The sequence below is a fragment of the Haliotis cracherodii genome, unplaced genomic scaffold (genome assembly GCF_022045235.1).
Source record: "Haliotis cracherodii isolate W230 unplaced genomic scaffold, xgHalCrac1.p SCAF_5, whole genome shotgun sequence".
Taxonomy (NCBI): Eukaryota; Metazoa; Mollusca; class Gastropoda; order Lepetellida; family Haliotidae; genus Haliotis; species Haliotis cracherodii.
This window is the reverse complement of record NW_027266308.1, coordinates 26569990-26630937: the sequence shown is the minus strand read 5'-3', so window position 1 is coordinate 26630937 and position 60948 is coordinate 26569990. Positions and strand designations below refer to the sequence as shown.

Here is a 60948-nt window from a genome sequence, read left to right as displayed (position 1 = left end):
GGTATCAGTAAAGCTTTCAAAACGTCTTATGGTAGACATGTGGAGGATATTTCCAAATTTGAATATCAGTGACAAAAATGATGTCCGATGCAATTCCCTATTTTGGCTTGTACCATATGTTCCGATGGGGTTTTTTCAGGTGAACAATTGACTTGCGTTTGATTACAGATTAAATACAAAATGCAGCAAAGAGGGTTTGCGTGATCCTTGCACAGTCAGGCTGGTTAGGCTAATCATGAGCTCAGGTCCCTTGCGCCCTCTACACGCTGCCCAGACAGCGAATAGGACTTCCCCCAGGAAGCGCTGCCTAGTCAAACCAATCCAGAACAATTGGGAGTCGGACAAACTGGTACTTGGGATGCAAGCGTGACATTTCGAAAGCGAGTTCCGCTTTTTTGCCATGTTTTTCCTGAATCTTGTCATTCACATTGGTGTCAAAAGGGACAGCAAATTCAATAATATAAATGATTTCATTGGATTTATGAAAAAGATTAGGTTTGTTTTCCTGGATACGTCTGAGACTGTATACGGGCCTATTCCAAAGAATTTTGTATTTATCATATTCCATGACGCCCTCTACATATTTGGGGTCGTACCATGGATGGACCCCTGTCAAAACCACAAACATGGCGAAGACGGTAATAAAATGATCGGGCCACTCCCTCATGTCACGTAAGATACTGTGTTTGTGCCAAAGCTGGGCATCCACTGACAATGTGTTGGACAGTCTCATTAAATTCATTACATAATCTACATTTCATATTTACATTTTCGGTTTCGAGTTGGAAGTGACTGGTCCTGAGCAGCAAACAGAAGGCTACAGAAAGCCTTCTGATTCCCTTTTCAGGCCAGCCGACCTCATCCAAGCGACGGACTCGGCATGGTTGCTAACCCTCCCAACACACAGCACATAAGACCCGTGAAGATTCCGGGGTAGAATAGGTCTTCAGCAACCCATACTTGCCGTAAAAGGTGACTATGCTTGTCGTCAAGTGCACGTGCCGACTAACGGGATCGGGTGGTCAGGCTCGCTGACTTGGTTGATACAGACTCGATTATTTACAGACCGCCGTCATATAGCTGGGTGCGACCTAAAACAAAACAAAAACAAAATCAAAACAAGTTTGTCTTGGATTTAGAAAACGTCAAACAATATTCAAAACACCATTTCCGAATCTTGTTGAGACACAGTTACAGCTGTCTCTCACTTGAATATAAAATGAGGCAAGCGGCCACTCAAAATGCCATGCTTCCATGTGGTATTATGTTATCATGTGGTATCATGCGGTATGGGTTTTTTACCATATAGAAAAGTTAGATAATGTATGGAGTTTATTTACAAAAGCATTTTTATAAAATATTCCAAACCTACTAGACGGTTAATAGTGCCACGATTTGAACAGAAATGTTACGGAATGTTGGTAATCAGATTATTAGTTTCCATATACCAAACTAGTCGAGTAATGACTGTTCGTTCCATATTTATGCAAACGCAGCTACACTACTGCCTTGAAGTTCATTCCCCTTACACGCATGGACAACGCGTTACGCAACCCCGTTGGTCACTCGTGTGGAACCCGTCCGCCACGCGTGTGATACCCGTGTGCAACGCGTTGAACACGGGTGTGCACCCCGTTCGTCACTCGTGTGTAACGCGTGACACACTCATTTCAGGGGGAACAAACTTTTGACCAAAGGAGGACCCGTGTTAGACTGAACTTGGAGGTTGTAACAAGATCATTTTGTTATTTCCTGACGAAAAAGGTTAATAGTACACATTTTATTATATGTACTTGCTGATGTCTCATTTTTAGATGTGATTTTGTTGGAAAATATGAGTACTGTTATGACTACTACATGCTGTTTAACGATGGTATTAAGAGAATACATGATCATGTTAAATGGGGTTTTTTGTGATTTAACATTAAACGTCTGTAGTACGACTTTCAGTGATCATGTTCATGAGGTTTGGCAGAGCATTGTTTTTATGGCATCTAATTACTTTATAATGATTGGGTCTCTTTGTCTCAGCTCTATAGCCATGACGATGGGAAAGGGCAGCATTTAATTAATGAGAGTAGGTTTTTCATGGAGGATACACTTGAGGGAGAGGGTTCTACTAATTACCGTATCACAAAAAGAGACCTGTAGGCGTGAGCGCGGGGTTATGTGTAAGATGGCCGTTGCATAATGGCCGCCTGGAGAGGTAAACATTGAGCTAAAGCAGTATTGTTTTCACGGGCTTGTTGAATAAATTCCCAGCGCTACTGTCAATATTTTCTACCTGATCTAGATACATCATTTTGGCATTTACAATATATATATTTTCAACGTACATCATATTATTTTAGAGTATTTGTCAATTGTGGTGTTGAGCTAACAAGCAATAATTGTAATTTGTGGTGACATGTCTCATTAAAACATGAAGTCTCATGTGAGTACGATAGTTAATAATAATATTCAAATTGCATTAAAATACAACGATAACAAGATACATATCTAACCCTAAAGTTCCACATTCATAGCCAGGAGGAACACTGATTAAACAACGGGAAGAAGCTTGCCCTACTTATATGTCGAGACATCATCTGAATATGAATGACTATATATGTAAATGTTACGATACTGTTCCTATCTTTACGCATTATTAAAAAATGGGCATAAAGTTCACGAAGGTTATAGATACAATACCATATTCGATTTTTTACATGATAAAATACATAATTGGATAATAAATTCAGATTTTGGTATCTAAAAACCGATTTGCTATATTAATAAACATTTCCGTATAAAATCAGAACAAATTTGTGATATAAATTCATTCTTTTGTATCCATAAATGAATTATTGATATCAAATAAGGAATAAATAGTTAAAAGACGCCCTAGATATTGTTCTTCGTGGATTGCATCACGGTTATAGTATTAATTGCTAGTCTTTTTTCTGCATCATCATTTTTTTCAGTTTTGTAAAAATGTTTTAAAAATGCCAACTTATAGTTAACAAAGGTAATGATACTTACCCGACCTGCGTGTATTCGTCTCTCTGTCATTGTTATCGTTAACATGTGTCTACTTTTAAGTGTTTATACTTATGCCATAAATCGTACTGAATAAGGAATTACACATCATCGTAATATATGTACTCCGTGTATATGCAGCACAACGGTACTTTGATTCTACAGCACAGAAAACCGTTACCCCGAATTACTCAGTTTCAGTTTCAGTTTATTATTCTCCAAACCACCGGCGGTCGTACGAAAGAACAAGCATGTAAACAAAGTATTAATATGTGGCAAGATGACAGTATGTCATGCATGAATATGTTATATCTTTTCTGTTTTTGTGTTTTCTTACTGCTTTAAATATTTCATCAATAAATCTCGATAGGTTCTTAAGATATCTAATGTTTTGACTGGACAATAACCTCCTGAATGTATACAAATTAGACCAATTATTTTGTTAGCAGTTGGTAAGTATACACATCTATGTTTTGACAGAGCCTGGCATCTAAACAGATAATGGAATTCGTCTGCAACTGAAGGAGAGTTGCACAGTTCACATACACGATCCTCTTTCTTTACATTATTCAAACGGCCGGTTTCAATAGGTAAATTATGGTTACATTTTCTGAATTTTAAGATTGGAAGATACATATATTTGTCATCAGTAGGTATCTTTCAAATTTTGGTTTTTCTGTCAGATACTGATAACAGTAGCCTTTACTGCTCAATGCCATATTGCATCTCCATTCTTGTAGGAATTGATCATGTAGTATCTGGCCTACCCTTGCAACCAGCCATGTAGTATTACAAATATTAGGGTTATAGAATATGTGAGTTAGTCCACAGTTATTTAATATAGTTTTAATCCATTCTAGCCAGGGATTGCTTACATCATGATTCCTTTCAACAATGTGATAAATCATTTGTGAAAGTTTCTTATCACACATAGGTGTTGCGATGTTATGCCAGAATTTAATTACACATTATGCGTAGAAGTTCCCTGCCTAATTCGCCATAAACCATAAAGTTTGGAGTTGATGCTCGTAATCCAGTAGCAAATTTTAAAAATGTTAAATGAACACACTCAATAATTTTCGTAAATTTTCGTACCCCCATATTTCTGTACCATATAACAAGATAGGGGATACCATAGAATCAAATGCCGATATAAGGCAATCGAGAGGTAGATTGATATTTCGTGCTCTCTTCGGGAAACAGAACATAGCTTTCTTGGCATTATAGGCAATAGATTTGATTGCGCTGATCATCCTTCGATTTCTGTGGAATGTTATGCCAAGGTAAACATAGCAATCTACTATCTCGAGGTGTTTTCCACCAAACATGAACTGGAGTGTACTTCGTTTAGCAGGACCACTGCCAAATATAATAATTTTTGTTTTTGAAATGTTAACATCTAGTTTCCATTTAGTGCAGTATAATTTAAACGAGTCAAGGCTTTTCTGTAAATCGGCGCATCGACTAAATAAGACTGTGTCATCAGCAAACAGTAAAGTTATAAATTGTAATAATACGTTTGCGTCATCACCAAGATTATAATCAACATTTATACCGTGACAGTTATGTTGCAATAGAAATTGCTCGAGGTCATTTATGTACAATGAAAATAGTAATGGGGATAAATTTTCCCCTTGTCTAACTCCCGAAAGGCTTGGGGGAAAAGCTGATATTTCGTTGTCTACAACAACACACGATTTAATACTGTTGTACAATGTTTTAATTAGGATGAGAAATTTACCCCTGACGCCTCTTTTCAACAGTTTGTGCCAAAGACCTATTCTCCACACTTTGTCAAAATCCTTGGTGAAATCTATAAAAGCACAATACAACTTTTGTTTGCTATACTTAAGGCTCCGCATTAACATATTGATGATAAACATGTTATCTACTGTTGAGTAATTTTTCCTAAATCCAGCTTGTGCGGGAGACAGGATGCTATTGTTATCAGTGAAAGATGACTATCGTGTATTTAGTATTCTCGTAACGGTATCACGTATTCTGTGTTACGGTTCACCCCTTCAGACGAGTCATTCAGACAAATAAGTCAGGCGTGACAGCTATCACAATCTCACCGGTTATAAAGATTTGATGCATGCCGACTAACACTCTTGATGGGTCAGTGATTAAGACGTAAGATCAATACACACGCTTCCTATTCAGTTTGTACATATGATTACATGGCTGTGTGTACAGTATGCATGGTTTGTATGGCTGTATGTATGTAAATTACGTGTGTGTATTTATATATGTGTGTGCGTGCGTGTGTGTATGTAAGCCTAGATTACAAAATAAATGCTTCGGTCGTTTGAAGCCAGAAGGCAGAGGTATTCCCAGGAAAGAAGCATACTCTCGCAGTTGGTCATTAGAGCTGAAACTTATCTCGCGAAATAATTTTTAAATATGGCGAATGGAGCCGAGTAAACTTAGGGATTAACGGCTGTTGTGTGAAATCAATGCTTCAGAAAGACCGACGTCCTGTCCCTGTGAACAAACCTACATATTACGGATTGAACGCCAAAAGTGTCTGTCAGGTTTCTTAATATATCCGTATTTACTTATATACATCATGTAAAATTTATAGTCAACATATATACCTATAAATCTTTACTATACTCAATAATGTAATGTAATGTAATGCAATGCAATGCATTAAACACACACACACACACACACACACACACACACACACACACACACACACACACACACACACACACACACACACACACACACACACACTACAATTAAGTATGGTGGTTTATATCTATTAAGCATATTATTTATTATTCAACCCAACCTACCCCGTCGAAGAAATACAGGACTGTGAAGTTGACGTGAAACCTAAAAATTGATGATGATAATATATGAATGTTAATACATCAAGCGCTGCGTGTCGCCTTCTGCCTAGGCAATTTCGGCTGACCTGTCCCTCTTTGGGACTCCTGTGTGTGAGTAGGGTACACATATCTATTGTGAGTTTGGTGTTCACATAATTTCTGTTTTTGTATTGATATGATTTCTATTTTCTTATATTGATAAGATTTCATTTCTATCCTTGGCTGCTGTGTTTATATACGTTCGAGTAGCTGTCCATCTCTCAAAAATAGAGTTAGTTTGGCCTTCGCTATTGCATCTCTTGGCCTTAGGAGATCTATGACAGATAGCGGATCTAACTGCAATTCTTGTTTTAACCTAGCCCGGGCTGGGGCATGGTCTTGACATTCTAGTAACACGTGATCAATGGTTTCAGCCTGATTGCAAGATGAACAAACCTTGTCATAGTGCTTTTTGTGACCGAGTCTGAGGCGTGAGATAGCAATTTCAATTTTCCTTTCATTTGAGTATGAGTTTGGCTTTTGTTGGACCTTGGGTTGAATTTTGTAGAGCCATCTGCCAATCTTACTTGCATCCCATTGGGCTTGCCATGTTTCTGCTATGGAGGCTTTGATTTTGCTTTTTATTTCTAGTTTACTAAAGAGAATAGGTTGTATATCCGCTTTGTCTAGAGCTAGCTTCGCCAGTGAGTCTGCTTTTTCATTTCCATGAATATCTATGTGAGAGGGGATCCAACACAGCTCCACCTGTTGCCCTTGGTCCGATAGTTTTGTATATTCGTATAGAATATTGTTGACTGTTGGAGGGGGCTTTAGGGGTTGCTTATATAGAATTTGGGAATTTTGAGATTGGGAATAGATGCCGATGGGGTTGGGGAGGAGAACTAAGGAAGCTGGGTATGGTGGGTGTTTGTTTGTTTATGTGATTTTGATTCGGTAGATTATTGTGTTTTTAGATGCGTTTTATTAGTTCCGTTTTTTTATTAAGAATACGCCTAAGGCCTTGAAGTTTTCTAGTTTATTTGTGGGTTTAGTATTGCTTCTAGAGTGAGAGCCTTGTTTAGATTGAGGGTGGTTTGTAATGCGGTTCGATGTGTTAGGTAGTGAGTGCAGTGGATGAGTGCGTGTTCTGGGGTTTCTAGTTGTTTGCAGTGTGGGCAGTTACCTGTAGTGTGTTGTTGTTGTTTTTTAGGTGTTTATTTAGGTTGGTGTGTCCTGTTTGGACTTTAGTGATTACTAGGTCGATTTTTTTATGGATGGAGAATTTTTGGTTTGGTCAGTGGTTTGCTGAGTACTTTTTTGATTTGGCTATTTAAGTTTAGATATAGGTTATGCCATTTTTTGGTGATTTTCTGCTTGTTAACACTTTGAATTTCTGATTTTGAGATGGGTAAGTTTAAGCTTATTTCTGGGATTTTGAGGGATAGTTTAGCTGCTTTATCGGCGTTTTCATTACCGTATATTCCTACGTGGGCGGGTATCCACAAGAAGGTCAATTGTTTGCCTGCCTTAGTTAGGTCGTTGGAGCTTCAAGTATTTGATTTATTAATTTAGGTCGGTTTTTGGTATTTTTGTTTTGGAGGGCTTGCAGTCCACTTAGGGAGTCGGTAAGTATTAGGATTTTTGGTTTTTGGATTCTTGATTATGGAGGGCTAAGGCCATGCCCATTAGTTCTGCCGTGAATATGGATTGGTTGTTTGGGAGTCGGAAGGATTGTGTGGTTTTAGTTGGTTGTGTGGTATGGACTCCGAAACCTGTGTGTTTGGAGGTCGGATCTGAAGATCCGTCCGTGTAAATGTGACACCAATTTGGCCAATTTTCGTGTATGTATGCTAGTGTGGTGGTTTTAGCTATGTTTGGGTCGGTTTGTTTATTTATTTGGCTAGCAAGTGTTGTGTCTATTTTGGGTATTTTAAGTTTAGGGGTGAAGACATTTGATTGTTTGCAGTTTTGTTTAAGATTTTTAATTTGGTGTTCATTTAGGCAGTTTGTTATTCTTTGGGATATTGGGGTAAGTAAGGGGTGTTTACGAGCTAGAGCTTGGTTTTTGGGGCTGATGTTTTGGTTTATTAAGTTTTGGATGAGAGGGTTTGATTGGGACGCGGCCCAGAAATTTAAGCTTAGCTGTTCCCTGCGTAGACGTAGTGGCATTTCTCCTGTTTAAGGCCTGAAGTGAAGTGTAGGAGGTGCCTTGTTGGGTGCGTGTAATTAGTTTGAGAGCCTGATATTGTATTGAGTCAATTTTTTTAGATAGAGAGTTGTTTTAGGGTGTTGTATATGGCGCAGCCGTAGTCTAGTTTTGATCTAATTAGTGATATGTAGAGAGAGAGGAGGGTATCTTTGGAGGCTCCCCGGTTAGAGCCAGTTAGGCATCTTAGGGTGTTTAGGTCTTTACTGCATTTAGTTGTTAGGTTTTGGATATGAGCATCCCAGGTGAGATGTTCATCGAAAATAAGTCCTAAGAATTTGGTTTGTTTTTGAAATTTGATTGTTTGATTGTTTAGCTGGAGGATTGGGGAGGCGGGTTTCATGTTTTTATGTTTGAATACTATTCCTGTTGTTTTTTCTGAGTTAAGAGAGAAGCCCCTATTTGTCAGCCCATTGTTGTATTTTATTAAGAGATTTTTGGAGTAAATTTTGGGCCATTTTAATGTTTTTAGTGCGGAACCAGAGGGCTCCATCATCCGCGAATTTTGATGTGTTTACTTTAGGGGATAGGCCCTCGAATAGATCGTCTATCATTATATTGAAGAGGGTGGGGCTGAGGATACTGCCCTGGGGAGTGCCATTTTCTAGGAGACATTGGTCCGATAGTGTTTGGTCTATACCCACGGTTATTTTACGATTGTTTAGGAAGTCCTGGATGTAGTTTATTATCTGACCTTTGAGTCCTATATTTTTAAGTTTTTGTATTAGCCCGTCGTGCCATACCATGTCGAAAGCTTTAGAGAAGTCTAAGAAGATGCCTGTGGTATATTGTTTATTTAGTTGTCCTGTCTTAATATCTTGCTCTAGTCGGGCGAGGTTATCTAGGGTTGAGCGGCCAGGAGTGAAACCGCTTTGATCTGGGTTTATGATGTTAGTTTGGGTTAATTAAGTAATGTTGTAATCTATTCTTAGCCATCGATTCCATTACTTTACATAAGTTTGAAGTTAGGGATATTGGTCTATATGAGTTAGCTTGATTAGCTGGTTTATTAGGTTTAGGGATTGGTATGACTAGGGCCTGTTTCCAGGGAGTGGGAACCTGTCCGTTTAGGTAGATGAGATTGTATAGCTTGAGTAGTGCCTGGAGTAGTTTTAGGGGGAGTTTTTTAATTATTTGGTAAGAAGTTAGGTCTAATCCTGGGGCTGTGCCCTTTTTCCTGTTTTGGATTACGAAGAGGAGCTCCTCCATTGTGTAGGGTTGGTTTATTTCTAGATTGTTATTGTTTGGTTCTTTTGTGGGTTTGTTTTCTGTTTATCTAGGAATCTTTGGCTGAAGTTGGTCCCCACACCCAACTTTTCGTTTGCTTTTGGTAAAAGTTAATAAGATGAGATTTGTAGGTGGACTAGAGGTATCTTTTCAGAGGGTGTTATTCTGACATTACCCACTATCACTTGGATGATACTGGAAATGAATATAGACTGCCATGTTGTCTGACTGCAGATGGGATTTGTTATCTTAACCAACACTGGGGGTTTCACATTGGGGGTTGTGATTTTTACAATACAAATGGAACATGTTCTTATTAGAGGATCCCTAGCCCCGTTTTTATACTGTATTGTTATTTATGTTGATATCTTTTTATGGTTCAATACTAGTTATAAAATATACATCTGTGATAATCTAGTTATTTTACTGTCCTTTGACGACAGGTTTTATAATAACATTGTATGTATTATTACTGTCTTACTTGATTTAGTCACGATATGGCTGAAATATTGCCGATGTGACTATAAATATTCACTCACTCACTCACTCTTATTAGAGGAAATTGGCAGTAAATACGTAATACCATGTATACAGGATATCTTCAGGATTTTTAGTCCTTTCATTCGCTGTGTGTAAGTCATATGGACAGAAGTCACTCAACCAGTTCAGTGTGTGTGTGTGTGTTAAATCATAAAATTCAATGGACTGTTCCCTACACCTATCAAAATCTTAATGAATGAACATTAGTTTATTGTATGGATTATATAAAGATCTCACTAAGGATATGTTTTGCATGCATGACAGGTGGGATTAAGGGAGAAAGGAAATATTTTCCTGAACGTTTCTAATGGAGGAAATTGGAAATGACTGAACCTGTAGATAGTGTCAAATCCGTGATAGATTTGACAGATTTCACAGGGTAACATTCAACAGGCTCATTACTTTGTGATCATGTTAACGTTTTTCTTAACAGTTTAGAAAAAGAGAAGAAATTTGAAGTGAACTACATTGGAAAATGAGAGAAGTAATTAAAAGTCAATGTTTTTATCATAAACAACTCTCTATTCAGTAAACAACAGTTGTTATTTAAGTACTTTCAATAGGAATCCCAAAGCTTCTGTTACTCTGTTATGATATATTATGTCAAAGTGAAAACATTAACATGCAACAAAGCATTTTCCATGGACTTTTAAACTTGCTTATTGTTGATATACATGTGTTCAGATTAATTAAAACAAATACTATATCAACTATAAATTTCTTCCGTGTGTGAATGCGTGTAATACATGCATATTGACTCCCCAGTTCGTATAATGCTCTATATGGAAGCAAAATTGTGTGTTTAATTTACCTCATCTCCCATGTCAGTGACCGATTTCAAACCGCATGTCTTGGTGTTACACAGCCAGTGTCCCAACTCTCGTGTATCTACTTTAATGTTTCGCCCTTGCGAAACGTTATAACATGACCGTTTAGCCTACATAAGGAATTTAGGCATTGGATTGGTTATATCCGTTTTCTTTTAGCAAATAGAGATAGTTTGTAACAAATATACGATATACAACAAATATTTGCACAACTATCACAAAACCATTCGACACTGACACCGCATCAAACCCCGCGGTAGGCTGGACCCTATGTGCGCACCAATTACTTAACCCATACCGACAGGGTAGGGATGGAGGTTCAAAGCGAAACGGACAACCCGGTTTGTTGTCTAATAATTGCTGGTAGTGCATGTAGTAGGAGTAGACGATGATCAGGATAACCTGGACATAAACAAGATTCTTTCTTGCTGCATATCAAGGCACCAATTCATCAGTCACGGGGTTTTGTTATGTATGTGTGCCCAGTGTATCCACAATTAACTAGAATGTTTCATATCTACAATAACGTATATGCGTCAGTGTGGTTTATCAAGACATGCTGGTTGGTTGTTTGGTTTCTTGTTGTTTAACGCCGCACATAGCAGTATTCCAGCTATATGACAACACACGTATAACGCTTATTCATGCTTGGTGTGGCTGACTGAAATTGAACATTATGATAGCGTCAGCAGGGATAATAGAGGACATAAGACATAACTTTATTTTATTTTCTGGCCACAGACCGTGGCATATGAAGATCAAACATAAATATGTTTAAATTACATAGGCAGCAGGCTAGATTATTTACAGCAATACAATTCAAATATTGTGTGCAATAAAAGAAAACGTTGATAGATTTTTAACACACTTATTTTTGTACTATTAAACAAACTATGGACTTTGAAGACATTTTCGCTTATTGTAATAACATGAAGGTAAAAAGTCATATCTATCTCTGAAATCCACGAGCATAGTTGCTGTCAAACATAAGAACATAATCAGGGCGGCAGGTGTTGACTTGTCGTGTGCCTTAAAGTGAGTTTAAACATGTCAAAAGCGACTGACCCTTTAATAACTGTCAAGCGTCTTAACTTTTGTAATATATCGACTCCCTGTCTCTATGTCTTAAGTTGTTAATCGGTAACTGCGGTCCAAATGTATCAACGTGTTCATCTATGGTTGCAAACTTGACTGATTTGTTTACACAATAAAAATTCTAATTGATCATGAACTATTTAGGCAGCCAAGCACCTTTATAAGAAATGTAAAGGCAGCCATGGTACATGTAGTCAAAAAACCTGACAATTATTTCGCCACAATATAACTGAAAAATGCTGATGTGACATTTTTCGAGAGAGTGTAGCACAATTTTATTAAAGTTTTATTTACAATTTGATAAACTATAATAAAATAAATATTAAAATTCATCATCACTTGTGAAGTTTAGTAAAATGTCATCAGTTGGAAGATGTCACAGATAAACAAGGATTCTAACTAAGTTTGATCCTCACAGGTTTATCCCCAATGTGCCACTGCAGAGATTAACAGTTACTCTGAGTGAGTGAGCATGGTTTTACTGTGTTTATATAAGCACAGAAGTCTTGTCAAAAACGCTCACAGTAGTTAGTGAGTAAACCCAACTGGGGATTTTTCAAGTATCCATCACAACCTATGAAAGCTAACACGTGAATAAACTCTGTTCACTGAAATTTAAATAATTAAAGCACTTGCAGTGACCAGTTAACAAATAATCAGTGAGATAGTATACAAATACGGGGAACGTTAAACAACTTCATTGAAAAAGACAAATGTACCTGTGAATCGCGTGGAGGCCGTAGACTTGTATACCAAGGTTTTTAATACCGAGTGAAACAAAGACGAGGTGCCAGCCTAGACTGGAAATGCTGTAAGCTGCATGTCCAGCCTCCATCAACACCTCTAGTGATCTCTTAGCGATCAAGCCTTGCACATAATCATTGTCATGACCTGGTTCCTTCCTTCCATCAACATGAAAGGATTACCCTAAGAGAAAGAAAGGATTAAAATCCTAAAGATATCCTATCCACATGGCATAAGTACTCACAATCAATGTCCTCTAATAGTAAACCATCACTCTTGGTATCCCCAGCAACACTCACCATGGTCATTTGGCAAATATAAAAATCACAAACCCTAACGAGATTCTGTCTAAATGGTCACACCCTGTGATTGTGAAGATCTCAAATTCTATCAACAGTGAGGCAACATGGCTGTTCATATTCATTTCCAATATCCTCTTAGAATAAGTGATAAATGTAAGAGTCCAACACAAATCTTTCGCTTAATTATTTTTTTACAAAATACCAAACAGAAAGTTGGGTGTGGGAAAATCGGACATATTCCTACGTGAAATAATAAGACATAAGTAGTGGTGACGGTTCTATCATAATTGTACTACATGTATCTAAAGCATAAATTTGGCGAACGAAAAACGTTATATTTGCAGTCACCTGGAATGACTCATGTGGGCAAAACTTAAAACGAATATGTCCGCAATCCACACACAATCACTTCATTAATGGCGAACATTTACCAACCCGCGAAAATCTTGTCAATTCGGGGGTTCCTCGAGCAATAAACTCGCATCTAAATTCCCTACTGTCGGGAAGTCAAAATGGCTAGACTGGACCCTCGCGGAATGGTTCTTGCTATAAAAGTCCAGCAACCGAACGCTAATTAAGACGGGCCGACCTTGTGTTTATGGTCTGGTGAACACAGGTCAATGGCCGCTCATTAACTCAAGAATTCACTATTCATTTGATATATTTGCCAACTTCAAGTGAAACTCGGTCCCGTGTTACACTCATGGCACACCCGTCTGCAACGAGTGACCCACGCGTGTTCAACGGGTGCTCAACTCGTGTGCAACCCGTTGAGCGTTCTCAACGCGTGTTAGGGGAATGAACTTTTAGGCAGTAGAGCAGATGAGATAGATCGATAATTAGATCGATCTGAATGATCCTTGCCAGGCTTAGGTATAGGGATAACAATGACATTATGCCAAGAGGGAGCGAAATTGCCCGAAGTCCACATTTCGTTAAATACTTCTAAAAGTATTGCAAGACAGGATTCAGGCCACACCTCTGATACAGGTGTACGTAAATTAATCTCGGAGACGTAGCTTCTTTCACGAAGGAAGTTTATTTTCTTTGAAAGTTTGTCGTGCCTTGGCAATAGTAATCTTAACATTTTTTTCATTATGTATAGTTCGCAGCTTTCTACATTCTACATCTCAGCCTACATTTTCTAGCCTGTTTCCAATCACTATTAAACCATGGCTTGCGAATGTTTGGATTTGAAGAGGACTTAGGAATGGCATCGTTAGCAATAGCGTTCAACATGTAAATCATCGCAAGCTGAATAGTTAATGCAGTGAAATCTTGAGCTTTCAACCAAGGAGAGCATGGCCGATGTGATCTGTGTAATCTGAAAAGACAGCATGGAGTTAACATGATATTAGGTTTTTATTATTGTACCACATATTCAAGGAATTTGGTTAAAGCCGTTTTCGAGATGATATTTAATCTCGATGGCCAAAACTGAGAATACATCTAGATGATGGTGCCTGTAAGTACCTATGGTGCCAAACCAGATATTCGTTTGATTAATACTATGAGCCTAATTTTCTTTTAAATCTTGTAACAAGGTACTTTTCTTTTTTCCCAGGCTGAAGTGGCAATTATTATTTTTTCAAGCAAATTCTGCGACAATTTACAGTCAGCTATCCCAATTGGTCAATCCTCATGATGTCACTCACTGTGATGTCTAGACTCGATCATATACAGACCGCCGTCATAAAAATGGACTATTGATGAACGCGATTTTAAACAACAAACAAATACAACAATTACAGCTGTTGATATTGAACACGCGATAATTAAGCTGTACAGATTACTGGACCCCAGGCTTGTTGGCAACCTTACTGGAGACAATGGGGAATATAGCTACTGGTTGTTGTAAACAAGACAAGTCAACACTGAAATAACACCAAAACAGATTCCAAAAGCCAACCAATTCCTGGTTCTCTCTCGGGGAGCCATTAATAATACAAAGCTGCGCGAGACAGGCTAGGCATTGCCACCTGTGGATAAAACACGATAGTAAAGGTGACTAACACGTAACCGAAAACATTCAATAAAGCGTTTTCATCATCCTGTACAAAATCTCCAGTGGAGATGGACGTCAAAAGGCATTGTCCGTGTATTCTCACTTTTGTCATTTTAATTCAACATGCCCTAACCACTGAATACATACGAAATGGTTATTACATGAGAGTGGAAGGTTTCAACGGTGACGTTGTGAAGGCCTCAGCTTTGTGGTCATGGAAAGGTTCTGGGAGTTTAACGACTTGCATTTTAGCCTGTTTGGGGGATCTGAACTGCAAGTCTGTGTTTTTCAACAAAGCCTCTTCTGACTGCAGCGGACATTCCACGATTTACGCAACATTGTCATTGGCGTCGACAGAAGCGGACAGCATCTACTTTAAAAAGAAAGCACCAGCAGGTTAGTGTAACCATAACGTCTCGTTGTTTAGATTGAAGTGCCATGTTGGTATCTCACTCAAATTTTGCACAAAAATGCTGGGTCAATCAAAAATGTTTAAAAGGTATTTCAGTTATAAAAAAGTGATCCATATTTTTTTATAAAAAAAGTTATATGCTGTTATGTTGTAAAGTGGACAGTCGTTAAAGTGTAATACTGTTTTGAATAAAAAATATCATAAATGCCTTAAAACATTATACATATTATCAAAGCACAGTAAAGCTTCAATCTATAAGATGTTTTCAAAGATGTTAATACGTCGTAAAGAGCTTTCGTTAAGATAATGATATCCTGTTTGAAATATGTTCTTTTTAAAATAAGGCCAGATCTTTATATACTCACACGCAAAAGAAACGCAAGTCGAGTATGCGGTATACTTGTTATTTATTTTCAACAGTAAAGACAAGAAATACTAATAGGGCTAGATTGACAAAGATTTGACTGAAGACAGTTTAATGGCAGCTAACATAAATGGGTTTTTTCAAATGTTAAGGGCTTACACAGTTTCGGGTGAATACCCAAAATGTCAGTCAATACCTGGTGTGACCACCATTAGCATTGATCACTGCCACACATCTCCTGTACATTGAGTGTATCAGACGATTTGTGAAGGCCCTAGGGATCCTCCTGCACACATCCGGAGCAGCTGTGCGTAGTTCATCGGCAGTTGTAGGGACTGGGCGCACATTGTGCAGACGCCTTTCAACCTCATCCCACAAGTGTTCGATGGGGTTCAGATCAGGGCTGAGGGCTGGCCACAGTAGAACACGGATGCTGTGTTGTTGCATAAAGGCCATGGTAGCTCTGAGAACATGGGGAGGAGAGTTGTCCTGCTTGAAAATGTGTTGTTGATGTTGTGCAAAAAAAGGAACAACTTTGGGTCTGATCACTTGGTCGATATACCGCTGAGCAGTGACGCCGTGTCCCCGACCTTGACCAACATTCAGAAAGCACATGGGTCCAAGTCCAATTAAGTCCATGACGCTAGGTCCACCTCATGGATCCCTTTCCACAATGTTCCTGTTAGCGAAACGATTCTGACTCTTCCGTCTGCATGGGAGACACAAAAGCGACTTTCATCAGAGAAGATGACACGCCTCCACTAACGATGACGCCAATTGTGATGACCCTGTGCCCACTGAAGTCGTGCTTGTCGATACCGTGGTTGGAGAACAGGACGACGTGCTGGTCGGCGACATCTGAGGTTGTTTGAACGGAGACGTCGGATCACAGTGTCCCGGCTAATGTGTCGATTATGTTTTCCTATGGTCTGTCGAGCACTTTCAATTGCAGTTAGGAACGGATGTCGCTGGTGTTGACGGGTAATCTGCCGATCTTGTCGAGGTGTGGTGACCCTAGGACGATCGCTCCGAGGAAGGTTATCTGTGGTCTGTGTAGCATTGTATCGATGCAGGAGACGGTAAATTGTGGTTATGTTAACGTTGAAATGACTGGCAACATCTTGGACAGACTCTACAGCTTCCAAACGTCCGATAGCCTGGTTTCTCTGAATTTGAGTTAGGCGTGGCATTGTTGACCAAGGAGTGGTAGGTCCAAGAATCGGCCACAGTTTTATACCCACTACAGTTCGATTTCGCGAGAAATGGGTGCATGATACCCACATATTCATTGAAATGGTGCGTTTTGGCGATTCGTTTTTTATGTTGCGTTTTTACTCGGGGCTTTCAAAATGCAACCAAAAATATTGATAACACCATCAGGCTTCACTACATGCTAAAACTCGTATCAATTTATGGTTCCGTGTTTGTTACCTATTTGCTTAAAACCACTTGCGTTTCTTTTGCGTGTGAGTATATTTTGCCCAATATTTTTCTATGGACAAAATTACCTGGGCGGAGTCGGAAAAAAATATTTTCATTTGTTTTTAAAACAGATCAATAAGCTAATGTTTGTATTACGGTTTTATGGGTGCAAAATCATATTTCCGTGTGTACACTGCACACTTGAGCATAATGCGTAAAACTCGCCCTCGCCCCCAACCCCATTCTTGGGTACAAGTTTCGGGGACATTTAATATATAGTGCACAATCAGAAACTACCTACTATAGCTTCGGGTATACTTGATAAATGATATGTGAAACATAAACAACACTTCAGATGATGATTTTCAATTGTATTTATTGTATGCTAGGCATTGTTTTATGTGCAGAGATTGCAGATCACCACCTACAATCAACAATGTCCGTAACTACACACAATACACCATGCCGTCCACCTCCTACAATCAACAATGTACGTAACTACCCACAATACACCATACTGTTCACCAACTACAATCAACAATGTTCGTAACTACGCACAATACACCATACTGTTCACCTCCTAAAATCAACAATGTACATAACTACCCACAACACGCCTGACCGTTCACCTCCTTCAATCAACAATGTTCGTAACTACGCACAATACACCATACCGTTCACCACCTACAATCAACAATGTTCATAACTACCCACAACACGCCATACCGTTTACCGCCTACAATCAACGGTGTATAGGTTAACTTCACACGTGTGAACGAATCTACCTTTCGTCAAGAACATAGGGAATATACACAATACCCTGGTGAGTTGATGAAGGTTGTCTGCGGCTATGGCCGTCGGGGTGTGGATGTGCGCTCATCTATGGAAACAATTCGGTTCAAAAGAAAACCTGTTCAGTTGAATATCCCAATACAATACTGAATCAGAACTGCATGGTTTGTTTGTTAGTTTTTGAATGGATAATCATGAAATATGAAAATATTCTTGAGGCCATACTGATTTATTACTTTACAAACATCAAGATTAACTAGATACTTATTAATACATGTTTGTCTACACATGCTTGCAAGTCTGGTTAAAGAGGAAAAATAGTCTATCGCATCTCAGACATGGAGATTACAGTGGAAGTAATATATCTCAAACGTTTGTTTTATATAAAACGCTACCATAGAAAAACACGTGTGGCACACGTCATGGCAGTGCAGTTCTTCAGAGACGAGCATTAAATTGCGTTTGTCAGATAGTACTACAATAAATAAAAATAGTAAAATCCTTTCCAATATCAAAAGAAATCCGTGCTTAAATCAGAGTCCGTTGGACGATTCCGTCTGTATACTTTTTTTTTCTCCAAAGACAAAACCTGTGGGGAAAATTATTTTCTTCAACTTTTTCGGGGACAGATTTTGTTTTCAAAAACATCCTATGCAAGGTGAAGCTGTGTATTTTGAGTCATTCTTTAAAGAAACAGCCAAACAATTAATATAATTATGTTGGGTCAAATCATTTATATTAAATGGAACAAAAAATTATTCTTTCGGAAAAACAACTTTCCTTTGTTCATATCTGGTGACCGCAGATATAGTTACTGTGACAAACGTGATATCTGATCCAATTACTGCTTTGACTTGTACCACATGTTTCCTTGTTTATCGAGTGAACAATTGACTTGCCCTTGCATGTGTTTGTGAGGGACGGCACCGGTGGGGTGGGATACAATCACCTTTTCGCCAACAGCTAGCAGCATTACTATTTGATTGTGATTCAGACACAAACACACGCTCGTGTATTGTGGAAATTGTACAATCGACTCTGCGTTTAGAAAGGATGTCTGATTTTATATCATAGATACTATAAGAAGGCAATACCTACTGGCTCTTTTCAACACCGCGATTATTGTACGGAATTGACAACAGGAGCAGATTCGAATATGTTGTGAAGACATAAATGTAAAGAGACGATTTTTTCTAGAAATTGTTTTTTAGGCCTACCACATTCAGGTTTCTTTTCAATTCCACCTGTTGTACCTGTCCCACAGTCGAGAAATAACACGTTTTGATTTGCCAAAAAATCGGGCAACTTGTGATATTGACGTCCCTACTTCTATTGTACCCACATTTCGCCATTTTGTCTGTTAATGGAGATTTTTTAGCACTTGCTTAGCTCTATAGACGAACATATTTTGGCTTTTGTGTGCATGTGTTGTACGTGCATTATATAAAATTGTGATTAGATGTTGCGTTCAGATACATCGCCATGGTATTGTACATGTACACCTCAACGAGGACACTCAACTCATCAGTTCCTGTATTGTCCTTTATGTGTTATGAATTATGCTGTCAGAAAGTCCTTGAAAGAGCATCTTATTGACTCACTCGCAGCTTCAAAGCGTTGATCACAATAATGTTTCATACAGTCATTTTCATTTGTTGTGTTGGTTGTAACCACTTCACGTATTTAGCAATTGTTTGCATACTTTCAGTTTTCTTCTCAGCCATGAATGGCAAAACTCATCGTTATTTCTTCAGACCTTACAATGCTACATAAAGACGTGACGACTGTCACCCTTTGCCTGTTGTCAGACCTTACAATGCTACATAAAGACGTGACGACTGTCACCCTTTGCCTGTTGTCAGACCTTACAATGCTGCATAAAGACGCGACGACTGTCACCATTTGCCTGTTGTCAGACCTTACAATGCTACATAAAGACGCGACGACTGTCACCATTTGCCTGTTGTCAGACCTTACAATGCTACTTAAAGACGTGACGACTGTCACCATTTGCCTGTTGTCAGACCTTACAATGCTACATAAAGACGCGACGACTGTCACCCTTTGCCTGTTGTCAGACCTTACAATGCTGCATAAAGACGCGACGACTGTCACCATTTGCCTGTTGTCAGACCTTACAATGCTACATAAAGACGTGACGACTGTCACCATTTGCCTGTTGTCAGACCTTACAATGCTACATAAAGACGCGACGACTGTCACCCTTTGCCTGTTGTCAGACCTTACAATGCTGCATAAAGACGCGACGACTGTCACCATTTGCCTGTTGTCAGACCTTACAATGCTGCATAAAGACGCGACGACTGTCACCCTTTGCCTGTTGTCAGACCTTACAATGCTACATAAAGACGCGACGACTGTCACCCTTTGCCTGTTGTCAGACCTTACAATGCTACATAAAGACGCGACGACTGTCACCATTTGCCTGTTGTCAGACCTTACAATGCTGCATAAAGACGTGACGACTGTCACCATTTGCCTGTTGTTACATAAAGATCCGATAAAAAGCAATAAAAATAAACTTTGCAACAAAGATATCAAGGAGAACTGAAGACGATGGATTTACCTTGTTTCTATACTACCTCGTCAACAAACTGGGTAATTTAGCACTCTGCGGTTTAATATAAATTGTTATGTTGCACCATGGAGTGGTAGGGTTGAATATACCTTTCTTCACTTGCTAACAAAACCAGCATCGATCATCTTTCAGAAGTCTCTACACTCAGAGATTGAAAACACTTCTCACGATCGACCCTGTCCAGTACCTTATTATCGGACAAATGCACAAAGAATATAGAAACTCAGCGGCAACGATAACACAAAATAAGGAAGATTGAATCAACATTGAATCATTTTTGGAAAAAATCAATGAAGTAACAAGAGACGCGTACCAGTAGTGTGCGCGTAAACAATACACTTTCTTTCCTCACAGGGAATAATCGGTATACTAGTATGTTCAACATTAATTGCCAGTGGAAACTTTATTTCTGCATTCCACACATTATCACTTGCGGGGTTATCTCTCGACGTTTGTTGGTATCCTTGTATTTGATATATTCTATGTTGTGTATGTATACAGATTCTAGGAGATTGTGATGTAATCATGTGACGTCGTGGGGCTGTTGGTTTTGGATGACGGTTGTGAGAGAAGGTGTGTTATGGGGTGATGTAATCATGTGACGTCGTGGGGCTGTTGGTTTTGGATGACGGTTGGGAGAGAAGGTGTGTTATGGGGTGATGTAATCATGTGACGTCGTGGGACTGTTGGTTTTGGATGACGGTTGTGAGAGAAGGTGTGTTATGGGGAACTGAGCCGACTGTATCTCTGTATGTATGTTATTGACTGTTGCGTCTGTTCACTGCACTGCAGGTTCATATGAGTCGAATAAACGTACATATTATTGTATCCTATGTTATCCCATAGACTAGTGAAATGAACCTCACATGTACTTTTCTAATTATATATGTTTTTGCGGGTCTTAGATGTTTACAATTTTGGTGATACCAATGAACACAGATTGAAGCTGACAAACTAGAAACATAAGCAGGGGAATATGGAATTCGAAGCCAAGATGACCGGTTTCTGGCAAGGAGCTCTGCACAGTGAATTGCGGCTCCTTAAATGACTGAGCCTTCCATGCCCTCTCCTACATGTAGTTGTGTCGAGATAGTCACTCAGCCCTCGTAGATTCGCACTTTTATTACTTTGTAGCCCTATTGTCAGATCATAAGTATCACGAACATGTATCAGGATACAAGGCCAAAGTTGTTATATTATTGAGTGAGTGAGTATGGTTTTACGCCGCTTTTAGCAATATCCCAGCAATTTCACGGCGGGGAACACCAGAAATGGGCTTCACACATTGTACCCATGTCGGGAATCGAACCCGGGTCTTCGCCATGTTACATTATTGACAGACCTGTGGTATTGATAGGAATGTTGATTAGATGAGAGGTTCCCGGTGTGACGAAAACGGCCGTTGAAATAAACATACACTGAATGCCAACAGAAGGTAAATATGTTGGGAGAGAGGACAAGTTGTTGATGGACGAAGCGGGCGCCATGCAAAGAGGTGGATAACTGCTGTGGTGTTTGTAGAGTGCAGCTTGCAAATTTTACACCTCTCTGCTGTACTCTAAGCAGACAAGCTAACACTCTTTCTGCTGGACTCTGAGCAGACAAGACTTGAGGCTGAGAATTCGAAGCTTGCCCGGTAATATGGATTGTGCTCACTCAAACCACGACACCGGCGCTACTGTAGCGCCCGCATCCATTACATATGTTGGTCTCATCTATTTGGAATAACCTTGGGCCCACCCTGTGCTCACAAGTGTACACTACCTGCATTACAATGTATAAACGTGGGTGACATCCCTTATGATGTGTGCTTGCACATTATCTCTGCTGTACATTTGGGTCAATGTGGTCGTGTCTGACCACTTAGTTTTTTCGCGCGATTTACAATTTTCCTTCGACCTTACAGATGTTGTTGGCACCTCGTCATACCCTACGATGAAGCATCCAAGACAATATCAGTGTGGAGTGAGAGAGGCGAAGACAAGTGTATAATAGCGTGAATATCTTCGTACAGATGGTGTCCAGCTTTGACCCCAGGTGTATGATTTAGCTTTCGTGGAAGTTGCTTGATGACAAGAACCGATCGGTATTTTCTCCAACGCCAACCCCCTTTCACCTTCAAACTAGTAGGACCATGATCTGCAAGCACTGTGGGCAGCTCCTTCTGGGCTCTAGGTATCTGTCACTTATCACCAACGTTCCTGATGCAAATATTAGTAGCGTTAACATCGAAATTTATCAACAGCTGCTGACATCCTAATTATAAAGGCCTAACCAACACGTAGCGAGACTGGACATATTGGTGGCTGTGGTATGGATGATAGATGTATCTATACTCAACAACAAAAGTTCCTGTGACACTCATTTCCAATCGGTTGAACACAAGAAAAACCTTTCTAGTATTCACATCGGATAGACAAATATGAAAATATGTAGCACAAACGCAACCTCAGCAGAAAATCATGATCTGGAGGTAAAAAGTGTCTTTCGTGCAGCAATCATGCAATTGATGATGTAAAGCAGGGTATAAAAGCACGCGTGTTGTAGGGATTCGGTATGCTTTTTTCTGCTTGTCTTGACAACCGCAACACGGAAAAACATCAAATTGTAATCATAATTTGAAGTTTGGAGATGCCACACTTATCTGAAAATGACCGTTTGAGAGCTGTTGGTATGTTCCAGTCAGTGACGTCGCAGCGTAAAGTTGCTGGGCGATTGAACGTGCACATAAACACCATTTAGGCTTTATGGAAGCGGGGGCGGCAAACAAACAATGTCAGAGACAGACCAAGGAGCCGCAGGTCCCCTGTAACGAGCGTCCGTCAAGAGTGTTGGATTCTAACCACCTATCTGCGAAATCAGTTCCAACCTGCAACAATCACTGCGAATGTACGACTGTACGTCGCCGTCTTCGACGTGACGGGATTGTTGCGAGGAGACCAGCCAGACGCCCAATTCTGACCAACAATCACAGCCGATTGCGTCTGCAGTGGTGTAGACATCGAGTGCGTTGGACGGCAATTTATTGGAGACAGGTTCTGTTCACAGACGAGTCTCGTTTTCACCTCTCCCACGGAGATCGCCAAATACGTTATATACCGACGTTGCGGTGAACGTTACGTTCAGAACCCTATTGTGGAGGAAGACCGTTTCGGAGCAGGCAGTGTTATGGTGTGGGGAAGAATCACCGAGATACAGACAACTCGTTGGCAAGTGATCAATGGCAATGTGAATGGTCAGAGTTACCGTGACGAGGTCATCCAGCCTATCGTTGTGCCGTTTTTCAATCAACATAGACCTGGCATGATTTTTCAGCATGACAACGCCCGACCCCGGATGGTTCAACAAGCACTTGGATAGAACAACGTGAATGTGATCCCATGGCCTGCTCGCTCTCCAGATTGTCCTCCAATTGAACACATGCAGGATGAAAAGGACCGCCGTCCCCGATGTTTTTAACATGCGCCGACTAAAGTACAGGAACTGAGAGACAGGATGGTGGAGATATGGGATGCCATCACACAATACTGTGCTTGCATTCAAGCGAGAGGAGGACACACACGCTACTAATGGCGTGTGAATTGACAATTATGTTCTAGCATCTTTCTCTAATTATAATGTCATTTCTGTGATCGACATGTGTCATTACATGTGTAAACTTGCTTTACTGGTCTATTGTCTTTTTCAAAATATGAATACTTTTAAATGTGTGCGTTTACTTTGATCAGGTTCTCGTTTTATATCGTGTCACAGGAATTTTTGTTGCTGAGTATATCTACCTTTTCCTGTGATCGGTGAATAACAGCTTGTCGCCCAGTATCAGATATTGTGAAATCAGTCCGTTTCAATATTTGATCACTCTCATGATGCGTGGAATATGAAATTAGTTCATAGTTACCTAAACATAACGTTCTTGTTGACAAACGTGAGTCGCAAAATCACGGGCCCTTTTGTCGCAAAACAACGGGCATTTATGTAGCCAAGATTGAGGCCATATATATTACCATATATCCATCTGCTCTGAAAGTAAACCCCAAATCCACATTGCTACCTGAAGCTTTGTTGTATAGTTCAGTTTCATGGTACAATGAAACAACATTACAGTTAATAGGGAATGTAAGCAACACCTTCATGTCTTCCCTTGTGGATGACAACGTATGAATTTTACCTTGTTTTGTGGGACTGCAGTATGTTTCTGATATCCGAGGCAAGGAAGTTAAATGACTATTCAAGTCCAGTTTCCACCCTTGCCGAAATAGGCTGGAATTATGGAGTTATGTTTTGGCTGGACTAATGAGTCTGTAAACAGTCCCGATAAAAATCGCGTAACGAAATCGACATCCAGTTTGTAAATTGCAGTTGAGATTTCGGTCGATTGCAGGATTTGCAATGCATGTGTACCGTCAACATGCCTTCAACAGACATTTTCCAAAACTTTTCATGTTTTCCGCAAAGTAAGACTCGTTTTATTACAATATAGATCTCGATTATTGATAATATCGTGTTCACTGCCGTCATTTTCGATGTATGATCCATCATGTGATAAATGGCGGCTAAGGTCGCCCCTGTCGCTATGCACCGCGTAGTTCAGGCCAACAAGAAATCTGTTATTGAAGGTTTGAAACCCGGTTTGTTGGGATTATGGTACCATACCCCTGCTCACGGGATTTATAAAAGAGGCAATTGTCCAAGACCGGCACGACGTCTAGTTTCCCCCACAAATGAACTACTGTTCAAAACCTACCCCACTCACTCTGGTGATGACAATATCATATATGGCAAATTGTATTTAATTGTCCTTGGGGGGCACGGGTGGCCCAGACGTCCAAGGCGCCGCGATTCGCTGTGCAGAGTTGCGGCCCTTGGGCACGCCAGAAACCTATGATTGTGGGTTCGAATCCCGGTTCGCCCCGATTATGTACCTAGGTTTGTCAGCATCATACCCGTGCTCGTGGGTTTCACCGAAGTGGTAAACGTCTGAGACCTGCATCACTTCGGGCTTTCCTCCCACATTATGCTGACACGCCGCGAAATAACTGGAAAACCGTTAAAAGCGGCGTAAAACTCAACTCACTCACTCAGTTGTCCATGTATGACAGATTCTAGTAATCGAAAAGAGACAACTATGACAACTTCTTTTAAAAACTTTTACAACACATGTAATTGATATCCACGACGAAACGATACACTCAAATGTGATTCTTAAATAAATGTAAACGTTTCTGTTTAGATTTAACAACTGATTCTCCAACAACTGCAGCTCCAACCACGACTGCAGCTCCAACAGCTCCTACCACTTCAGCTACAACCACCACCACTACGTCCACTACTACAACTACGACGACTGTGGCAGGTTCGCTAAATAAAATGTTTATTCCTCTATTTCATAACTTCTATTTCTTTTACAAACCTTTGCAATATATGTAACCGATACCCATGACGAAACGATACACTTTAAATGCAAATATTGTTCTAACACAAAATATAAACATTTCTGTTTAGATTTAACAACTGCTGCTCCAACAACAACTGCTGGTTCAACAACTGCTGCTCCAACAACAACTGCTGCTCCAACAACCACTGCTGCTCCAACAACAACTGCTGCTCCAACAACAACTGCTGCTCCAACAACAACTGCTGCTCCAACAACAACTGCTGCTCCAACAACAACTGCTGCTCCAACAACAACGGCAGCTCCAACAACAACTGCTGCTCCAACAACAACTGCTGCTCCAACAACAACTGCTGCTCCAACAACAACTGCTGCTCCAACAACAACTGCTGCTCCAACAACAACTGCTGCTCCAACAACAACGGCAGCTCCAACAACAACTGCTGCTCCAACAACAACTGCTGCTCCAACAACAACTGCTGCTCCAACAACAACGGCAGCTCCAACAACAACTGCTGCTCCAACAACAACTGCTGCTCCAACAACAACTGCTGCTCCAACAACTACGACAACCCCAACCACGACTGCAGCTCCAACAACTGCAGTTCCAACCACAACTGCAGCGCCAACAACTACTGTCACAACTACAACACTTCCCACTACTACAACCACAACAACAACCACAACCACTACCACTACAACCACAACTACAACTACGACGACTGTGGCAGCTCCTGTAACGGGACCAGTCACGTACACATACCATGACACCATAAAATACTGGAATGAGGCTCGCACAATATGCATACAGAATGGAGGTGATATGGCGTCACTGGACACACAGGAACGGTTCGACGCAGTGAAGATGTTCCTAGATGGTGATTATATAGGCATGCTATTGTTTAGTCAGAAATTGTATTATTAGAGTAGGCTAGCGTGTAATTGTATCTTGCTCGACTGCATGTGTTCGGTATGCCATGTATTGATATCTGAAAGCTTTAGCGTACCTTTTTGTACTTGATTATCGTATTCAATTTGCGTGTATCAATTTGTTTCATTCAAACAAGTTTAAATAGTTACCAAAAATATTTAAAGTTCAAAAATATTGTATATGGATGGTCGAATGAGATCGATGATTAGTCGCAAAGGCGCCCATGCTTCATTAAGCCTAGTAGAAACCTAAGATCGCGGATTTGAATCTCAGATTCGTCCTGCTAAAATGTCTGGGTTGGTAAACACTACATCGGTGCTCGTGGATATCACGAAAGCTGTAAACGTCTGGGCCCTTCCTCCCTTCTGGCATTCCCCACATGACACGCCGTTTTACACCTAAACTCACCCACTACTATACTTTCTTTGTGAATCGACCGCCTCCGTGGTCTAGTGGTAGAGCGTCCGCCCGGAGAGCGGAAGGTCCGGGGTTCGATCCCCGGCCGCGTCATACCAAAAAACGTTAAAAGATGGTACTTGTTGTGACCCTGTCAGGCGCTCGGTATTAAGGGGCTAAAACAAGAACTGGTCGGCTCGGAGTCTGTATACTGTGTATGAGTGGGGTATTCATGTTAAAACTGCGGCATGGTATCTCAGTGAGCTAGCACTATACATCGGCATCAGTGAATCATTTGAACCACTCTGAACGTGGTTGGTTGCCACATCCTGCCATCATTTACACGATGCCTTGATCATTATAAACTATAGAAGTAACTAGAACGTGAAATTGCTCTCTTTCTTTCTTTACAGACAGGAAAAGTTTGCTGCAGAACGTGGCCAACTCTCTATTTGTGGGTATCACCCGAAGTGCCGCTGATGGGAAACTCTACTGGACTAACGGCCCCCTCATGGACAGCAACGACATATGGGCTAGTGGATATCCCCGAGCGGGAGAAAGTTGCGGATATACGGCCCCTTTCGAAAATATGATATATAGAACCTACGACTGTTCTATTTTCAGTTCTAGCTTCCTCTGTCAGACTCCTGCTTAAGTGAAACTCATCTTTAATAGTTTATTGGAGGATTGGGGAAGAACAGAATGTATATTTTATCATAAATACCACTCAGAAAGAACGTTTAAATTCATTATGTAGACATAAAGTTATCATTGTTCATTCCAATTTCCTGAATTACAAAACCTTAAATAATAATCTCTTTTCTCATATACGTTACCCACGCATTGGATATAAGAACACAAGCTCCGTCATAATAAGCTCCGTCAGCTTTTAATAATATTCGCGTTCCATCTCAGTAATGTCTTGGCACACCATGTAAATCAGACGGGCACTCCTTAAAGTTTGAGGATGTTTCTTGTAGGGACATGACCTTGTGGTGCGTGTTCTCTGTATATTCGTTGGTTCCCAAATACATTACAGATGCATTAAGTACCAGCAATTTGAAAACTATCTTTGTGTTGTGCTGTAGAACCTATTCGATTGTGAGTAGATGTAGGGTTACACAGAATTCAATCTACCATCCACCTCTTTATCTATGATTGGCATCTGCATCGCCATTAAGTTGTTTTACGAATTTTTAATATTTTTATGAACTTAACCTCAAATTTTGTTTGAACAAGTTCATACATGTTTCTGTTCTGAAAATGTTTTCATTCACTTAATTCTTACCTTCCGTTCGGGTTTGTTTCTGTACCTGGTGTAGGTGTTCTTCACGGAGACTGTGACAAAGCAGATTGGTACCACCGAAAGAGCCGTCCATCAAATTCCGTGATGGAATTCCACAACAATTTGAAAATGGATACCATTCCTAAGTGTCATTTGTATAAGTAAAAAAGATTAAAACATTCCATTCAGTGCGTGGAATGAACAACACTGACCGAAGATGAATATACGTAGAAATATACACCATGTACTTTCATTTCTTACCGGCGGGTACGCCACATCATGGGTCGCAGTTCGCTGTGCAAAGTTGGTCAAATCTGGTCAAACTCAGCTGAATTTTTCTATACATTCACCTGTCCTTGTAATGGGCTTGTGGTATCGATATTTAAATAAATTTGATTGCTGACATAGGACAAGTCTGTAATTGAACATGGCTCAAATTGCGAGAATATATATTAATTTAATTCGTGTTTCCAAAGCGGACACTTCAAACAGCTGTCAGAGTTACAACCGTCCATCTCAAACTAAGAGACCAAACTTACGTTTTTATTAAGGTAGGAAAGATACCAGAATCATTCTGATCAGACATTCACGTGTTAATTCGCCAAACCGAAATCAGCCTCCAAGTTCTAATAACTGCCAAGTTAAAGTTTTATGGCTATTTTGCAGCCACCAAGTACCATCTATTAGCATAAATAGTACTTGCAAGTATGAGGAACCTATTTCCTATGAGATGGCCAACATTAAATCCGGCTTTTCGTTCGAGTAAGACAAAATTGACCCATGACTCAATTATAGCACCAGACGAATTGTCCTTGCAATACATAATGTCACGTTTATTGTTTTTCCAGCGGCGTTCGTGCTTTCTGAAGCAAGTGGCCCCTCGTCAACATTGTTTTGAACTTTCATGGTGCCCTCTACTATGTACATTATGTTCAATTCGAGTGAGTTCTTGTTCGGTAACATCGCAATATTGTATATACTCTATTCGGGGCAAGAAAAGCAGTGTTGATAGCAAAAGCAATAACCCTGTGTGTTTCCATATGATGACACACAATAAGCCAAAAGACACATATTAAACACCCATTCATCATAGCTGTTTGCAAGCAGAAGGTGCTGGTCCCCGTGAAGTTTGCGGAGTAGAATAGGTTTTCAGCAACCCATGCTTTCCGTAAAAGGCGACTATGCTTGTCGTAAAAGGCGACTAACGGGATCGGGTGGTCAGGCTCGCTGACTTGGTTGATGCATGTCATCGATTCCAATTGCGTTGATCGATGTTCATGATGTAAATCACTGGATTGTGTGGTCCAGACTCGATTATTTACAGAAAGCCGTCATATAGCTGGAATATTGCTGAGTGCGGCGTTAAACAACAAACCAAACCAAACCGGAAGGTGCTGGGAACCTTGAATCTGACCCAGACTCATACAGGGTAGTATGTAATAAACCACCTTTGGTTATACCATTGACATCTATGTCATGAAACAGACGTCTTTATCCATTTGGGGCGGTCGGGTAGCCTAGTGGTTAAAGCGTTCGCTCGTCACGCCGAAGACCCGGGTTCGATTCCCGACATGGGTACAATGTGTGAAGCCCATTTCTGGTGTCCCCCGCCGTGATATTGCTGGAATATTGCTAAATGCGGCGTAAAACCACACTCATTCACTCTTTATCCATTTCGGCAGCATTGGAAACGGAGTAAAAAATAATACACACTGTTTTTTAATCTCACATTAAACCTCAATATATTCATATTCTACAATATTGGTATATCTTATATGCAAAGTATATATGCGTTTCGCAGCATCATCGCATGGTATCATATGTTATGTTAGAAAATGTTAAAGGATTGTCGATGTTATAACCTATTTAACATCTTTTAATCCTGAATGGCCCATGAGACTAAGGTAACACAAATGTTTCAAACTTTATTATGAAATAAAATAAATCGATAACGTTAAAAGATACCAAAAACGTTGTCCCCAATATCATATCCCCAATGTAACACTTACTATCCGTCCTGCAGATGCAGGTAACATTATCGCATTCGATGCAGCTCCCGTGACTCATCCACATGGAACGAGAAACAATAAAGCTAGTAAACGCTACAGTACAGCGAGGGAACGCAGTACTATAGCGAGGGAATGCTGTACCACAGCGAGGGAACGCAGTACTATAGCGAGGGAATGCTGTACCACAGCGAGGGAACGCGGCACTATAGCGAGGGAACGCGGTACTATAGCGAGGGCAGACGGTACTATTGCGAGGGAATGTTTACCACAGCGAGGGAACATGGGGCTCTAGCGAGGGAACATGGACACACGAGATATTCTCGTGACCTTGACCTCTTTCATTTTCCGTTGAGTGTGTGCGTGCGTGCGTGCGTTCGTGCGTGTGTGTGTGTGTGTGTGTGTGTGTGTGTGTGTGTGTGTGTGTGTGTGTGTGTGTGTGTGTTACGAATTTAGCGAAAAGAGTAGTTTGGACAGGGTTACGACTTTCAATCGATCTCTTTTCATTATGGCAAGTGTTTTGTCGTTTTTATTTCAACATGAAACATCTGGTTAAGTGTTTTCTTTTCTGAGTATATGTTCCTTATTTTCGTTCGGGACAGGTAAAACCTTAACCTTGATGTTGAATAAGAACGAGTTCTGTATCATATTTATTTCCAACGAGGATATTTCGCAGGTGCAGGTACAAATTATTCCACTCAGGTCATAAACGTGATATGAACTTGGAAAGGTCGTTCAATATCCTATAAATATATTTTGAAGATGCAAAACGGACTTTGGATACATGTTGAAAGAAATACAACCCTATGAAAATAAACATGACGTTTCAGTGGTGTATTCATTTATGTACTGAAATCATATACATATTTGTCATTTATTTGAGACTTTACACCAAAACTTCATAAGGCGCACTTATTAACTCTCATTGCGATATGTACATGGTTGGATTTTGTTTGTTTGCTTGTTTGTTTTTAACCCCGTACTCAGCAATATTCCAGCAAAATTGCGGCAGCCTGTAATAATCGAGTCTGGAGCAGATAATCCAGTGACTGACAACACGAGGCTATACCTACACAAATGGGATGCGATGAGTGAGTGAGTGAGTATAGTTTTACGCCGCTTATAGCAATATTCCAGCAATATCACGGCGGGAGACACCAGAAATGGGCTTCACACATTGTGCCCATGTCGGGAATCGAACCCGGGTCTTCGTCGTGACGAGCGAACGCTTTAACCACTAGGCTACCCGACCGCCCCGGGATACGATGACAACAAAACAGGTCAACGAGCCTGACAACCCGAACCAATCAGACGCCTCATACGACGATCACAGTGTGCTTTGGGTCTATATTTCTGTTATTGTTACACGATTCATGTCGCGTCATTAATCAATATAACAGTGAAGGGTGTATACCCTTGCTAGTCGCTGACATAGCTGATAGATATACAAGACATGAAGTTGACAACTTCAAAAGCGCCTTGGCTTACAGTTGTACATATCTTTCAGTTGTTTCTATTGTCGGTTACTCATGGAAGCGACGATCGAGAGGGTCATTTTCGAGCAATGCCATCCCTGGCTAATACTATTGTAAAGGATTCTGCTTTGTGGGTAAGAGGAAACGTCAGAGTTAAAACTCTATGCGCCATGATGTGTTTGGCGGATGTGTCTTGTAGGTCCTTCTTCTACAGCAGACACACTGAGAGCTGCCTCGGTCACTGCAACGTTTTCACATCCACAGCAACAGCTACAGAAGCTGCGGGTACTGCTTACTACAAAAAGAACGTACAAGCAGGTAAATGTGCTGTTTACGTATACTATTAGATGTGTGTTTTTTTTTCGATGAATGTGTTTATCAATAACCCAGGAGAAATATTGACACTTGAATAGGGACTATACTCAACGACCATATCATGTGGTGGTCACTGTCAGCATGACTGCAAAACTGAAATACAGCATGCATTTCTGAGTTTGCAGACAAGTGTCTCACGAATTTAGTCCCATCAAGTCCAGAAAGACAAAGAACAGAATATAAAATAGACAACATCATATCTGTAATCATAAATTATCTCCACACACACAAGTAAATTCCATTGTACGATTGCGACCATACCCTAAGCATATGTTTATGAATCCCTATCAAATGGTGATGGTATCAGGTGTTCGCGTAAAAGTGAGCGTATCCTGCATCATCGGCGGCACCCATCACAAACACATGCAAAGGTAAGTCAGTTGTTCCCCCGACAAAAACACGGGAATAGGGAATTGCATGGGACATTATTTTTGTCACTGATGCATCAAATTTGGAAATGTCCTCCACGTCAATCTTAAAACACATTGAAAGCTTGACTGAGGCCTTCCTTGAATGTTGTAACCCTGATCAAATAACCTGTTCAGTGAGAGTCGTATAACAGTCTTCGAAATCAACATTTGAGGTATTGTCAGTGAGTACAACTACAAACTTTTTATGTAGGGCAGCTAGACTTTGGACAGCTGGCTGAGACAAAATATATTTATTCTCTTTCTTATTCCTCTTAATCAGTTTGTGCATTCTACCAATGACAACACCACCAACTGACTTGGGCCCACTCTGACAGACAGTAAGCAGGTTCATCTTCTCCTTTGGTCCCTGTGTTTGCATATGCTTCGCCAACATCCATAATAAGTTACAGCTGTGATCCCAAGTTGAAGGAAGCTGCTTGCGATATTTTGGTTCATATTTGAATAACTGAAGAAGGTTGCTTTTGTCAACAATAGAGAAGTCAACTGTGATTATACGACCAACATGTTAGTTACAGCAGTATGATGAGTCTGGTTCAGCCACAAGTTGTGGAATTTACATCACGAGCTGACAAGTCAATGTTCTGCAACACGCTGCTATGATGGAACAGTTTGGATGAATTGGTGTTCGTATAAGATAATGAAACTGTTGGTGGTTCCTGAAATTTGAAATATTGTGGGATATTTAGGGAAACTGATGAAGATATGTAGTGAGTTTAACATGAAACATAAACTCATAGTTTAACTGAAAATTTGATAGGTGGATATTCTCAGTATTCTTTTTTTAAATTTGTCTTTACATTTTACAGAAGAAAATCATTCACTGAACCTTTTGGATTTTCTGGAAAAAAATGTGTTGCTGATAGAATCGGGGGAAAATATTATATATACTGAGTAAATTAAAAACTTCACATTTTTAAAAGTAATCCCATATATGATATACAATGGACAAATGTATCAGAGAAGGTAATTTTTAATCATTAATGTCCAAAGAAGGATTTTAATTAACGGTGGTAACCATAATTTGTTCCAAGCACCTACGGTATTCGGTAATAACATCAACAGTTTATAAATCATAAGTCCCAAGCACGAGAATCTGATGGCACACAAGTTCAGTAGCGTGTATGGCCACCATGTGCGTTGACAACTGCCACACAACGCCTCCGCATGGACCTTGTGATGCTTGTGAACACATGATTGGGAAGACGACGCCATTGTTGCTGCAGACTTCTGCCAAGAGCATGCCAGACGTGTTCGATGGGATTGAGGTCGGGAGACCTTGACGGCCAGTCCATGACGTTGGCTTCCGCATTCTGAAGGAAATTCCTTGTCAAAATTGCTGTGTGGGGTCTGGCATTGTCGTGTTGGAAGATTAAACCTTGTCCATGTGTTGCCATAAAAGGCAGAAGTTCTGGTGCCAGTACCTTGTCGCGGTAAGCAGAAGCGTTGAGGTTGCCACGGATGACAAGAAGCCTGGAACGTGCATTGCCTCAGAAAGCACCCCACACCATGACACTTCCGCCTCGAAATCTGTCAACTTCATGTACACAACACTTGGCGTAACGTTCATGACGGCGCCTCCACACCCTCGCCCTACCATCAGCAAATCGAAGATTAAATCGGGATTCATCACTGAAGACGACTTGATTCCAATTCCTCGTCCATCGTAAGTGTCGCTGTGCCCACAACTGACGTTGACGTCTGTGTAATTCAGTCAGAATCGGCCCGCAGTATGGCCGTCGTGCTTTAAGGTGAGCAGTTCTCAGACGGTTTCGAACAGTTTGCGCACTCAGTCTACCCCTAAACAGTTTAGTTCTAGTTGATGTACCCGTCAAAAATCGGTTACGTAGGTGACGTAAGACAATCTGACGATCCTCTCCATGTGACGTCACACGTGGTCGACCTGGCCGAGGGCGATCAGCGGTGGTACCCGTTTGCTGTAGACGCGTCTGTAAATCATAAACAGTCCGACGACTACAACCCATCGTCCTTGCGACTTCAGCTACGGACGTTCCCGTCTGCAACATGCCGATGGCACGTTGACGTTGCACATTTGAAAGGCGTGACATGACAAATGGCCGTAAAGACTTTTGTTTTCTTGTGTTTTTCTTTTTTTGTTAATGACTGCTAACAAGTATGACTGAAAACACGTGCGGTATTATGGCCACGTGACCAGTTGCACGTGAAAAACCACTTTTGCCACTAAAGTGCTTGATCGATTCACCTGCACAAAAACGGGTGTTATCTGAAGACAATACGTGGCCATTGCTGTTTAAATACACAATAAGGGCCCACAATGATAACTGGTCAAAATGTTAAAATTTTAGGCTTGTGAAGTTTTTAATTTGGTTCAGTATATTTTGAAAAAAGTTTAGTTTTTGAAAATGTATATTTTGAGCGTTTACTAAACACATATTATGTCTTTTACAAACGCCTCAAGCCCGAGGAACAGTGACATGTCGCTCTTTTTAACGTTTTCTGTGTTTACCCACCTGAACTAGAATAAAGGGAACCAGTGGGACAGCCTCATCTGTCTCATATTTCGATCTATGCATAAACATTCAGAGTGACAAAACACTCTCCACAAGACTGTATGACAAGAGTGATGACTTCACCTTTCCAATAATTAACGTTCCCTTCATGTCCATCAATATATTTCATCAGCTGTGTCATTGGTGTTTACATTTCACAACTTTTGAGATACAATCGAGCATGCTCTATCTACCAATATTTCAAAGAGCGTCATACAACTCTTGCTCAAAAGTTGTTTGATGAAGGTTACAGCATTCAAGGCCTCAGTAAAGCTTTAAAAAAAGTTATATGGTAGACATGTAGAGGACATTTCCAAAGTTGACGCATCAGTGACAAAATTGATGTCCGATGCAATTCCCTATTTTGACTTGTACCATATGTTCCCGAGGAGCTATATCACGGCGTGTCAGCTTAATGTTGGAGGAAAAGCCCAAAGTGATGCGGGTCTCAGACGTTTACCACTTTGGTGAAACCAACGGGCACGAGTATGGTGCTGATAACATTTAAACATAATCGGGGCGAACCGGGATTCGAAACCACAATCACAGTGAATTGCCGTGCCTGATGCGACTGGGCCTGAAAGTAAAAGAACACAAATTTAATATGTACTGACTATGTACCTTTTGACTTATATATATATACTCAACACACTCGTGTATAGTTCAATTTATTTCACCGTATTCATACCCCGGATTTCTGGCTGAATAATAAATGGGCGCCGAAGTGAGAACGTAAAGAATATCAGCACAGTGCACCTTTTTTTCGACCACCAGAGAAATGATTAATTTGCCTCACTAAATACACTGGCAAAACACAAGAGAGCTGCTGGAATTGTCTTGAAATAAAAAGACGCGCAAAGTTGTGCTTGGCATTCAAAAGGCTTCGGAGACGCGTGTGATTACTATTCGATGTATTCGAAAACATTTCTTGTATCCGTACCAGTATGTGTGTGTGGGTGTGTGTGCGTGCGTGTATGTATGTGTGCGTGCATAAGTGTGTGTATGTGTCAGTGTATGTGTGTGTTTATGAGTGCATGGATGCGAGAGTCTGGCTGATTAGTACATGTGCGGTTGAAAGAACGTAAAGAATACCAGCAGAGAAAAGACTGATTTGCCTGACTAAATTCGCTAAACAAATCAACTCCAGAGGGGTGGAATAGTCTTTACTTGGAAAATTACAAAGACGCACAAAATTTTGCTTGGCAAAGCGTAAAATATTTCAAAAGGCTTTGGAGATGGGTGTAATTACTGTTCGATGTTGCTTTGTTTTCGTATCCGTTATTGTATCCGTTGGTATACTCACACGCAAAAGAAACGCAAGTGGTTTAAAGCAAATAGGTAACAAACACGGAACCATAAATTGATACGAGTTTTAGCATGTGGTGAAGCCTGATGGTGTTATCAATATTTTTGGTTGCATTTTGGAAGCCCCGAGTATAAACGCAACATAAAAAACGAATCGCCAAAACGCACCATTTCAATGAATATGTGGGTATCATGCACCCATTTCTCGCGAAATCGAAAATGCACGAACTGTCACGAACTGTAGTGGGTATAAAACTGTGGCCGATTCTTGGACCTACCACTCCTTGGTCAACAATGCCACGCCTAACTCAAATTCAGAGAAACCAGGCTATCGGACGTTTGGAAGCTGGAGAGTCTGTCCAAGATGTTGCCAGTCATTTCAACGTTAACCTAACCACAATTTACCGTCTCCTGCATCGATACAATGCTACACAGACCACAGATGACCTTCCTCGGAGCGGTCGGCCTAGGGTCACCACACCTCGACAAGATCGGCAGATTACCCGTCAACACCAGCGACATCCGTTCCTAACTGCAAGTGAAAGTGCTCGACAGACCATAGGAACACATAATCGACACATTAGCCGGGACACTGTGATCCGACGTCTCCGTTCCAACAACCTCAGATGTCGCCGACCAGCACGTCGTCCTGTTCTCCAACCACGGTATCGACAAGCACGACTTCAGTGGGCACAGGGTCATCACAATTGGCGTCATCGTTAGTGGAGGCGTTTCATCTTCTCTGATGAAAGTCGCTTTTGTGTCTCCAATGCAGACAGAAGAGTCAGAATTTTGCGAGGTGATCGTTTCGCTGACAGGAACATTGTGGAAAGGGATCCATGGGGTGGACCTAGCGTCATGATATGGGCAGGGATTGGACTTAATGCGAGACTTGGACCCATGTGCTTTCTGAATGTTGGTCAAGGTCGGGGACACGGCGTCACTGCTCAGCGGTATATCGACCAAGTGATCAGACCCCACGTTGTTCCATTTGTTGCACAACATCAACAACACATCTTCAAGCAGGACAACTCTCCTCCCCATGTTGCTAGAGCTGACATGGCCTTTCTGCAACAACACAACATCCGTGTTCTACCGTGGCCAGCCCTCAGCCCTGATCTGAACCCCATCAAACACTTGTGGGATGAGGTTGAAAGGCGTCTGCACAATGTGCGCCCAGTCCCTACAACTGCCGATGAACTACGCACAGATGCTCTGGATGTGTGCAGGAGGATCCCTAGGGCCTTCACAAATCGTCTGATCCACTCAATGTACAGGAGATGTGTGGTCAATGCTAATGGTGGTCACACCAGGTATTGACTGACATTTTGGGTATTCACCCGAAACTGTGTAAGCCCTTAACATTTGAAAAAAAATAATTATGTCATCTGCCTTTTAATCCATTAAACTGTCTTCAGTCAAATCTTTGTCAATCTAGCCCTATTAGTATTTCTTGTCTTTACTGTTGAAAATAAATAACATGTATACTGCATACTCGACTTGCGGTTTTTTTGCGTGTGAGTATATATATTTATGTTCCACCAACCAGAGTGACGAACTGTGACCCTTTTTTGCATCCCACATTTTGTATGTATGTGTGTGTGTCTGTCGGTGTGTGTGTCCCTGTGTGTGTGTGTGTGTGTGTGTGTGTGTGTGTGTGTGTGTGTGTGTGTGTGTGTGTGTGTGTGTGTGTGTGTGTGTGTGTGTGTGTGTTTTCGCTTATAGCAATACTGAACCAATATCACTGCAGAATACACTAGAAATGAGCTTCACACAATGTAACCATGGGGACAATTGAACCCAGGTAGTCGGCATGAAAAGCAAGTGTTTCAACCAGTTAGTATCCGCAATGCCCCTTGTGCTCAGTGAAACTCACACCTTGCTAGATGTAACATTGGCTATCAAGTTACATTCTCACCCTTGTATCCTGTAGCCTTATCATGTGAATTTACCATGGTTGCATGGCTACATACAGCTTGGGTATCAAGTTACATTCTTACCCTTGTATCCTGTAGCCTTATCACGTGAATTAACCATGGTTGCATGGCTACATACAGCTTGGGTATCAAGTTACATTCTCACCCTTGTATCCTGTAGCCTTTTCACGTGAATTAACCATGGTTGCATGGCTACATACAGCTTAGGTATCAAGTTACATTCTCACCCTTGTATCCTGTAGCCTTATCACGTGAATTAACCATGGTTGCATGGCTACATACAGCTGGGGTATCAAGTTACATTCTCACCCTTGTATCCTGTAGCCTTTTCACGTGAATTAACCATGGTTGCATGGCTACATACAGCTTGGGTATCAAGTTACATTCTCACCTTTGTATCCTGTAGCGTTATCACGTGAATTAACCATGGTTGCATGGCTACATACAGCTTGGGTATCAAGTTACATTATCATCGATGTACCCTAAAGCTATTCTTATCGACCGACTAAACCATAGCTTCATGGTCACATTCACGTTGAGTAACAGATATATCTCGTAACCATGTTCTTGACATTGTTTTCTGGCCTAGGCACAGAAGCAGAGGGATGTCTAACGTCATCAATTACGACAGCCACAACTACAGCAGCAGCGACAGTAATTACTTCTACCACCACAGCATTATCGACAGTCTTGCTCACTACAACCATGCCCCTTACCACGACGCCGGCAACTTCAATTGCAGATACTTCACCCCCTACAGATGCAACTTCATTCCTGACACCTGCCACTACAACTATTACCACCCCAACAGGAATCCCTACAACTACCCAAACAACTACATATCAGACCATTTCTGCTAATGCTCCAGCTCCAACCACTACAACTATTACCACCCCAACAGGAATCCCTACAACTACCCAAACAACTACATATCAGACCATTTCTGCTAATGCTCCAGCTCCAACCACTACAACTATTACCACCCCAACAGGAAGCCCTACAACTACCCAAACAACTACATCTCAGACCATTTCTGCTAATGCTCCAGCTCCAACCACTACAACTACAACTACCATCACCACCACAACAACAGCTCCTACAACTACAATTACGAATCCTACCACTACAACTACAATCAACGCTACAACAACTCCTACCACTACAACTACCACTACCATCACCGTTACAACAACAACTCCTACCACTACAATTACGAATCCAACCACTACAACTACAATCACCACTACAACAACAATTCCCACCACTACAATCACGATTCCAACCACGACAACGCTAACTACCATCACCACTACAACAGCAACTCCTACCACTACAATCACAATTCCAATCACGACAACTACAACTACAACATCTATCACCACTACAACAACAACTCCTTCCACTACAATCTCGATTCCAACCACGACACTGCTAACTACCATCACCACTACAACAACTCCTCCCACGATAACCACGATTCCAACCACGACAACTACAACTACAATCACCACTACAACACAAACTCCTTCCACTACAATCACGATTCCAACTACGACAACGCTAACTACCATCACCACTACAACAACTCCTACCACTACAACCACGATTCCAACCACGACAACTACAACTACAACTACCATCACCACTACAACACAAGCTCCTACCACTACAACCACGATTCAAACCACGACAACTACAACTACAGCTACCATCACCACTACAACAACAGCTCCTACCACTACAACCACGATTCCAACCACGACAACTACAACTACCATCGCCACTACAACAACAGCTCCTACCACTACAACCACGATTCCAACTACTACAACTTCAACTACCACAACTTCAACCCCCACTACTACAACCACTACAACTACAACTACTACCACAACAACTACAACTACTACCACAACAACTACAACGCCTGTGATTGTATTAGGTCCTGTCACGTACACGTATTACCACTACACATTACCTTGGGATTCAGCCCGCGCAACATGTCAGAACAATGGCGGCGATCTTGCATCTCTGGACTCCGCACAGCGACTAGAAGACGTCATCGACTATTTTAATGGTACGTGGAATCTTGTATCTCACCAAACAAAAAACATTCTAAATCATTCCGAAGTCAATTAATCATGGACACCAAAACGATGATTTCATTGGGCTCTCGTTCACAAATAATGCATACACATTCGTACCTTTTACGATATATTTTGTAACTAAAAAGAATTAATCTCCTATTATGCATAACTATATAAAATACTAGAGGAAGTCATTACCTTCTGGCTTTTATAACTCGCACATGTATATAAAAGCAACCACCAAACAGAAAACATTCCAAAACATTCCAAAGTCAATTAATCAAAGACAAAACGATGACAATAAAACATTGATTCACGGGAGATTGAAAGAAAATACACCCTTTCAAATTGCAAGCACAACAATAACGCATAACATTGAATTCGGGGATATCACCCTGAAGTGAGTTCCTCATTCCAGTCAACATAAATAAAGAAACCATTCAAAACGTCCACTCCTCCTCAACGAACAGGAACAATATTTCAGTTTTAATATAACATTTTATCTAAGATGACGCTAATCATCAGTACTCCTTCCATGAAAGTCCACGTACACGCAACAACGTGACACCTTCTTAAGAACAAAATCAACGTTTTATACGTAACGCCAAAAGAAACGCGAACCATAAAATCATATACAGAAGTTATTACCTTAAGAAGAGATGTTTCCAGTGTGTACCACTTAATAACAAAACTAAAAATCAGTCAAGTGTTACCACAGGGTGTCTTTATTCCTATCACGATATGCAGCACGTGATTTCAAAACTTTACACGCTAATCCTACACAAGACAAATGGTGCATCTCGAGTCATGGATCTATGACGTCACATAGGATGCGTTCATGAGCGTCGGTTCACACAACATAACAGTACATGTATGTTCGATTGTGCATCGAACCAATCTGATGTCTCTTTAAAAGGAGTTATTCTTCCTATATTAACCAACATATATGGTATTCGCGTTTCTTTTGTCGGTGAGTAAATATAGAAGATGACAACTATTGGTCTTTTATTTCAGCTTACAGATCTATTGGGAATTCTGTGTACAATTCTGTGTATGCTGGCATGAAACGGAGCTCCTCCAACAGCGTGCTCTACTGGAACAGTGGCAACACCGTTGGCAGCGTCACCGTCTGGGCATCAGGCTACCCACGTGTGAGCGATGGTTGTGGGTACACATCGCCATTTCAAAGTTTTCAGATGCGGACCATTTATTGTACCCAAGCTTTAGCCTTCCTGTGTGAAACACCAATCGTCGCTGTCCCGACTACAACGCCTGTGATTGTATTAGGTCCTGTCACGTACACGTATTACCACTACACATTACCTTGGGATTCAGCTCAGGCAACATGTCAGAACAATGGCGGCGATCTTGCCTCTCTGGACTCCGCACAGCGACTACAAGACGTCATCGACTATTTTAATGGTACGTGGAATCTTGTATCTCACCAAACAAAAAACATTCCAAAACATTCCGAAGTCAATTAATCATGGACAACAAAACGATGATTTCATTGGGCTCTCGTTCACAAATAATGCATACACATTCGTACTGTTTACGATATATTTTGTAACTAAAAACAATTTATCTTCTATTAAGCATAACTATATAGAATACTAGAGGAAGTCATTATCTTCTGGCTTTTATAACTCGCACATGCATATAAAAGCGACAAAAAACTGTCCATATTCATAAAATAATCTCTCCTAAAGCAGAGACGATTGTAAGATTCCGACTATTTCCATATTCTATATCTTCTGGGCTCGCATTTCTGTAAACCTCTGTAGGTTTACCCAAAATGCGAAAACTGGAGATATAGAGAATGGACTATATCAACAGTTAGCTTGTGTTAATGAATCACAATCAAACCACATCTGCATTTAGTCTACATTATAGTAGGTGTTATATTACTTGAAGTGTCACAAAAGTTTCATTACAAACACGAAGAGTAAAACCTGCGAAGCCACATTCAATCAATATCCGTTCTGCCAATACATGAAATGTACACTGATTCTCGGGTGATGGAAAGAGAGACTACTTTTCAAATTGCAAGCACAACAATAACGCATAACATTGAATTCGATGATATCACCCTGAAGTGAGTCCGTCATTCCAGTCAACATAAATAAAGAAACCATTTGAAACGTCCACTCCTCCTCAACAAACAGGAACAATATTTCAGTTTTAATATACATTTTATCTAAGATGACGCTAATCATCAGTACTCCTTCCATGTAAGTCCACGTACACGCAACAACGTCACACCTTCTTAAGAACAAAATCAACGTTTTATACGTAACGCCAAAAGAAACGCGAACCATAAAATCATATACAGAAGTTATTACCTTAAGAAGAGATGTTGCAAGTGTGTATCACTTAATAACAAAACCAACAGTCAGTCAAGTGTTGTCTTTATTCCTATCAAGATATGCAGCACGTGATTTCAAAACTTTACACGCTCATCCTACACAAGACAAATGGTGCATCTCGAGTCATGGATCTATGACGTCACATAGGATGCGTTCAAGAGCGTCGGTTCACACAACATAATAGTATGTTCGTTTGTGCATTGAACCAATCTGATGTCTGTTGAAAATGAGTAATTCTTCCTATATAAACCAACATATATGGTATTCGCGTTTCTTTTGAGGGTGAGTATATATAGATGATGACAACTTTTGGTCTTGTATTTCAGCTTACAGATCGATGGGGAAATCTGTTTACAATTCTGTGTATGCTGGCATGAAACGGAGCTCCTCTAACAGCGTGCTCTACTGGAACAGTGGCAACACCGTTGGCAGCGTCACCGCCTGGGCATCAGGCCATCCACGTGACAGCGATGGTTGTGGGTACACATCGCCATTTCAAAGTTTTCAGATGCGGACCATTTATTGTACCCAAGCTTTAGCCTTCCTGTGTGAAACACCAATCGTCGCTGTCCCGACTACAACGCCTGTGATTGTATTAGGTCCTGTCACGTACACGTATTACCACTACACATTACCTTGGGATTCAGCTCAGGCAACATGTCAGAACAATGGCGGCGATCTTGCCTCTCTGGACTCCGCACAGCGACTACAAGACGTCATCGACTATTTTAATGGTACGTGGAATCTTGTATCTCACCAAACATAAAACATTCCGAAGTCAATTAATCATGGACAACAAAACGATGACTTCATTGGGCTCTCGTTCACAAATAATGCATACACATTCGTACTGTTTACGATATATTTTGTAACTAAAAACAATTTATCTTCTATTAAGCATAACTATATAGAATACTAGAGGATGTCATTATCTTCTGGCTTTTATAACTCGCACATGCATATAAAAGCGACAAAAAACTGTCCATATTCATAAAATAATCTCTCCTAAAGCAGAGACGATTGTAAGATTCCGACTATTTCCATATTCTATATCTTCTGGGCTCGCATTTCTGTAAACCTCTGTAGGTTTACCCAAAATGCGAAAACTGGAGATATAGTGAATGGACTATATCAACAGTTAGCTTGTGTTAATGAATCACAATCAAACCACATCTGCATTTAGTCTACATTATAGTAGGTGTTATATTACTTGAAGTGTCACAAAAGTTTCATTACAAACACGAAGAGTAAAACCTGCGAAGCCACATTCAATCAATATCCGTTCTGCCAATACATGAAATGTACACTGATTCTCGGGTGATGGAAAGAGAGACTACTTTTCAAATTGCAAGCACAACAATAACGCATAACATTGACTTCGATGATATCACCCTGAAGTGAGTCCGTCATTCCAGTCAACATAAATAAAGAAACCATTTGAAACGTCCACTCCTCCTCAACAAACAGGAACAATATTTCAGTTTTAATATAACATTTTATCTAAGATGACGCTAATCATCAGTACTCCTTCCATGTAAGTCCACGTACACGCAACAACGTGACACCTTCTTAAGAACAAAATCAACGTTTTATACGTAACGCCAATGGAAACGCGAACCATAAAATAATATACAGAAGTTATTACCTTAAGAAGAGATGTTGCAAGTGTGTATCACTTAATAACAAAACCAACAGTCAGTCAAGTGTTGTCTTTATTCCTATCAAGATATGCAGCACGTGATTTCAAAACTTTACACGCTCATCCTACACAAGACAAATGGTGCATATCGAGTCATGGATCTATGACGTCACATAGGATGCGTTCAAGAGCGTCGGTTCACACAACATAATAGTATGTTCGTTTGTGCATTGAACCAATCTGATGTCTGTTGAAAATGAGTAATTCTTCCTATATAAACCAACATATATGGTATTCGCGTTTCTTTTGAGGGTGAGTATATATAGATGATGACAACTATTGGTCTTGTATTTCAGCTTACAGATCGATGGGGAAATCTGTTTACAATTCTGTGTATGCTGGCATGAAACGGAGCTCCTCCAACAGCGTGCTCTACTGGAACAGTGGCAACACCGTTGGCAGCGTCACCGTCTGGGCATCAGGCCATCCACGTGTGAGCGATGGTTGTGGGTACACATCGCCATTTCAAAGTTTTCAGATGCGGACCATTTATTGTACCCAAGCTTTAGCCTTCCTGTGTGAAACACCAATCGTCGCTGTCCCGACTACAACGCCTGTGATTGTATTAGGTCCTGTCACGTACACGTATTACCACTACACATTACCTTGGGATTCAGCTCAGGCAACATGTCAGAACAATGGCGGCGATCTTGCCTCTCTGGACTCCGCACAGCGACTACAAGACGTCATCGACTATTTTAATGGTACGTGGAATCTTGTATCTCACCAAACATAAAACATTCCGAAGTCAATTAATCATGGACAACAAAACGATGATTTCATTGGGCTCTCGTTCACAAATAATGCATACACATTCGTACTGTTTACGATATATTTTGTAACTAAAAACAATTTATCTTCTATTAAGCATAACTATATAGAATACTAGAGGAAGTCATTATCTTCTGGCTTTTATAACTCGCACATGCATATAAAAGCGACAAAAAACTGTCCATATTCATAAGATAATCTCTCCTAAAGCAGAGACGATTGTAAGATTCCGACTATTTCCATATTCTATATCTTCTGGGCTCGCATTTCTGTAAACCTCTGTAGGTTTACCCAAAATGCGAAAACTGGAGATATAGTGAATGGACTATATCAACAGTTAGCTTGTGTTAATGAATCACAATCAAACCACATCTGCATTTAGTCTACATTATAGTAGGTGTTATATTACTTGAAGTGTCACAAAAGTTTCATTACAAACACGAAGACTTAAACCTGCGAAGCCACATTCAATCAATATCCGTTCTGCCAATACATGAAATGTACATTGATTCTCGGGTGATGGAAAAAAGACTACCTTGCAAATTGCAAGCACAACAATAACGCATAACATTGAATTCGATGATATCACCCTGAAGTGAGTCCGTCATTCCAGTCAACATAAATAAAGAAACCATTCAAAACCTCCACTCCTCCTCAACGAACAGGAACAATATTTCAGTTTTAATATAACATCTATCTAAGATGACGCTAATCATCAGTACTCCTTCCATGTAAGTCCACGTACACGCAACAACGTCACACCTTCTTAAGAACAAAATCAACGTAACGCCAAAAGAAACGCGAACCATAAAATCATATACAGAAGTTATTACCTTAAGAAGAGATGTTTCCAGAGTGTATCACTTAATAACAAAACTAACAATCAGTCAAGTGTTACCACAGGGTGTCTTTATTCCTATCACGATATGCAGCACGTGATTTCCAAACTGTACACGCTAATCCTACACAAGACAAATGATGCATCTCGAGTCATGGATCTATGACGTCACATAGGATGCGTTCAAGAGCGTCGGTTTACACAACATAACTGTACATGTATGTTCGATTGTGCATCGAACCAATCTGATGTCTCTTTAAAAGGAGTAATTCTTCCTATATTAACCAACATATATGGTATTCGCGTTTCTTTTGTCGGTGAGCATATTTAGAAGATGACAACTATTGGTCTTTTATTTCAGCTTACAGATCGATGGGATATTCTGTGTACAATTCTGTGTATGCTGGCATGAAACGGAGCTCCTCCAACAGCGTGCTCTACTGGAACAGTGGCAACACCGTTGGCAGCGTCACCGTCTGGGCATCAGGCTACCCACGTGTGAGCGACGGTTGTGGGTACACATCGCCATTTGAAAGTTTTCAGATGCGGACCATTTATTGTACCCAAGCTTTAGCCTTCCTGTGTGAAACACCAATCGTCGCTGCCACGACTACAACGCCTGTGATTGTATTAGGTCCTGTCACGTACACGTATTACCACTACACATTACCTTGGGATTCAGCTCAGGCAACATGTCAGAACAATGGCGGTGATCTTGCCTCTCTGGACTCCGCACAGCGACTACAAGACGTCATCGACTATTTTAATGGTACGTGGAATCTTGTATCTCACCAAACATAAAACATTCCGAAGTCAATTAATCATGGACAACAAAACGATGATTTCATTGGGCTCTCGTTCACAAATAATGCATACACATTCGTACTGTTTACGATATATTTTGTAACTAAAAACAATTTATCTTCTATTAAGCATAACTATATAGAATACAAGAGGAAGTCGTTATCTTCTGGCTTTTATAACTCGCACATGCATATAAAAGCGACAAAAAACTGTCCATATTCATAAAATAATCTCTCCTAAAGCAAAGACGATTGTAAGATTCCGACTATTTCCATATTCTATATCTTCTGGGCTCGCATTTCTGTAAACCTCTGTAGGTTTACCCAAAATGCAAAAAACTGGAGATATAGAGGATGGACTATATCAAGAGTTATTAGCATGTTTTAATGAATCAGAATCAAACCACATCTGCATTTAGTCTACATTATAGTAGGTTTTACATTACTTGAAGTGTCACAAAAGTTTCATTACAAACACGAAGAGTTAAACCTGCGAGGACACTTATCATCAATATCCCTTTTGCCAATACATGAAATGTACATTGATTCTCGGGTGATGGAAAGAAATAAACCCTTTCAAATTGCAAGCACAACAATAACGCATAACATTGAATTCGGGGATATCACCCTGAAGTGAGTCCGTCATTCCAGTCAACATAAATAAAGAAACCATTCAAAACCTCCACTCCTCCTCAACGAATAGGAACAATATTTCAGTTTTAATATAACATCTATCTAAGATTACGCTAATCATCAGTACTCCTTCCATGTAAGTCCACGTACACGCAACAACGTCACACCTTCTTAAGAACAAAATCAACGTTTTATACGTAACGCCAAAAGAAACGCGAACCATAAAATCATATACAGAAGATATTACCTTAGAAGAGATGTTTCCAGAGTGTATCACTTAATAACAAAACTAACAATCAGTCAAGTGTTACCACAGGGTGTCTTTATTCCTATCACGATATGCAGCACGTGATTTCCAAACTGTACACGCTAATCCTACACAAGACAAATGGTGCATCTCGAGTCATGGATCTATGACGTCACATGTGATGCGTTCATGAGCGTCGGTTTACACAACATAACTGTACATGTATGTTCGATTGTGCATCGAACCAATCTGATGTCTCTTGAAAAGGAGTAATTCTTCCTATATTAACCAACATATATGGTATTCGCGTTTCTTTTGTCGGTGAGCATATTTAGAAGATGACAACTTTTGGTCTTTTATTTCAGCTTACAGATCGATGGGATATTCTGTGTACAATTCTGTGTATGCTGGCATGAAACGGAGCTCCTCCAACAGCGTGCTCTACTGGAACAGTGGCAACACCGTTGGCAGCGTCACCGTCTGGGCATCAGGCTACCCACGTGTGAGCGACGGTTGTGGGTACACATCGCCATTTGAAAGTTTTCAGATGCGGACCATTTATTGTACCCAAGCTTTAGCCTTCCTGTGTGAAACTCCTATGTGAGAAATCAGTTTAATCATTATTGAACTATTACAGATTGAGCACAAAAATAAGGGATCATGAATATTTTATGGGATACTTTGTAGTGATGCACACAATTCCATAAAAAAATATTTTCTGGTTCAGTATGTATAGCCAGGCACCTCCCTGTGTAGCCATGTAGCTGATTCAAGAAAACGTTTTGTGCATAGTATCGACACGGCGGCAAACCCTTTGTTCAGCAGATTCGTTTGCAATAACATAAATTCCCCAAAATATTAAATTATTTTTAAATATTTAAGTTGTCAACGTCGAAAGGTGGAGAATGGCTGTGTTATCGTGTACATATTTGTCCCAATTCGTTGAAAAACTTAATATTACTTTGATAAAGGTTATCCAGGCTTTTTTTCATTTCACATCCTACTTACATAAACAATTAGCCGTCCAAGTTCATACCCATAGGCACAAAATCAACATGCCCATTGCCCAAACATAATCCCTTGCTATTTTTATTCTATACCCGTCAACGTCTACTAGTGAGCGTAGCTCAAACACCGTCAGTGTCTACCTAACCATCACCTCTAATTATCGATTTACCGCAAGGAAAACATTATACCTGATGCAGTGTTTTTAGAAAGTAACCCTCTTATCGTTAATGGCAAACAGTAGGTAAGTAAAACTTTGGAAATCAGTCAGTCATTACAAGAAATTCTTATCCAATCAGAATTGGCGTTACATACTTTGGACCAATAACAGTAAATGCGCAGTTCCAGCTCCTCGGCCTCTAAACTATATATAAAATCAAGCAGAGGCCCCATTGGTATCACATCTGCTCAAGAATAAATACTGGAACAGTCGCCATCAACTCTGTGATTTATATTCTCAACTCTATGTTCTAAGGTAAGCTGGTTTGCCTTGTTCAAATTATTTACATGTGTACTTATTGTTTAGAAATGTTAGAAGTTAGACCAAATAACTCTGTTAAAATATGCAGTGAAGTTATCTCACTTGGACCGAGTACAGGTACTGTATTTATGTTGTCGTTGTACAATGTAAGTAATTATTTGGAATATTTGTGTTTATAACGTTCTATTCGGTGTTGTTGCAATTAATTATAAAACACAGTTCATATTTTTATAATACTGCTAACATTTATCATTAATTGTGTGTCATACTTTGTTGTGAATAGTTGTATTTTAAATGTATTATACAGATATCAACATTGTTAAGTTACCGCACATTTATCGTTAATGTTAGTATTATTAATAATATTGTAAACAGGCTAGTTTAAGGAAATGCCAAGGGCAATACCTATCGTAAGCCTCCAGCTGTTTGAATGTGTACATATCTCAGCCCATATTATTAAAATGCATAAATTTTCATTATCTTGATAGATGCAAATGTGGTAGTCTGTATATCTGTGTAATCTTATGTGTATGTGATTAGTCTCGAGGTTAATTATGTCCTTTCTACTTTCAATATCCAGTTAATTGTAAATGTATAATGATATCAACTGTAGCCAGTCATCTTCCCGCCATTGTCAACTCTACCATGCTAAATCCCCCAACCATCAATTATCAACTCTATAAGCTTATTCCCTCGAGAATATTCATTGTCAAATGTTAAATTGATTTAGTTGATAGAGAAAAGTTATTATATAGGTTATTATTAAATGGATTTCATGGTAAATTATATAATGTTCTACAAAGTAAGTATAGCCGTGTAAAGGCCTGTGTTAAAGTCGGTAGTAAGTATACTGAAACATTTTGCACTACATCTGGTGTTCGACAAGGGTGCATCATAAGTCCCATATTGTTTATATTTTTCATAAACCAGTTGACTGATGATATAAAGGAAGATTCAGACAGGGTAATATTTGTAAATCAGGATGTTGAAGACATTTTCCTGCTTTTATTTACAGATGATGTGGTGTTGGTAGCGGATTCAGTTATTAATCTTCAAAAGTGGGTAAATAGTTTAGAAAATTTCACTAAGAAATGGGGGTTAGAAGTTAATTTAGGTAAGTCAAATGTTGCTGTGTTTAGAAATGGAGGGACCCTCAGAGCTTGCGAAAAATGGTTCTATAAAGGAATTCAGTTATCGACTGTTACATATTATAAATATTTAGGAATTGTTTTCTCTTCTCGTTTAGTATGGTCAAAGGCATGTGAAACATTTGCGATCCAGGCTAGAAAGGCTGCTTTTTTCTGTCATTCGAGTATTTTATAAGCTTCCAAATATTTCGTTTCTGTTGCATGTAAACTTTTCGATACTAAAATATTACCGATTTTGACATATGGTTCCCAGATTTGGGGATTTAAATATAACGATAAAATAGAAGAGGTTCAAAGTTGGTATTTTAAAAAATTCATAGGTTTATCTAAATATTCTTCTAGCAATGCGGTTCTCGGAGACTGTTGAAGAAATTATATTTATGTTGAGTGTTTCTCAAAAGTTGGTGTAAACGTTTAACCTTAGATTGTGGTAGATATCCCAGGGCTTGTTATGCCATGTTGAAATCACATGATGAGTTAGGAAGAGTAAACTGGGTCAGTTACGTTCGGGACCTTTTGTTCAGGTTTTTTATATGTTTGGATTATGCAATCGTATGGGGATGTGGATGCATTTCTGCAGCAGTTCAAACAACGGTGTAAGGATATTGGAATTCAAAATTGGCATAGTACTTTTTTAGAAAGTTATTCTTGTTTTAAGACACTGTTAACTCCCGAATCCTATATTCTACATTTAGAACACAAGGATTTGATCAGAATTATGTGTAAATTTAGATGCTCTTCTCACCACTTGAATATTCAAAAATTGCGATCCTCAAATGATTTTAATTCCTATTAGAAAGTTTATGTAAAAAAATGTGATTTGGCAGTTAAAGAAGATGAGTATCATTTTTTATTGGTATGCCCGGCAGACAGACATAGTCGCCAACAATTTATTCCATCATATTTTCATAAATTTCCTTCAGAGGATGAGTTTAAATTGTTAATGGCAATTAGTGATGTACATGTACAAAAAAGAATTGCTCTGTTCCTTAAGAGAGATTTAATTTCTTTATAGTTTGAAACTGAACAAACAAATGATTGTATGACATTTTGTTCCACGCATGCATGCATGTTGTAATGGATGAAATTTCACATTTGTTCTATAAAATATGAATGGATCTTTTGTACTGTAGGCCGTGAGGCCCATTATACAGAAATAACACCCTTCAGAAAAAAATGTAATATTATATAATATCTTATGTACATCTTTATTATTGTAATAACTGGAAATTGTGTATTGAATGTATCGACATCACATCTATTCAAAAATAAATACTGGAACTGTCGCCATCAACTCTGTGGTTTATATTCTCAACTTTATGTTCTAAGGTTACCCAAATATATGTGAGAGCGCACAGCGCGCGTTCTCAGCTGCATGAGATAAAAGCGACATAAACCCGTTCCATGTTCAAAGGAAATCTCTTCGATTGTACGATTCCGACTATATCATGAGTATGTCTTAATGAATCACTATCAAACACTGATGATACCAGTGTTCACGAAAAGGTGAGCGTATCCTGCCCCACTGGTGGCGCCAAACATGCAAAGGCAAGTCATTTGTTTTCCTGAACAAAAACCTATATTGGAGCCCATGGTACACGTCAAAATAGAGAATTGCATCGACCACCATTCTTGTCACTGAGCCAGCAAATTTGGAAATGTCCTCAACATGTCAACTACAAAACTTTAGAAAACTTTACCGAGGCCTTGAAAGTTGTAATATTGTAAAAACTTCTGAGCAAGAGTCGCATGACGCTCTTTGAAATCTTAGTAGAAAGAGTAGGGTCGATTTAACCTCAAAAGTTGTGAAGTATAAACACCAAGGGCTGAAGCTTCATGAATATTGCTCGATATATAGGGAAAGTTGACTTTTGGAAAGGTGAAGTCACCCCTCTTGTCATACAGTCTTGTGGAGGGTGTTTTGTCACTCTGACTCTTTATGCATCGATCTAAATATGAAACAGAAGAGGTGGTCTCACAGGTCCCCTTTATTCTAGTTCAGGTGGGTAAACACAGAAAACGTTAAAAAGATTAAGATCATCATGTCACTGTTCATCGGGTTTGGGGCAATCATGCAACCGCTAATAGCTCTTACCCTGTGTGGACCTGGTATAGAAGGTGTCCTCAGCACCTCATTGCTTGTCGTACGAGGTCACTTAATTGGGCAGCCTATTTGCCGTGGGTTGCGCCCCTGTGTCGATGGAGGACGGGATTCTGGTGGTTTAGGGCATAGGTTCCAGGAATAGTGTTCCTTTGCCAGATACATCACTTCGACCCTTACTTCACCCAGACGGGTGGTAGAGTGGGCCCGGGCCTATCAATCGGCTGATTATGCCAGGTCCTGTGCATTATATTTCATCTGCACATCTATAAAAAGTCTGTCATGAGATTTCATTCACGCTATTGACTTAATCAAATATAAATGCCCAGAAGGCGGTGGCTCATGGGACAGTCTGGTGGAACACTTTCTTGATGCTTCTACTTGGGTAGGTTGTTGGAGATGCCAAAAGACTACGCAGTGGATGACTGTTGATAAAATGTTCCGGCATAAAATGAACAGCATCAAGGATATAGTCAGGGACAGAGGTCGTGTCCTTGCTGACATACCCGAGTATAAAATTTTGGAAGATCTATAAAAGCAAAATGTCATAGCTGTAAAACGTTTTTCTTCAAAGAGGAATGGTGAGGTCATTAAGACCAATACAAACCTCTTCACTTTCGACCTTCCAAAAATCCCAAATTCAATCCGTTGTTATATACATCCCTAATCCACTGCGATGCTACAAGTGTCAGCAGTATGGTCATGGTTCAAGATCATGTGTCAAACAACCTGTTTGTCATACATGTAGATGTGGTGGCAACTGTGTGGACAATGTTGATTGTGAAAAGGATCCCCTATGTCTTAACTCTGGCAGTAACCATTTTTCCTCCAAAGAATGTCCTACATTCAAACGTGAGTCAAAAATTGTTAAATTGAAACATGAAAGAAACATTTCATTTCGAGATGCGAAGAAGATTGTTTTGGATGAAGAACAGTCTCCTCGCGGTTCTTACTCCGCAGCCGTTCCTACACCAAGTTTTACAACCTGCTCCACAAGGTGTTCAACAAGCTGTTTCATGCGTAGCCGTTGGAAGTCAGACGGACTGCATCTGGACCAAAACAGAATCTCCTACAGAAATTTCTCTATCTGCGGATTCAACAACCGTTTTAGAAACCGCCAGTTCACAAACAATTTCTCACGACCAATCACCTTCTCAGTCGCCTCCAAGACAGCAATCTGAAACAAATGTAAAACAAGTGATCAAAAACAAAAACAAACCAAATCAGAATCGTCAAAAAAGTATCTAAGTGGCAGGGTGTCAAACAACAAGATCCAACTATTCAACAAGTTTGGATCCCTCGAGGACACGGATGTGTCTGGCAGAAGCCATCTAGATCCACAATTAAATCCCAAAGAGGTAAATATCTTGTACAATGGAACTGCAGAGGACTCAGAAACAATTTTAATGATTATCAACTTTTAACTCAAAATTTTACTCCATCAGCACTATGTTTGCCAAAAAACCTACCTAAAATCCAAATTTGATTCACGACGTTATGATTCCTACCATTGCTTCTCTCCTCCAGGTGAGAAGGCAACTGGAGGATCTTCTATTTTGGTGAGTCAGAGCGCCATTCTCAGCCCTGTACTGCTCAATACCCTTCTTCGGGCAGTTGCATATAGTGTTTACTATATATTCCGCCATCATCTTCTCCACATCAGTTTGATCTTCAGGCCCTTTATGACCAACTCCCTAAGCCCTGCATTATCATGGGAGATTTCAAAGGCCATAATCCACTTTGGGGCAGTAATAACATCAACACAAAGGATAAGAAACTCGAGTATTTCTCCTCAAATAACGATCTATGTATTTTAAACGATGGCTCTAACACGTATCTAGATTGTGCAACAGATTCATACACTTCTCTGGATTTATCTGTCGTGGATGCCAATCTATTTAATGAATTCGAATGGTCAGTCCACAATGACCTTTCTGGAAATGACCATTTTCCCACTGTAATTGCAACCGTAAATCCAACTAATGCCAGTTGGTCTTTATTTCACAAATTATGCACTGAAAGATTAAAAGCCCGAATTATTTCTAAATGTTAATGATCCTATTCAATTTGTTTCTGATGAATTAGATATAATTGTTGATGAATGTATCCCAAATACCTCTACGGTTTCACATATCCGTAAACCATGGCTTAATATGGACTGCAAACAAGCTAGAAAGGCTAGGAAGAAGGCAGAAAAATGTTTTCGTCGCCATCCAACAGTCCATAACTTAAATCAATTTTAAATGCCAAATGCCAAGGCTCGTCGCACCTTTAAGCAAAATAAACGGCAGTCATGGCAAAAATGTCTTTCTCAAATTAATTCACGAACACCTATTTCTAAGGTTTGGAATATGGTTCAGAAAATTAAAGGAAAAGGGTCCAAATCAAGTGTTCGCCAGCTAAAGAAAGGTGACACTCTTCTAACAGATAAATCTGATATTGCAAATAAATTAGTTGGAAGATTAGTTAAACATTCCCCAGCATCCAATTATGTACCAAACTTTCAGAAATATAAGGACCAGCAAGAAAAAACGAAAATTAATTTTTAGTCAGATAACGATGACGATTATAATGAAGTATACTGAACAACAAAAGTTCCTGTGACATTAAATAAGATTTATGCAAAGTTATGTTTTTTACCAAATCTAAAACAATTGCGGTTTGCAACAGATAAAAGACTCTTGTAAGTGGTCGAATGGTTTAATTAGCCATACTGACTTCAGAAAATGCGTGATTTCATAAAAAAACATGAACATGCCAAAATGTCAATTTACAAATCAATAGCGTGTGAGTCCACCTCTGGTTGCGATGCAAGCAACACATCTTCGTCTCATGGAATGGACGAGGAGTCGCACAAAGTTCTGTGGGATATCTCTCCATATCTGCTGGAGCTTCACACCAGAAATGGGCTTCACACATTGTACCCTTGTCGGGAATAAATATATTTGACAATATTTGTACTTTTGGTAATTTTCCATCACAATGTCAAAATGCTACTGTCGTTCCTATATCTAAACCTGGTCGAGATCATGCCAATATCCCCTACAAGCTGTGTTTGTAAGACTATGGAACGTATATGGTAAATAATCACACACATTCATAATCACACATATTCGCAATCACATACATTATTCCCAATGTTTCTGTTCAGTACACTCTGTGCAATATACAGGAGGTCGCATGATGTTGTAGTCGGGAACAATAAATGCCATCCGATCTACAATTAACCTGTTGTGTATTATTTATGGCCTAGTGAAAATTAAGTTTGTAATCAGGTACATTATTCGGGATTATTTTGATAATAGATTATAGGGGATAGATTAGGCCCAAAATAAGCCATATAAATCATTAGAGCTGACAAATGATGTGTTGGTTACATTGTGTGACTGATAAGTCTTGGCTCTGACTTAATTATTTACAAGTTGACTTGATATGGCTGATATTGCTTACTTCGCATATCACATTTTGAGGACAGGTACCCCCGCTACCTCTTCACAGTCCATAAGGAGTATAGTATGACTCTCTGTAATCGCGGTATCGGTAAATCTCATCCACTCGATGTCGACTGTTTACTTGTGCAAATCTAAGCACGATGCAGGACTGATTGCGGTTTGTCACGTCTACTCGAAAATATTCACGTTAACCTTTTTATGGTCGTTTCTGGAATGATTTTGAAGTGGAATCTCCCTACCTCCATTTGCAATTGATTAGAAAAGACCCCATTTGTTTGGACGAAGTGCCCTGACCCAACCTAGATCAAACGCTTACTGATTGTGCATAATCCAAAACAGGAAGTGATGTAAAGCGTATATTCCACACGTATCAAACCACATAATAGCCGTACTCCAGGCCACCGGCCCATAATACAATGGAAATATACTGTATATATATATGCATACTGAGTAGATTTAATAAAGATTTACCGTTCAACACTATGTTTCCGTTCGAATGTTCATGACTTTGAAGAGAAATTTTACCTAAGCTTTTTATAAATTGTTCGTTTTCAGCTGACATAAGTCTTATAAAATTCTCAATAGATGGAGGGGTAACGTGACTCTTGGGAAATTAGTTTCTTCTTGCTTTAGAATACTGGTCACAAATCATGGAATTCATCTTCAACATGGTTATGTCCCTTCGAAAAACAGAACGTGCAGACACGTTCATTATATGGGATGTTGTTGTTACGCCCCAGTTCAACAGCAAGTCTGAAATTATTACACGGGAACATGGCTATAAGTCTACGTTGGTAAGAAGACATATCACAAGTAATATATGATTCCACATTTAGAAATGACTTGAACTGTGAGTAGTAATTGCATTTCGTTGATGATGTAAGGGAAAAGTGCCAATATTGAGTGAGGCAGTCGTAAAATCGTCGTTTAAAATCTGTCATGAAATGTTGAATATTATCAATGTCTAGCTTAGCCAAACAGAAACCAAATCCAACCTGGAATAAAATCATTCTAATATGTGATGCCCATGTAATTTTACCATTATCACCAAGAGATTTTAGTATATAATAAGCTTGGATGGGTAGCCTGTGCTGTTCCATCTGAATAAGTCTGCACCAGTACTTGGCTGCTCTAAGGGGCAGTCGGATAGCCTAGTGGTTAAAGCCTTCGCTCGTCACGCCGAAGACCCGGGTTCGATTCCCGACATGGGTACAATGTGTGAAGCCCATTTCTGGTGTCCCCCGCCGTGATATTGCTGGAATATTGCTAAAAGCGGCGTAAAACCATACTCACTCACTCACTCCCTCACTTGACTGTAGTCATATTGTAGGGGTTCTACCACTGTCTCCTAGAACCATGTTGTTATTGGTGAACTTATTTACTTTTTACTTTCAAAAAAGATTTGCAGAATCTGTTATGGACACTCTCAATAATCTTTCAGTAGCTGGTTCCCCAGATCTCTGATCCATAAACATAAGATTGGTGAAATCATAGCATCAAAAATATTAAAAAGATCATGGTGATTAATGTATCCAAATAGTTTTTGATAATTTTATATTGATAAAAGTGCTTTCCTTGCCTGGGCTGCTAGACATGCTTGGGCTTTGGTCCAAGATAACTTTGGTGAGAAAATGTTGACAGTTTCTATCTGTTGACCATTCAAAAACCACCCTTCATAACTGCGAAGAGGACCTCTTATTCGAAATACTATTATTTTAGTCTTATTAAGATTGACTTTCATGCCAGTATCATCACAGAATGTTCCAGGGTCCCTTTTTTCTTTTGAAGCTGTAGAGCAGTATCAGCAAATAACAGAGCAAATACATCAGGGTTATGAGTAGCTATAAACACACCTCTACCACCTTCTTCCTCCAACATTGAAACTAACTGATTAATAAATATGATGAAGATCTGAGGGCTTAAGATACACCCCTGACGAGTACCCATGGTACACTTGAAGTATGGCGATAGTCCACAATCAGTTCTCACACATGCACATGGTGTTGAATACATCTGAAATATAAACTTGGGAAATTTTCCTTTAAATCCCAGTTCAAAGAATCTGTTAAATAACATTTTGCAGTTCACACTGTCAAAAGCTTTTGAAAAGTCTACAAACAGACAATAAAACCTTCCATTTCTCTTTGATAAATATTTGTTGACCATGGCTTGTAGGGTTAATATTTGGTCAATTTTCTGAAGCCAGCTTGAAATTCAGATATAATATTGTTGTTATCACACCAATGTTGAAGTCTGTTGTTAAGTACTGTTGTAAGAACTTTACACAATGAATTTATCAATGAAATGCCTCTGTAATTATTTGGGTCTGAGGAGCTGCCTGATTTGTGTGGGGGACAAATAATACTCTTGTCCCAGCAACTAGGAAATATACCACTGTCATAAAGTTTATTGAATACTTTTGTTAATAATGGTGAGATATTAGTTCTTAGTTGCTTTAAAGAATTCGTTAACTATGCCATCTGGGGCAGGAGATTTGCTTGTTTTGAGCAATTTCAAACTTACATTAATTTCCTCTTGTGTAAAGGGCTCATTTAATTCACAAAAATAGTCATTGTAATCTGCATCTGTGTATTCCCATATTGGGTCTCTGTAATCATAGCTACAGTCAGAATTACAGTTCAACAGGTTATTAAAATGTTCAAACAACTGATCTACTGTTATGTTTATCACCATAACTGATTTACTGTTATATGGGCACCATGTATACTTGGTTCATCTTTCTTGCTGAGTTGGCACTCGTGAAGAGCAACCTCCTCGTGGTGAGTGCTGGGTAACGCTAATCGCTCTTCCCCCGTGTGGAACCGGGGCAGAATGTTTCCACAGTACCCCATTGCTGGACGTAAAAGGCGACCGAATGGGGCAGCCCGTTTGCTGTGGGTTGCGTCTCTGTGTCGGCGGAGGAAGGGAGTCTGGTAGTTGAGGGCACTGGTTCCTGGAACTGTGTTCCTTTGCCCAACACACTACTTTGATGGGCCCGGTCTTATCAATCGGCTGGTCATGCCAAGCCCTGTGCGTAATATTGTATATGCACACCTGTGTTGTATTTTAATGTATATTTTGGTCTTGGCTAAGCATAACTTGTATGAATTCTCAATTTTGGATTGAATAAATTGCCTAGAGTCTTATGCCAGAAGGCGGTGGCTCATGGGCCAATCTGGTGATGTTGACCTCTGTATTCTGTATGTCTCCAGTTTCTTGTCATGGACTGAACCTGCCTGGCACTACATCTGGTAGATAAAAATATCTATTCAAGTCATTTTTGCTGGAGTATAACATCCCTGTATCCCTGGTGTTTGCATGCTGGAAATCCTATGCGCTACAACACTGTCCTTATTGACAGTCGATGGTGGGTGGGGAGCAGGTATGCTGAAACACTTTTCTTTCATCATGTCTACCAAACACCCTGGTTCAATTCGTAACGACAAAAAAAGACGTCTTGAAGATGATGATTCTGGGAACATTCCCAACAAATCCGATTCATTGGCCCGATTCATGGTGATCGATGCTGCTGACAAACTACCTTTAAAATTGAATCCGTTTGCTATTTCAAAAGCTATTAACGGTCATTGTGGAGAAGTGAAAAATGTCACTCGTCTCCGTAGTAGTTCTATTCTTTTGGAGTGCCTGAAGAAACAGCAATCTTTAAATCTCTTGACAATCAGTCAGTTTGCCAATGTTGAGGTTGCTGTTTCAGCACACAAGACTCTAAACTCAAGTCGAGGCAGTGTTCGTGACAGAGCTCGATGCCTTTCTGACATGTTCGAACAAGAAATTATTTCAGAATTGAAGGATCAAGAGTGACAGCTGTGAACCGATTTACCAAAAAGGTCGATGGTCTTATCACTCCCCTGAATACCTATCTCTTCACATTTGATCGACCAATATTCCTCGTTCAATTAAAGCTGGTTATGTTGATATCGGAGTGGAGGTGTATGTCCCCAATCCACTCCGGTGTTATACTTGCCAAAAGTTTGGCCTTGGTTCGAAATCCTGTGATCGACCAAAGGTTTTCCAGCGTTGTGGTGGTAAATACGACAGCACTGAATGTAGGGCAGATGTCAAGTGTGCCAACTGTAATGGCCAATATGAGGCCTGGTCAAAGTGCTGTCCACTATGGACAACTGAATCCCAGATATTAAAACTCAAACATCAAAACAATATTTCATATCTGTAAGCCAAAAAGCAAGTAGCTAATCAGTTGCCATCAACATTAACGTATTCTCATTCTGTTGCCACTTCATCAATAGAATGTCAGACTGAGTTGACATGGGTTCACTCCGTTCAACCAGATAAAACAACATCTTTCATTCAGCCTAACAAATCAGATTGTCAGCCCACTACATTATCTTCAGAATCACAGACTGATTCACAATGTTTACCAGATATTGAAAAGCCACGAAATGTTCATATGTCAAAGACAGAAAGAAAGAAAATAAATAGACAACATCTTAGGACACCTCTCCTTCAGACTCCTTTGGACCTTTGGATATGGAGGTAACTCCGTCTTCACAGACCAGTGCTAGGAGTTCTTCACCCTCGCGTGTGAGATTACCCATTGAGCCGCCATGACTCAAAACACCTCATTTGATTCAGTGGAATTGCAGACGACTCAGGAATTTTTTAAATGAGATACAATTGCTCATTCAGGACTTTACACAATCAGTAGTGTGCCTCCAAGAGACTTATCTTAAGCACAGTGATGTATTTGATGTACGGAAATACAATTGTTATCATTCAATTTCACCTCCAGGTGAGAAAACTACTGGAGGTTCAACTATATTGATCAGACAAGGCATTACCCATAGTACTGTTCCCCTTAATACAAATCTTCAAGATGTAGCTGTCCGACTTACTTTGCACATT

The 60948-nt window shown here is 40.0% G+C and overlaps 2 protein-coding genes across 2 annotated transcripts; both read left to right on the top strand.

Moving 5' to 3' along the window:
• Positions 1 to 14851: 14851 nt before the first annotated feature.
• Positions 14852 to 27746, top strand: LOC139443484 (uncharacterized). Its single transcript, XM_071224467.1, has 3 exons — positions 14852 to 15179; positions 26355 to 26642; positions 27505 to 27746. Exons 1-3 carry the CDS (start codon positions 14852 to 14854, stop codon positions 27744 to 27746), a joined length of 858 nt encoding a protein of 285 aa, XP_071080568.1.
• A 4200-nt stretch (positions 27747 to 31946) lies between these two features.
• LOC139444215 (uncharacterized) lies at positions 31947 to 48481 on the top strand. Its single transcript, XM_071225130.1, has 8 exons — positions 31947 to 32175; positions 39023 to 39803; positions 39933 to 40510; positions 41535 to 41942; positions 43213 to 43620; positions 44882 to 45289; positions 46556 to 46963; positions 48243 to 48481. Exons 1-8 carry the CDS (start codon positions 31947 to 31949, stop codon positions 48479 to 48481), a joined length of 3459 nt encoding a protein of 1152 aa, XP_071081231.1.
• Positions 48482 to 60948: the final 12467 nt, after the last annotated feature.

What these genes read in the sequence shown, in the direction of transcription:
- LOC139444215 (XM_071225130.1), top strand. Translation starts at nt 31,947, where the DNA reads ATGCCATCCCTGGCTAATACTATTGTAAAGGATTCTGCTTTGTGGGTA. An exon ending in CAAAAAGAACGTACAAGCAG is followed by an intron (nt 32,176 to 39,022) that starts GTAAATGTGCTG and finishes TTTCTGGCCTAG; the next exon opens with GCACAGAAGCAGAGGGATGT. An exon ending in CGTCATCGACTATTTTAATG is followed by an intron (nt 46,964 to 48,242) that starts GTACGTGGAATC and finishes CTTTTATTTCAG; the next exon opens with CTTACAGATCGATGGGATAT.
- LOC139443484 (XM_071224467.1), top strand. Translation starts at nt 14,852, where the DNA reads ATGGACGTCAAAAGGCATTGTCCGTGTATTCTCACTTTTGTCATTTTA. An exon ending in TAAAAAGAAAGCACCAGCAG is followed by an intron (nt 15,180 to 26,354) that starts GTTAGTGTAACC and finishes CCACGACTGCAG; the next exon opens with CTCCAACAACTGCAGTTCCA. An exon ending in AGTGAAGATGTTCCTAGATG is followed by an intron (nt 26,643 to 27,504) that starts GTGATTATATAG and finishes CTTTCTTTACAG; the next exon opens with ACAGGAAAAGTTTGCTGCAG.